This window comes from Gossypium hirsutum, chromosome A07, assembly GCF_007990345.1.
Source record: "Gossypium hirsutum isolate 1008001.06 chromosome A07, Gossypium_hirsutum_v2.1, whole genome shotgun sequence".
NCBI classification, from domain to species: domain Eukaryota; kingdom Viridiplantae; phylum Streptophyta; class Magnoliopsida; order Malvales; family Malvaceae; genus Gossypium; species Gossypium hirsutum.
The window spans coordinates 8606099-8674466 of NC_053430.1; the positions used below are offsets into that span (position 1 = coordinate 8606099).

General features: G+C 33.8%; 2 protein-coding genes and 1 long non-coding RNA gene across 6 annotated transcripts; 1 reads left to right on the plus strand and 2 right to left on the minus strand.

The window, feature by feature from the left end:
* The first annotated feature begins 11119 nt into the window (after positions 1-11119).
* On the plus strand, positions 11120-13719 carry LOC107926623 (uncharacterized). 3 transcript variants are annotated; one of them, XR_005930292.1, is made up of 7 exons: positions 11120-11753; positions 11878-11964; positions 12076-12134; positions 12233-12293; positions 12402-12479; positions 12574-12733; positions 12824-13715. It is a non-coding gene; the product is annotated as an uncharacterized lncRNA (long non-coding RNA). The 3 variants fall into 3 exon arrangements; XR_005930294.1 differs by having other exon boundaries at positions 11149-11535; positions 11658-11753; positions 12113-12293; positions 12824-13719; XR_005930293.1 differs by having other exon boundaries at positions 11149-11753; positions 12113-12134; positions 12824-13716.
* A 5222-nt stretch (positions 13720-18941) lies between these two features.
* LOC107926673 (probable inactive receptor kinase At2g26730) lies at positions 18942-22116 on the minus strand. Its single transcript, XM_016857564.2, has 2 exons — positions 20581-22116; positions 18942-19571 (listed from the first exon to the last, which is right to left on the minus strand). Exons 1-2 carry the CDS (start codon positions 21872-21874, stop codon positions 19000-19002), a joined length of 1866 nt encoding a protein of 621 aa, XP_016713053.1. The 5' UTR covers positions 21875-22116; the 3' UTR covers positions 18942-18999.
* An 11555-nt stretch (positions 22117-33671) lies between these two features.
* LOC107926616 (ubiquitin-conjugating enzyme E2-23 kDa) lies at positions 33672-38212 on the minus strand. Of its 2 annotated transcripts, none has more exons than XM_016857511.2 (7): positions 38068-38212; positions 36751-36841; positions 35322-35401; positions 34601-34715; positions 34421-34473; positions 34187-34315; positions 33672-34030 (listed from the first exon to the last, which is right to left on the minus strand). In XM_016857511.2, the coding sequence occupies exons 2-7, from the start codon at positions 36792-36794 to the stop codon at positions 33894-33896; spliced, it is 558 nt and encodes a 185-aa protein (XP_016713000.1). In that variant the 5' UTR covers positions 36795-36841; positions 38068-38212; the 3' UTR covers positions 33672-33893. The 2 variants fall into 2 exon arrangements, with proteins under 2 accessions (XP_016713000.1, XP_016713001.1); XM_016857512.2 differs by having other exon boundaries at positions 37694-38199.
* Positions 38213-68368: the final 30156 nt, after the last annotated feature.

Here is a 68368-nt window from a genome sequence, read left to right on the forward strand (position 1 = left end):
TTCCTCCATGGTAGGTACTAAATCTACTTCCCCAAAAGTGAAACACTTGTAAGCAGAATTCCAAAATTGGACCATAACTCGGAACATGTGCTTGCCAACCTTAATATCTAACAAGTAAGATATATCACCATAGCTTTGATAGAACAACTGTTTGGTCTCTTCATCCCAACGAGCCCATATATCTCTCAACTCTTGCAACTCATTTTGTGCTACATTGACCGAGTGAATTCCTGTAACTTCGATGTATATCCTTCTGCTAAGCTATCTCCTTTTTCCGATTGTAACCTTTCTAACCATGTGCGAACGGTCGCATTATCCTCAACTTTATTAAGAAATTCATTCTCCATGTCAAACTTTCTAACTTAGTAATTGGATACTAATCAACACCTCTTTTCGTATGCAATGTCATGCAAAACACAGTCAAAACAAAACACAAGTTAGTATCAAATAATAGTGATAAAATACAAGCACAGAAAAGATAATAATAACACATATATGGGCAAATACTAAGGCTTGATGCGGCTCCACCCAAGGATAGCTCCTAAGGTTCGCTATATGTGGTTCGGTTCTAGAGATAAGGTACCTGAACCAACAGATTCCTCAATCCTCACCTATTATAGGCTCATATAGATCGAGTTCGATTTAGGGGGATACATTTCCCTATGACCATGCAGAAATGAAAATCTCACGAAATCATAGGTACGGGTGTACCCCGGAAGCAATCCATTTGCCCATGCAGAGGTAAAGACCTCACGAAAGCATAGTTTCTTACTCCCAGTTGGAGGGTGTGACCACAGCGGTTATGCAATGAAATGCAGTATTATTCAAAAAGCCCGAACCATAACAACCATACAAACAAATGCAATCAAAAGAAACATGATTTTTAAAACAAATTTTCAATTTTTGACAAAAGGACGATAAATAATCAATTTTATGGCTTGACTCTCTTGTTCGATCCCCAGTGGAGTCGCCAAGCTGTCGAAACCAACTTTCAAATTTGATTTTTTTTTTAAAATGGGAATCGATTTTTTTGAAAAAACAAAAATGTGGAGTCGCCACCAATCTTTTTTGTTTAGGTGTGATCGGATCACCTAGAAATTTGGTTATTTTAATAAAGTATTTCTTTTTACTAAAAAAACGATTTTGGTCTTACGAAAATATGAGAAAACGGGTTCAGGAGTCAGTTACTCATGAGGAAGGATTAGCACCCTCACTACGCCCAAAATTGGTACCAAATCGATTAAATACTGTCCTTATGTCTAAGATTTAAAAATGCTTTTTGAAATGTAGTTCCTTTTATAAACATTTGAATAGCCCAAGTTGGTCGTTAAAATTCTCTTGTTTCAAAGGAATACAGCATCACATCCAACACGATAGGAGACGATCCTTTATACCCTCGAAAACACGATAAATTTCGACTTCCAAAAGTTTATATGTCGAAAACTGCAAAAGGATGCCCAATTATTTAGTCCAACGAAAAAATCAAAACCCAGCACAGTAGGGCACGATTCCTCGTATTTCTAGACATCGGATATTGCCTTATTTTAGAATTTAGAGAACATGAGTGAAATTCTAAAGGAATATTCGATTATTTTGAGCAAACAGGAAATCGCAACCCAGCACGATAGGGCACGATTCTCCGAATTGCCAAACATCGAGTATTAACTTCGTTTTGAAGAGTTTTTAAAGACATGAGTAAAATTCCAAAGGAATATTCGATTGTTTTGAACAAACGGGAAATCGCAACCCAGCACGATAGAGCACGATTCCCGAATTGCCAAACATCGAGTATTGCCTTCGTTTTAGTGAATTTTTTTAAAAGAATAATTATAAAAATAGCTTAAAACACGTTAATGCAACTTGAAATAAAATGAAATTTATCTTAGAGATTTGGACCTTACAAAACCAAATTTCATAAACCAAGTGGAAAACAATGATATGGAATAATATACTCACATGAGATACGATCAATTAACAAACTAATAATTAAGTATAACTAACCTAAAAAATATAACCCGATTACGATCATGCATGGGAAGTAATTGATATAATAATACAATGACGAAAATAATAATATAACAATACAACACAACCAAAACAATACACACAATAATATGCCACAATAATATACATAGCATGATATGATATAATAATTATAAACTATATATAATGGACTTGAAAACATACTTTTACATATAAGGAAAACTATAAGTGTAAATGCATGGATTTAATAATACATATAGATTAAACATAGACATCAATAAATATATACATATAGTAATAATTTAAAAGATGTATTATGTAGGATTATGTAATATAATATAAGAATAAATTTAAAGGAAATTATATGTATAAAATAATATAAGATTAATAATATGCATGAAATAAAAATAATTTTATTATAAAGTGTAGATATATGTATAATAGCGTATGTAAAAAAAACATTACAAATTTTAAAAATGAAATAAAATCATTAAAATAATTTATAAATGTAAAAAAAAAAGGTAAACAAGGATAAAAATGTTGAATGTGTCTTAAAAAATGATAATGAACCATGAAATGAAAAAATAAAAAAGGGAGACTCAATTAAAATAGAATTAAAATAAAAGGGACCCATTATAAATGAAATAAACTGCTAAAATAACAAAGGGGACCAGCGTGTAACACGTGTGAATGCGCAGGGGCCAAATCTGGAAATAATCCAGACCCCAAAACGCAGCGCTGAAGGTCGGACCAAAGTGCAAATGCGCGCAAATTACGGGGAAAATTTAAAAGAAAAAGAAATGCGAATATAAGCTGATTTGAATACGGTGCGAAAGGGGAGGGACTTATATCGCAAATAACCCTTCACCGCAGAGACACGCGGGTCCTGAGGGTTATGAATCGGATCGGGTTTGGTTAAGCTATACGACGCTGTTTTTGGAGCCACTGAATTAGGCTCAAAACGACGCCGTATTTGGTCCTTTAAAAGGGCTAAAATCTGATGATTCGGCCACACAAACCCTAGCTTCCCCTTTCTTCAGCCGAACTAAGCCAAACCCCTTGGCCATGGCCCTATCGCAACCTACAACAAACGCCTTCGTCCCTCACCGACGATTTACAACCTCGTGATTCCTCCTCCACTTTCGACTTCAACGAGGCAAGGAAGAATCAATGGCGGATTCATAAGGTAAGGTCCCGTTTTCCCTTTTTTTTGTTTTTAAAAAAAATGAGAAAGAAAAACGAAAGAAGCAGATCGAAAGAAAAAAAATGCAATAGATCCAGAGACTCAAACAGAAATCACATTTCTTTGCTTTTTTCTATTTGATTGTGTTTCGTATGCGTATTTCAAAATGTGCATTTATTTCGTAACCCTTACAAAGATTAAAAAATCTTGGCTTTATAGCCGAAAAGAAAGAAAGAAAATAAATATACAATATTTGTTCTTTATTTGTATTTGCTGCTGCGTTTTTTTTATTTGCAGGTACGGGGTATGCGTTGGCGTACAGAGGCGTGGGCGTGGCGTGGCTGCTGAAGCGCTGGAGCGTACGGCGCTGGGGGCTGGGGTTTGGCTGCGGCGCAAGAGGCAGAAACCTTAGGGTTTCGGTTTAAAATATTTTGGGCCATGTGGGCCGATGCAATTTTGGACTAGGTTTAGTATTAGTTTTGGGCTGATGGGGTTGGGTCTTTAATTATGTAATTTGGACTTTTATACTTTGGGACTTTTTATTTATTATTTTGTATTTTGGTTCTTCTTCGGGCCCGAGCGAAAATGGCCCATTACAATTACTAGAGCTATTTAATCACATTTCACAATTTTTCACTTAATTCAATTTAGTCCTTTTTACCCGATTGACTACCAAAACCTTAAAATTTCTTGACGAAACTTTAATTCTAACTTATTAACACTCCATAAATATTTCTAAAAATTATGGCTCGATTTATGAATTTGAGGTCTCGATACCTCATTTTTATCTCATTTAATCCACAAATTTCTTTTAATTCATAATTTCACTAATTAAAAATTATTTCTAAAACCACACTTAGCATTTACTTACTAATATCTAAACTCACATGTCAGATTTAGTGATCTCGAATCACTGTTCCGATATCACTGAAATTTGGGCCATTACAACTCTCCCCCTTTAGGAAATTTTGTCCTGAAAACAATTGCGGATACTATGATCTCGTAGATTCTTCCGTCTCCTAGGTTGCCTCCTCCAATCCATGTCGATGCGATAACACTTTTACTATGGTACTCATTTATTCTGTAGCTCTTTAACTTTCCGAGCTAATATTTTCACTGGTTCCTCCGAATAAGTCATATCTGATTGTAGCTCTATCTCAGTATGAGGAATCACATGTGAAGGGTCTGATCTATACCGTCTCAACATAGATACATGAAATACATTATGAATTTTCTCAAGTTTTGGAGGCAAGGCCAATCTATAAGCTACTGGACCAATCTTCTCAATGATCTCATACGGTCCAATAAATCGTGGACTAAGCTTTCCTTTTCTACCAAATTGTAGAATTTTCTTCCACGGAGAAACTTTCAAGAACACACGATCACCCACATTGAACTCTATATCTCTTCTTTTCAAATCTGCATAGGACTTCTGACGGTCAGAAGTAGCTTTCAAACTTTCTCGAATAATTCGAACTTTCTCTTTAGTTTCCCGAATTAAATTCACCCCTACTAATTTTGATTCACTTAATTCGGACCAATACAATGGGGTTTTACATTTCCTTCCATACAGAGCTTCAAACGGTGCCATTTTGATACTAGCTTGATAACTATTATTATAAGCAAATTCAGCTAAAGGTAAATACCTTTCCTAGCTACCACTGAACTCGAGTATACAACACCTCAACATATCTTCCAAAATCTGAATCACTCGTTCTGATTGCCCGTCAGTCTGAGAATGAAAAGCTGTACTAAATTTTAACTTAATACCTAAAGCTTTCTGTAGTTTACCCCAAAACCTCGAAGTAAACCTCGGATCTCGATCTGAAATAATTGATGTCGGCACCCCATGTAATCTCACAATTTCTGACACATATAATTCCGCTAATTTTTCAAGCGAAAAATCTGTTCTGACCAAAATAAAGTGCGCTGACTTAGTTAATCTGTCCACTACCACCCAAATTGAATCTTTCTTCTTCGGAGTCACAGGCAACCCAGATACAAAATCCATAGTCATATGCTCCTACTTTCATTTTGGAATGATTACAGGTTGTAACAAACCCGTGGGTACTTGATGTTCTGCTTTTACCTGTTGACAAATCAAGCATTTCGCTACAAATTCACAAATTTCTTGTTTCATTCCTAGCCACCAATACATTTTCTTCAAATCATAATACATCTTTGTACTGCCCGACTGAATCGAGTACATGCTACTATGAGCCTCTGATAAGATATCATTCTTCAACTCAGGCTTATTCGGAACACAAATTTTATTGCGATAGTATAACATACCACCATTATCAATAGCGTACTCTAAGTTCATATTGTCTTGAACCATTTTTCGTTTCAGCACCAACTTCGGATCTTTATCTTGCAACTCTGGAATTCGTTGAAAGAATACTGGTTTTGCCTTTAATTCGGCTAACACAAAACCATCTTCATTAACAGACAAGTGAGCATTTAACGCTCGAAGAGAAAATAATGACGATTTCCAACTAAGTGCATCTGCTACTATATTTGCCTTACTCGGATGATAATCGATGACAAGACCGTAATCTTTCAATAGCTCTAACCATCGCCTCTGTCTCAAGTTCAGCTCTTTCTGCGACATTAAATATTTCAAACTTTTATGGTCTATATACACATAACATTTCTCCCCATATAGGTAGTGTCTCCAAATTTTTAGAGCAAATACTATAGAGCTAGCTCAAGATCATGTGTAGGGTAGTTTCTCTCATCTGGTTTCAATTGCCGAGAAGCATATGCTACAACTTTTCCTGACTGTATTAGTACACAACCTAAACCATTCAAAGAGGCATCACTATATACTACATACGGCACACCTGATTCAGGCTGAGTCAACACTGGGGCCTCTGTCAACCTTTTTTTTAACTGATCAAAACTTCGTTGGCATTCTTCTGACCATACAAATTCAACATACTTTTGTAGTAACTGGGTCATCGACGAAGCAATCATTGAAAAATCCTTCACAAATCGACGGTAGTAACTAGCTAACCCAAGAAAACTTCGCACTTCCGTAACATTCTTTGGAGTTTTCCAATTAATCATTGCTGACACATTGTTCGGGTCTACTCGTATACCATCAACTGACACAATGTGACCCAAGAATCCCTCTTCATGAAGCCAAAATTCACATTTGCTGAATTTTGCATATAACTGTTTTCCCTCAAAATTCGCAGTACAATTCTCAAGTGTTGAGCATGCTCAGATTCTGCCCTTAAATAGATCAGTATATCGTCAATAAACAAAACCACAAGTCTATCTAGGTAGGACTGAAAAATTCGATTCATTAAATCCATAAAAGCAGCAGGAGCATTTGTCAAACCAAATGGCATAACTAAAAACTAATAATGACCATACCGAGTTCTAAAAGCTGTTTTCGGTACATCACATTCCTTTACCTTTAACTGATAATACCCAGATCTGAGATCTATTTTCGAAAACACCGCAGCATCTTTAAGCTGATCGAATAAATCATCAATACGAGGCAAAGGATATTTATTTTTAATCGTTACCTTATTCAACTGTCTATAATCTATACACAGCCTCAATGAACCGTCCTTCTTTTTCACAAATAAGACATGTGCACCCCATGGCGACATACTCGGTCTGATAAACCCTTTGTCCAACAACTCTTGCAACTGTGTCTTCAATTATTTTAATTCAGCTGGAGCCATTCTATACGGTGTCATTGATATAGGAGCTGTTCCCGGAAGCACATCTATCACAAACTCAACCTCTCTATCGGGTGGTAAACCTGGTAATTCTTTAGGAAATACATCCATGAATTCATTCACAACAGATAATTGCTCTAACTTTTATTCAGAACTTCGAGTATCAAAAATATAGGCTAAATAAGCCTCATTTCCTTTACACAACAATTTTCGAGCAGAAATAGATGAAATCATTCTAACAGTATCATCCAAATTTCCAGACTCAACCAAAATAATATCTCCTGTCTGACATTTCAAACTAATTTTTTTTCTCGACAATTCACTACCGCATCATGTTTCATTAACCAATCCATTCTCAAGATAATGTCAAATTCCCAAAAGGGTAGCAACATCAAATTAGCGAGGAAATCACGGCCCTTAACTTTCAGTGGACAGTTATGGCATATTAAATTAACTACCACATTTTGACCTAACGGATTTGTAAATTGTACATCATAATCAGTAGGCTCAACAAATAAATTATTTTCGGATGTTATGATAGTACAAATATATGAATGAGTAGATCCAGGGTCTATTAAAGCATACACAGGAACATCATAAAGATAGAAAGTACCAGCAATTACATCCGGAGCTGTCACTTCTTCTCTTGCTCGAATGGCATAAGTACGAGCAGGAGCCCTAACTTCTGATTGACTAGTAGTATCTTTCATACCTGAACGAGTAGCCCCTGTAACACTGCTCTAACCAGAGCGTCTTCCTTTTTGAGGAGGAGTTTTTTGTTTCTCTTTCTGTTATACTTCTTCTACTTGTAATTGGGGACAATCACGAATAAAGTGATCTGTGGCCCCACATTTATAACAAGCCCCTAACTTACTTCTACATTCACCGGGGTGACTTCTTCCACAATGTTGGCACTTAGGCCTTTGGGTATTTTGTACACTACCCACACTAACAGCAGGTCTGTCAGATACCTTATAATCAGATTGTCTTGGTCTACTCTTTCCCAATCTTTCCGATGCTGAAGTGGCTCGACTAAATTCCTCTTTAGATTTCTTCACTGGTAAAGCTGAAAATGACTTAGATGCACTTCTTTTGAAAGATTCTTTACTTCTTCTATCTCGTTGCATCTTTCTATTATATACTTCTTCATGTTTTTGAGTACGATCTGATAAAACAACAAATTCCCGTATCTTAGTGCTCCCTATCATCATTCTAATCTCATCATTAAGCCCTTATTCGAATCTGATACACATTTCTTCCTCAGTGGGTACGATATCTCGAGCATATTTACTCAAATAAACAAATTCTCTTTCATATTCAGCCTGTGTGGCCTGCCCATGGGCAGATTCTGACTTTTCCACACGGCCTAGGCACACGTCCATGTGATTTGGCCATGTGAAAACATAATTTTTGACCATTTTAAACTATTTTCACATACTAAACACACCCTATTCATGCCCAAAACATTTACTTGTATATCTTAATCAAATAACATTCTTTTTATCCTTTTCTTGTACCTAAATACAATTATACACTAATAGAATCCAACCAATCAATTATTTCAAGCCAAAACATGTATATTTCATTTTCCAATCACAAAACATCACATTCAACATAGTTTGCATACTTAATTATTCATACAATTACATTACTAAATCAAATCCTATATATGCCATATAAATCAAAAATTTGTTCAAAAAAATCTACCGGAGTAAATCTGGATAGTGTGATCCTTGTTGTAGATCCGATCCTCTATATGTATATAAGTCAATCTACAAAACAAATAATATACACAAGTAAGCTTATAGAAGCTTAGTAAGCTCATAGGCATAATTTCACAAATCTTACCAAATATTGTACACAATCATATATTTATTAGCTTATCTAATTCATCCTGCAAATCACAATTTCATTAATAAACTCGTTTGAATAATTTCCATGTTGCTATTCACGAACTTAATTCTTTTGGGCCCATTTCTTATTTATTTCCATTGTCAAATTAGGGAACAATAATGGAATTGAGTGCTTCATTATCACATTGCCATAGTAAACTATAGACTTTCACATTGTCACACATCACACACCGAAGCCATAGCCCTGCCATGGTCTTGCACGGATCACATATCATACCGATGTCATATTCCAGATATGATCTTATACGGAATCACATTATCACATTACACCGATGCCATAGCCTAGCTATGGTCTTATACAGGAGTATGAATCACATTGTACCGATGCCATAGCCCGGCTATAGTCTTATAAGGAAGTATATATATCACATCTTTTCCGTCAATTCATTATGGTCATAAAATGAAAGCACTCAAACCATTGTTCCAACTAATTTGTTCTTTTAGTTAATACAATTTGATAATGTTCATCTACAATAAAATATTTTAACAATCATAAGATTTTCATATCAAACATTGAACTTTGCCATATGAACTTACCTGGGCTAATTTGCAAAAGTCGTAGAAATTCAGGGACTATTCTTGAATTTTCACTTTTCCATGATTCACTTCGTTTTTTTGATCTGTAATTATAAAATCATTTCTTCATTAGCATATATTTCAATTCCATTCTATTTCACAATTTATAACCTTAATTTTCAAAATTACACAATTACCCCAAACTTTTCAATTTTTACAATTTAGTCATTATTCAATTTATTCATCAATCAAACTAATTCCTTTCAAATATCATTTTATCTAAACACTACAAACTACTTCACAGCCTTTGACATTCCAAGCTTCAACACAAAACTCTAATTCTAACAACTTTCACAATTAGGTTCTAAAATAAATTTCTATGCAAATCTCTTCATAAAATCATCATATAATAATCATAAAATTTCAGCACTTACTCATGGTAACTTTTTAAAATATTCATAAAAGCAAAAACTATTGAATTAGATATTAGGACCTAGTTGCAAAAGTCTCAATCACAAAAATCATAAGAAATAATCAAGAATTGAGCTTACATGCAATAGAAATATGAGAGACCAGATTAAAAGAACCCTTCAATGGTTTTTTTGCTGGAGAAGATGAAGAAAATTGAAGAAAACTCTATATTTTTACCTAATATATCATATTTTACAATTTAATATTTACCCAATTCCAATTTTCCCCCTTGTTCACACTTGATTTTTATTTTCCAGCACACGCCTATCGTCCAGCCCAATAATAGGTGTTTAATTGCCTATTTAGTCCTCCTTTAATAATTACTAGAGCTATTTAATCACATTTTACAATTTTGCACTTAATTCAATTTAGCCCTTTTTACCCGATTGACTACCGAAACCTTAAAATTTCTTGACGAAACTTTAATTCTAACTTATTAACACTCCATAAATATTTCTAAAAATATTTATGGCTCGGTTTATGAATTTGAGGTCTCGATACCTCATTTTTATCTCATTTAATCTACAAATTTCTTTTAATTCATAATTTCACTAATTAAAAATTATTTTTAAAACCACACTTAGCATTTACTTACTAATATCTAAACTCACACGTTGGATTTAGTGATCTCGAATCACTGTTCTGATATCACTGAAATTTGGGTCGTTACAAGTATTTTTTAATTTATATATTAAATAATTTCTTATATAATTGTAAAAGAGATAATTTTAATTTTAATATATTAAAATTATTATTATAGTTTAAATTATTCAAGAGATAATAAATAAACTTTATATATATTAAATGGTTTAGGATTTAAGGTTCAGTTAAGATTTGTTAAATGATGAAATTTTATACAATCAATTAATGCTTTTATTTTTAAAAATAATTAATCTAAACCATTTGATATATTTAAATATTAGATTTAAAAAAATTGATAAATAAATAAAAAAAGTAACCGATTGATATGAATATCTAACTATCTATTTTGGATAGGACCAAATTATAACAAATAAAAATGAAATACAAAAACTAAAATTATTAAAATACTCTAATAAAATGGAGATTAGATTGAAAAAGAATAATATAAAATCATGATTAACGTCTCAATCTTTAATAGAAATTTGACATGTGAGAGATTAATCGCTTACATTGGATAATTCTAACTTAATAATTAATTATTGCCATTTAATTATTTATTTTCTTATTAAAATATACAATACTTATTTTGAGAGTACTTGATTTTTTTTATAAAAATCTAATTTATAAAAAATAGTAATAATAAATATTTTATAAAATAACTTAACTAATAACTTTTAGCAAATAAAATAAAAGAATTTTTAGCAGATCAAAACAGTTTCATTTTATTCAAAATAAAATAATTTTTTACTGCGTTTTTATGAAAGGTAAGCAATAAAAAATGCCTCCGCCACCACCGTCTTCATCATCATAGTTCCCCTACTTTTGCTACTTTAAGCTCCTCTTCTTCTCAACCACCCTCATCAACAGCAGTAACTCCTCCTCCTCCTACTTCAGCTTATACAAGTTGACGATAAAAAAAACAAAAGATTTTGAATTCTTACTGAGCAAGCTAAAATGGGAGTTCATGGTCTATTGGAACTGCTAGCTCCCGTCGGCCGCCGCGTGTCCATCGAAACCCTAGCCAGAAAGAAACTCGCCATCATTAAGATATCGATATTCTGAAATTTCTATTATCATTACCTGTCATATACATGGGCTAATTTACATTATTTAGAGCTCAAAAGCAACATAGGTAAAGAGTACACTGAATGGCTTTGGTATGGAACTTATTAACATGTAACTAATGTTCTGTTGGTAGATTTTAATGATATTTGATTAGATTTTGATAATGTGTTGGTTTGTTTTCTTTATAAGATAAGGGTTCCATATCCATTGCAATGGGGAAGACCAAGTTTCCACGCTGGTGATGCTGTTTCAGTCATAGCTGCCTCTTTTGTTGCTCTCATTGAGGTGTGACTTCTGGGATGTTAGTCTTCATATATTTATCATCTGCAAATATATGTGTTTCAATGAAAATTTTATATATATGAAATTCCCTTTATTGATTTTCATTTCTTTTTCATTCCTTTGGCAGTCTACTGGTAAATTTATTGCAGCATCGAGATATGCAAGTGCCACTCCTATTCCGCCTTCCGTACATAGTCGCGGTGTCGGTTGGCTGGTACATATAAAATGATCTTAATCTCTTCACCTTATGCATTTCCTAAGATTGTGTGATCTCCATTTTACTAGTTCCAAATTCTAATAAGTTCTTGAATTTTGTAAACTCCAGGAAGTAGCCATTTTGCTGAATGGTTTATTTGGTACAGGAACTGCCTCCACTGCTTCAGTGTAACTCACATTTACTTTGCTGCAATGATGATGTCTATATGTCCATCTTTAGTACGCAACATTGATATCTCATCTAATTCAACTTTGCTGCAATTTAGTGAAAATGCCGGTCTTTTGGGATTAACAAGAGTTAGAAGGCGGAGAGTCGTTCAAATATCGGTATTGTTCATGCTTTTCCTTTCTGTATTCGGTACGGTACATTGGTATTGCATATAAATAAATTCTATTGGGAGCTCATATATTCATAGTGTGAATGCTTATGAACAGGAAAATTTGGTGCTATTTTGGCTTCAATACCATTACCAATTGTTGCTGCTCTGTACTGTCCCCTCTTTGCCTATGTTGGTATGCATCTTTTATGTTGGTATAATGTAAACTCTTTAAACAATATAATGTGAGTTGACTTGGGTTTTTTTTCAAACACCATGATTGAGCACAGCTTCAGCTGGTCTCGGTCTCCTTCAGTTTTGCAACCTAAACAGCTTCAGAACCAAGTTTATACTGGGATTTTCTCTCTTCATAGGCCTTCCAATATCTCAATATTTCAATGAGTATCGACTAGTTTCTGGTATGGTCCAGTTCATACTCAATCTACATGGGTGAGTGTCTATTTGATTTGCATTTTTTTCCCCTACAGTCTTATCATTATACATTGAAAGCAACCTGATTTTTTCTTATTGGTTACACAGTTCAACAATGTCATGCAAACAATATTTTCATCACCGGCAACTGTGGCAATCATGGTGGCTTTCTTCTTGGATTGCACCCATAGTTACTGGCACGACTCAATCAGGCGAGATAATGGCAGCCATTGGTGGGAAAAGTTCAGGAGCTTCAATGCAGATACCAGGACTGAAAACTTCTACTCCTTGCCTGCTAATCTTAATAGGTTCTTCCCTTCTTTCTAGAACTCCATTTCTTTCATGGATGAAGAACATAAACATTAGTGATAAAAACAGTGACCAATTCTGAAATTTTCTTAACATCTTATTTAGTATAGTGTTTGAGCTTTGGACAACAATTGGCTAAGCTTTATGGTTAAAATCTATAATTGAGAAACATCAAGTATCCAATTGTAGTTAAGCTTGGTTGGTGCTTTTTGAGTGGAATTACATGCATTAATTGAAGTTTTGTGGATGGATTGCTGTCAATGTAGTTTAAGTATCATAGAGTATCCTGTACTAGGAGTCAATTGTATTTTGCTTTTTTTATTTAAAAATTTGATAAATTAGTCCTTGTACATCATATCAAAGAGCAAACTTGACAGCAAAAGAGAAGCGGTTGGTGTTCTTCTTCTTTTTTATGTGCCTTAGTTCTCCTTTATGCTATATAAGACATTTCTATATAATGTTAAACAACAGTAGTGCAGCATGTTTCTATTCTGCTTTTTTCAAATTAATACTATTGTTCCTTGTTAAACAATTGAATAGTTTAGACAATCATTAGAAAGAATGCCTATTTGTGACACATGGAAGAGCTATGATTGAGATTGTTTGTTAGTATGGTTCAACATGCTACTAAAGCTGCACATAATTGTTTGTTATATTTTTCTGAGCCTTAATGGCTATATATATTTTTTATTTTTAGCATCTCTGTTGTTTACCAAGTTTGTTGGTTTATCTAATCATTTGATTTTACATCCTTTAGATATTGAAGGTGTAGCAGAGGATTCAATCTCTTCAAGTTGGAAAAGCCAAGGCTTAGCACTTCTTCAAGTGGAATGTTATTTAATGTTGCATTCCATGGTCGTTTATCTTAGTTGGAACTTGAATTTGGTGTTATTAAAATAGGGTTTTCTAGCTACTGTGTATTTGCTTCTTTAACCATGATTGTTAATTACTACATGTTTTGTAGCTTCTTTTATAATTGGCCGAGTTAATATAGATCAGATGAGCTATGAGGTAGATTGCTCATTTATTTAAACATAATATTTAAATCATAAATTTAAATTCATTAATTTTTATATTTAGTTTTAAAGTTAAATTTTTAATAGAAAATTTAATTTAATTAATATTTTTATCCTTAAAAAGTATATAGTTTAAAGTTTAAATTAAAAAAATAAAACATAATATAATATTTATCATAGAAATAAATATTATTTAATTAAAATATTTTTTAAAGGTTATGTTCTTTAGTGGCGTTTGTGGGAAAAAAGCCGCTAAAGGCCTGTTTTACAGTGGTTTTTTTGGGAAAAGCGTCGCTAAAGGTTTGTTCTATAGCGGCGTTTGTGGGAAAAGCACCACTAAAGGTCATATTCTATAGCTGTGTTTGTGGGAGAGCACCATTAAAGGTCATGTTCTATGGCGTTTGTGGGAAAAGCGTGCTAAAAGTCTTGTTCTATTGCAGCTTTTGTGGGAAAAGCGCCGCTAAAAGTCTTGTTCTATAGTGGCCTTTGTGGAAAAGCGCCGCTAAAGGTCTTGTTCTATAGTGGCGTTTGTGAAAAAGGTGCCGCTAAAAGTCATTTTTATAGCGGCATTTTTCTATATAAACGCCACAAATTTTTGCGATGTTAGCTATAGCAGCATTTTTTGCGGCGCTTATCAAAACGCCACAATTAATTTTAGCTAAGCGCCGCTATAGGCCTAAAAAACGTCACTAAAAGTTTGTTTTGCTGTAGTGTACATCAAGCTTATGAAAGCTTAGTAAGTGATAAAGAATTCAAACTTTACCATTGAGTTTAATTAACAATTTTAATAAATAAAAAAACATTTTAACATGATCACAGTAAGTAGCCTTAATTAAAGAATAACAACAAGGTCATTCTTCATTTTTCCACTTACCATACTTTTATCATTTACACATTGATCATATATCATTCAATTTTACCCATTGTAGACTTGAGTGAACAAGAAAGATAAATGGACTAAAACCACAAATACAAAAGCAGATAAGTATTAAATCAGGAGCACCAAAGTGCTAAATTCAAGAGCACCGAAGTGCAAGTTTCAAGAGCACTAGAATGCTAAATTCATGAACGCGCTATGATATTCCTAATAGCATGACATCTATATCCCACAAGTTCAAAACTTGTCTACAAAGGGTTTTATCGTTATTATAAAATCATTATTCATCACAAATACGATCAAATTTCATATTTTCAAAATCACACATAACTTTTCAACATTATAGAATTTAGTCATTTTCTCTTCACACTTAAATCACATCCACAATACTCACATTCACTTACTACGCCCTTGTCAAATATTTATTAAGTTAAGAATACTAAATTGCATGAAAATAACATGTTCATTAATTTTATTATTTCCAAAAATCTAATTAGGTAAAGAAAATTCTAAAAAAATTACAAAGTTTGCTAAATTAGACTTACTTCAAGCTTTGTCTACTTGCTTCTCCTTGCCTACACTCCTTCTACCTTCTTCCTTTTCTTTCTCTTCATTTCACATAAATATCATAAAATATGAAAAATCAATATTCTTCATCTACAACACTTTCATATTCAAATAATCAAAGTAAACATGAAATTGTCATTAAAACATGAAGATTTTACCTTAAAACTTTAGTTAATCACATTATCTAAACTTTCTCTCTCCTCATGTATGAACACTTCATTTCTATTAAAAAAATTTAAGCTTACTAGGTTGTGAGTAACTTAGTTTAGCTAAGGTTTTCAATGGAAATTTGATAACTTTTAGCTTGGAATGACCTTAATGGTGATGGAGGATGAAATAGAAGAGAAAAGAAAACTCTTTTCTCCCCAACAATGTTGGCAACGTGAGAGAGAAAAGAAAGGTAGAGAACTTTCTCCATCTTTTACTTAAAATATCACCAATATTTTAATAAAAAAATAATTTAATTTAATATTATATTAGTAGTAGTAATTACAATGAATAAATAAAATATTATTATAACTAAAAAAAATCTATCCGTTATCATTATCCACTAGAGCTTGGTGAAATTGCTCTTCATGTCCTCACATATTCCACCAATAATTTAATTTAATCTTTTTAACTTTTAATTTCACTTTGACCCAACACTTTGTAAAACCTACAATTCAGTCTATACCTTGCTGTAATATCTCCCACTACATCAATCTTTTAAATTTTCTCTAGTCTCCCACTTCCTTCTCCATTAACACTTATACATTTTATTTTATTTTATTTACTTAGAATAATTTTGACTCATAATATCTTAAAATTATCACGTTACGACCAAAGAGTTTTCTAGGATGTTATATTTTGGGCCTATATTTTTTCCAAACCCTCTCACTTTTCGGACGAGTAGCCCAATCCATGATTAGTTCCAATCATGCTTATATTTACACTATATGTATATATATCACAATTCAAGCTTTCAAGGTTGATTTCAACAATTGCAACATCAAATTCATCATTTTCATAGTTTGGGAAAAGATACGATTACTAGATTACGAACAAGTTATTGAAATTGAATTATGAAAGCACAAACCACAAAAGCTATACCACGCCCGTCTTTTTCTTTCCTTTCGTTTCACCTTTGACGTTTCGGTGCTGTCTTTGACTATGTTCGATAATTCAATTATGGAAACATTGTTAATCACACAATTCAATGAAATAAAAAATGAAAGCATTTAATTCAATTTAATTCTTTACAACCCTAATATTCGAAACATCCATATTACACAATCTATCTAATCGAATTTAGATCCAACTTAATAAATAAAGTACGAAAACCTCTAGCTTTCAATTCATGACATACTTTTCTAACAACTTTCAATTTATTCAATTTACTCCCTAATGGTAAAATTAACTAATAAACTTAATTGAATTTCTATACACATCCATCATCTTTTTATCCTTTATAACATAATCTTCCTATTAATTAACTAGTAACGCCATGCATAAAAATAACCAATTTTTCTAAGCTTTTCAACCATGAAAATTCAACTAAAACATAAGAAGTTCATTAGTCTAAACATTGGGTTAGTTGAATCCAACTTATTAAAGCTTGAATCCATAAGAAATTATCAAAATAAATCTCATACCTTAGTGAATAGATGATAATTATCATGTTTCTCCAGTAATATATGTTAAATATCTAATTAGGTCCTTTTCTATTTACTACATAAAAAATTAATAGCGATTATAATTTTGCATTATAGTCTCGGAGCTATAATTATCAATCAATTCATTTTAATTTTACTAAATAATTTAACCTTTTACTATTGTAGACAACACATAAATTTTATTCCAAATCTAATCATGTCGTTTTAAGTATTTTGATCCAAAAATTAAATATTCCAACATCACTAGAAATTAGATCATTATAGTTTCAACCATATATGGCTCTATTCTTAATTTTATCTATACAATTTTTGATGAAGTTTTAAAGTGTCATTTGCTTCCATCTACCAACTCACACTCTTCATTCTTATCCCCCAAATCAGCGATCGAATCAAATCTTGAGCCAAATTTCTTTCTACCAAGATTTTCGAAATTCTTACCATTCGTAGTATCTTTCCATATTGGTCTTCTTTTCCTGTGCGTTGTCACGATCCATGATGGTCCAAAGGCACCCTTTTCGATAGCACTGCCATCCTTCTTTGTGTTAACTTTCTCAAGAATGTGTTGCCCAAATTTTTCAACATTCGATTTCTCCAGCGAGCACACTTCGTTGAAATGGTCGTAGCGTCTAAAGTTAAAAGTTGTTGAAGTTAGTTCCCATGCAGCCCATGCAGATTCAAGCACGTGAAAATTAATGCACTTATGTTATCCGGGTAAGGAATGTGCAAGAATTCATACACACAAGTTACCCGGGTAAAATACATGCAACTGAAGGGGTTGATGCTTCTTTTCCGTCTCAGTTACATTTTGTTACCGTTTAACTATGCTTTTGTAATCTAGTTCATTTTGAACTTAGTTTAGTTTATGTTTGATGTAATTTGATGGTGATAGAGCTGATCACCAGCTTTGTTTATGTTTGCAAGCAAAATCACCTAGTCCCTATGTAACTAGTGGAGTTAGGTAGTGTTTAGGTAAAGGATTTGTTAATCTTTTGACCAGCCAAATGACTGGTATATGTAATGGCTTTAAGCCAATGTTTCAAATGAATGAAATCATCAGATTTTCTTCCATATGCTCCATTCTTCCTTTGCCTTCTAAAAAACTTCTAAGTTCTGTTCTTCATTCTTGACAGTAGCTAAAAGCTTGAACTTCAAGCATTTTTTCTTCATATTTTATCCGGGTATAATACGTTGTTGCTGGTGCTCTGTTTGAAATTCTTACTTTACCCGGTTAAAGTGTGTCAAAAACTCCAACAAAAGTATATTGTGGGTAAACCCCTATATTCCACACGTTGAAGTGCATTCTCAATACAAACTCTCAAGATTAAAGGTTTGCTCAAATCTACAATCGCCTCCATGTGAGTAGGAAGACCCCTCATACCATTCTTCGTATTGTCATCAACTTTAACAACCTCACCAATGGTGCTACCAATGGCATTCAAAAGGCTTTTCTTATAAAACACACCAGATAAATCAGGAAGCTTGATCTAAGCTATAACCTTAAGCGAGAAAGATTGTAGCATTGAGAAGAACTTGGCCATGGTTACATAGTCAGGTGCTGTCCAAAAAACAATCCACTGCCCCTCAAACAATACTTCAGTGTAATCCCCATCATCCTTCAACTTAACCATTTTTCAAGTCTATGAGTTGGATTGAAGATGATGGTTTCCATCCCAAAAGTTTAGAAATAATACTATTTTTGAAACGGAATTTTATAGAATCAAAGTTACATAAATTGAATCAAATTATTACTTTTTAATTATAGAATCAAAGTTACATAAATTGAATCAAATTTTTACATTCAACAAATCCCAGATTCAATCACCACATTTGCCAACTAATTTTTTAACACATTTAACTGTCATGTCATGGATGTGAGCTTGATCTATCTTCTTCATCTTTTAACGTACTGATCATTACAGCAACTTGATTCATGTTAGGCCTTTCATACGGATTGGGATTTATGCATTTGAGTGCTATCTGCAAGAGGTTCAATAACCTCTCTTCACTTGCACCCTGGGAGATCAAGACCTTGTCAAACACTTCTACAGTCCATTCTTCTGTAACCACTGAATGCACCCATCGAGCCAAATCGATCCCATTAGTGTGAACCGGCTTCCCTGTGAGAAGTTCTAGAAGAATCACCCCAAAACTATAGATGTCAGCTTTAAAGCTGCCATAGGTTGGGGCCGCAGGATCCAAAGCATCCTTGCTGGATTGAAAATCGAATGATAGGTCTTGAGTCTGGAACACCATTAGCCCATACTCACTGATACAGGGATCCTTGTTTTGATTGAAGAGTATGTTTGTAGATTTCAGGTTACCATGAGCTATTCCATCTTCACCAAGCTCCTCGTGCATAAATGCCAATGCCTCACCAACAATGGCCGCAACATTTAATCTGCTTTCCCAGCCGAACGCCTGACCACTTTGGGCTCCTGAATCAACAATGAAACATTCATACGACATATATCTATCTATATACCTATATATAAAAGAAAGGACATAGGCTCTTCCTACATTGACATGTGTCCCATTTCATCCTTATTTCGTTCTTTTATTATAGAAAATTGGTTAAATCTCATTTTTATCCCTTTATTATGCAAAAATTTAAGATTTAATTTGTATTCTTTCATTTTTAACATAATTTGATGCTATATTTATAATATTATTAATTAGTTTAAATAGTTAATATTTTTATTTAATTTAATTTAATTTAATTTAATTTTTATGTACATTTGTATTAAAAAATATTGTTTAAAAAAATCAACATGATAAGTTAAAATAAGTGTTTTTTTATTAAAAAATAATATCAACTATTGAAAATTATTAAGAGTGCTAATTATTTGGAGTTATTAATGACAAATTTCTTTTTTAATTTTTAGTCATTATAAAATAATAGTAAAATTGCAGTTTTAATCTTTCTATTAAAATTACATTTGAGATTTAGTATTTATATTTTAATTACACATAATTTAGTTCTCTATTTTCACAATGGCATCAATTAATCTAAATAATTAACATCTCAACTATTGTGATTAAAATGATGATATGAATTTCTCTTAATAGCACTTTTATGATACAACAAAAAAAAAATTTATGTGTGAAGTCGGAAAGAGTATTTTAAAGAAACAATTGACCTCAACATTTTAACAAAAATAGTTAAGGGTATCAACTATTTTGACTAACTAGTGATATAATGTATAAGAACCAAACTATATCAAATTAAAATATAAATACTAAATCCTAAATTTCAACATAGGAGAGATAATAACCATAATTTAATCTGGTGTAAAATAAATTATGCCTAACATAATCGAATTTACTACGAACTTCTTCATTTAATGTGTTCAAGTGTATGCTGGCTTGCATGGTTTAAGATTTTTTCATCCAAAATTCAAGTTATAAAATCAAAATCTGATGTAGAATTGGTGACAATGAAGTTACCATGGAGGAGCCTGAAAAGACTGCCATTGGGTTGATATTCATAAACCAAGAGCTTCTCTTGCTGTGAACAATAAAATGCAACTGATGGCAATACACTAGGATGTCTGGTCTGGTCCAACCTCTTCATTCTCCTCTTGAACTCTTTACTATCAACACTCCAATCTTTTATCCTCTTCACTGCCAGCGTTGTTACCCCATTATCAAGCATTACCTTGTAAAGGCTTCCATGTTTCCCTTTTCCAAGCAATTCAGCTGGTGCTCGAAGCAGGTCCTCGAATCTTAAACCTTGACCTGTTGGACTTGTAAGCACTACAAGTGATGATAAGGCCACTCCACTCTCCACAGAACTTATTGAATACTCTGATTTATTCTCAGCAATCTTCGACTCATTCGAAGTAGTAGTACTGGTCTTGTAGCTACGCCTGCTAGTGTTTGTTTCCACTGCTTCTTTGTCGTCCTTCGGCTTCATTTTACTCACTAGTTTGAAGGCAACGAATAACACGACAATAAGGCAGAGAACTGCGTAACCGGAGTAGATAAAAAAACGTTTGATCGACGAATGGTTGGATTTCCGTTTCGATGGCGGTGTTGAAGGGCATGGCTTTGAGACTAATTCTCCACAAAGTCCAGGATTACCTGAAAAACTATCAGCAGAGAATCTCCCTTTGACATCAGGAATTGGACCACTGAAGTTATTGTTAGATATGTTTAACTGCAACAGATGGGAGAAATCAAGATTTGGTACCTCACCAGTAAGTTGATTGTTCTGAGCAAAGAAAGTAATTAGGCCCGAAATTTGAGAGAAATCAGGAAATTCACCGGAGAAGTTATTGTTCGATATATCGAACCTCTTTAGATTACTCAACTGCTTTAGAGACACTGGAAGGTGACCAGATATTTGGTTACCACTTACATAAAGGTGTGTCAAATGTTTACAATTCCGTATTTCTTCTGATATTGATCCAACAACATTGTTGCTGTGTAGGCTAAGCACTGAAAGGGAACTTGCCTTGCAGGCAAAACCAATATCAAGAACACCAGTGAGATTTAACTCATCGAGTACGACTTTCTTGACGGATTTTGACAACGTATCGCAGGATACACCGATCCATTTGTCATTGCAAGGGTCTGAACTCATGTTCCAACCCCAACTTTGATCTCTTCCTACATTTCCAGCTGCAAGTTTGTCCATGAATCCCACAAGTGATCGTTTCACTTCTTCATCTTCCGATTTCGAGACATGAAAGAGGAGAAAGATCAAAACGGGTAGTATCCGGACCGAAACTCGGTTCATTCTTGATGAAAAACCGATGTTTAACAAAAATTAACAGGATAATGTAGATTCGTTTCCTTTATAAGAAGGGTATGCTTCATCATGTGTTGCTGGTACGAACAAATAGAAAATAACAAGGCATTGACCACATTTGATTGCCAAATGGCTGAAATTACAATGATCATTTGTTAGGTAATAGAAGTAAGTGTCAATAATGGCTGGGGAATGAGCCAAACGACCGAAGTGGCATTTTAAAAATTGACTGCCGGCAAAGTGAAATAGTCAAGAATTTCTGAAGATGCCATGTCTTTCTCAGTTGGCATTTTCAAGCCAATTCTTCTGGTTATAGAAAAGTATCTTTAAAGAATAGAATTTTTCAGTGGATAAAATATTGTTTTTTATAGAAGGCGAAACTTCTATCAATATAGCTTCTTTCAAATTAAAAATTTGAAAGAAAAATACGTTTAAATATGTTTAAATTCATGATTTTTTATTGTTACAACAACAATAACACTAATTATATTAAAACTCAATTGAGGCCAATACAAAAAGACTATAATATTTGAGAACTAATTTTGATTTTAAGTTATAACAACAACATGTGACATAATTAATTAAATAAAAATAAGGTAAATTAAGTTTTTTTGGGTACGTTAATAGAATATCATATCATATTTATCTTCTTAGTATATAAAAAACCTAAGGATCGACTTGTGCTGAAGATCAGACAAACAGATAAGGTTCCATTAAAGTAAACAAATAATGTGGTGATGTGCCCATTAAGAGCTGGTGAGGGAATTCAAAATTGGAAGGTTGATTTGATGGCATCCAAAGAAAGATGAGTGGGTTGGATTTGATTCCAAATAAGCATGATTTGGGTGGGTTGATTTGATTAGAGTTTTCTGCAAAAGTTTCAGCCTTTAACACAATAAAGAATCCTTTCAAACATAGGTGAAATTTTAACAATGCTTGTGAAGTTGTGATATTGAATAAAGAAAAAAATTAAACCCACATTGAGAAGCAGGATGGAATCACATTGAAGGATATGTAGTTACCTAATTGTTCATATTTCACAAATTACATTTTCTATATGAAATTTTCAAAACATCAACAATTATTTGCAAGTAAGTGAAAAAATTGCATGTAAATTCTAATTTAACAAAGATTCTTGAAATTTTAAACAAAGAAGAAAAAACCTCCTGCGTTTTTTATTTTGGGGAAGAAGAATAGAGGAAGAAAGAAAACAAAACGAAAAAAAAAAATATCACATGTCATAATTGACATAATATAATTGGCTACAAGTGCTTTTTCTTTTTCTTTTTTTGAGCAAACGATTGGGACAATTTATGTAACAAAATTATAGTTTAAGTACCACGTGTCATCCTATTTGTACCTATTCTTCATTGGCTTCTCGACAACTCAAAAATGAGAGACAAAGAAGTCAGTGAAGAAGAAAGATGAAGAAAAGAGCATGGTGCCCAAGGTAGAAAAAAGAAGAAAAGAAAATGAGGAAAAATGAAAAAGAAAAAGAGGTACAAACAGGATATGGGGAGCGGCGTGAATGGCAAGCATTCCACGTCAATAAAAAAGTGACTTGGGTACCAATATAATTGATGTAAAAAAAGTTCAGATAGTAATTTAGGACAAAAAAAAAACTATAATTTAAATGGGAATTTTTTATTTAAAAAAAATGTTTCATTAGTTAGCTATTATTAATATATAATTAGTTTTATGTTATGAAAGAGAAGTTATCTTCAACCAAATCTTTTATATACTCATAAAAGAATAACTTAATTTACTTAGAAAACAAAAAGAAAGACTTAAATTGCTACAAATTGTTCTTAAAGCAGCAGAAAAGAAAATCCAATTGCTTAAAGTTAAATTTGATGATAAAAATAAGTTTTCCAATATATTAATAAGCTACATACAAATAAATTATTTAATAGGAGCTGAAGAAGATGTTAATAACATTGATTCCCAAAAGAAAGCTACCTCAAACATCTATAAATTTTATAAATGTAGTGTATAAAATATGCACTAAGGTACAAGTCATCATCTCAAACCACTATCTGATCACACCATATCAAAGTGTCTTCATCCAATATAATGGACAATATTTTTACTCAAGTAGACCAACAAAGGTATCTTGAGTGCTTTTAAAATAGATATGTGGGGTTTCATGCTCGCAATTTTACAAAAGATAGGGTTCAATGACCGACAGAGGCAACTTATTATGACCTATCAGATTTTCATAAATGGTAGCTCGACTTAGACTTGGGGATCCCTATCTTTTCTTGTTATGCCAAAATGTGCTTTCCTTGATGCTCCTCCATAGACGATTGCTATTTATTCTTTAATGTTGTTGTGGTGCAATTAAGTCCATACTAGCTCCTTTTTGTTTGCCCTCTGGCCTGTCAATTAATCACAAAAAGCCGAACTATTCTTCAGCAGTGCAGGCCAAGCAAACAAGAGGCAATGGTTGGTGGACATTGTAGGAGTTAAACAGGTCCACATTCCAGGGAAGTATCTGGGAATTCAAATGGGATGCTCGAATAGTAAGTTATGTTTCCAGCCGCTATTAGAAAAGTTGCAGAACAAACTTGCCTCTTAGAAATCACTTTGCCTTCCCAAGGTACGAGGCATACGCTATCTTCTTTACCAATTTATACATTTTCTTGTTTCAAGGCCCCGAAATATGTTGTTGAGAAAGTAGACCAATTACTGAGAAGCTTCTGGTGGGGACATGAGCTAAATCAGAAAAAGTTGCATATGGTATACTATTTGTAAACTGAAATGTGAGCATTCCAAAGCTTGAATTGTTGAACGATGCCTTGTTGTTTAAGCAAGCATGGAGAATGCTTATAGAAACCCTTCTAACCTGGCACAAAAAGTATTGTTAAATAAGTGTTCTCCAACGATAAACTTTTATAATGTTGTTCAGAAAGCGTCAGATTCCTAGGTTTGGAAAAGCTTATTAAGAAGGCGACATATTTGCGAAAAAGGTCTTCATGTCCAAGTAGGGAAAGGAGAGAGATAATTGTAATGTCCCAAAATTTTTAATACAATTATTAATGACACTGTTTTGGAAATATGCACAAAAAGAATTTTTGAGAAATTGGAATGAGCTTAATAAAGGATTTCTTTTAAAAGAATTAACTAAATACCGAGAAAGATAAATGTGAGTTTAAAATTTTGGACAAAATATTTAATTAGGATTTAGAGATGGTATAAGAACTAGAGTGTACGAATTAAAAGTTAGTTTAATAATTATTATTTTTGTATAAAGGAGACATGAAGAATTGAAAATCAAGTCTGGATTAAATTGAATGTGTGGATTATTAAAGGGGTATTTTGGAATTTTCTACATGCAATTCGTTTTTACTATCGTGGATTATTTTTCGGTTCCTTATCTATTTGAACTATGACTTTAAGTACATCAATATATACAAGTCATGCATATATAGTTTATTATCCACTTAGGATTAAGGTATACCACATTATGAATATCACAAGTGAATAAATCCATAAATGGATATAAGATAAATTCAACTTGGGTCTTGTTTGATGTATTACCAATCCAAAGAATTATATCTATGTTTTTATCTTTTGGGAGTCATCCACTCCGATACCCAAGATAATGTATCTCCCCATCAGACTTAATAGATGACATAATAGTCTTTCAATCAATTTGCTCAATTTCGATTATACTATAGACTATTTAGATTATCTACTAATATAAGTTGCATTTTCACATTATGATCCGACCACATAATGCCACTTAATATTAGTTAAAGATTAGATAATCAATGAGTCAATATTTATTTATATTTTGCTTTGCGTACAAATACTGTTTTGAAAAATTACAAATACACTACACTTAAGGCATTAAATCTTAACAGTATCTATGCGTAATGTAGATATGATATAATACATTATGAAATAGCACATATGTTCACTTGGTTTTGTTTGAAGGGAATGCACTTTTAGTTCAATATATATATCTTCAAGGGCGAAGCCAGAACAATTTTTTAGGGGGGTCAGATAAAATTTTAATTTTTTATAGTTTATATCTTTATAATTTGTAAAGGATTAAATCAAAATTTTATAATTTTAGGGGGACTAAAGTGCAATTTTACATTTATTAATTTAAAATTTTTAAAAAATTTAAGGGCCAAAAGAACAAATTTACATTTTAGGGGGGGCCAGGGCCCATGCCAGCCCCCCTGGCTTCGCCCCTGTATATCTTGGTTGTGTTTGGCTAGGGCACCTATGGTACAATATGTACATGGTAGTTTTGTATGAAAGTATCAAGTGTTGGAATCTTATTTTATTAAGTTCTAAAAGTATGAGCATTGGTAAAAGAAATATATACAAGTAGATATGTATAATAACAAGTTAAGAAAATAAGAATTTGATAATAAGATGCCATTAGTATGTTAAGAAAGAGGAATATAAATATTGAAATAGTAAGCGTTGTGAAATGAGAAGAAAATGTGAAATTATTGATGGGAAGTGCTTATAGATTGAAAATAAACTTAAGAATTGAATTGTATAAGAAAATTCTCGTTAAAGGGACAAAAAGATGTTAATAGATGATAATGTAAAACAAATCGTACTTGAGTGTTTGAGTTTTAATGAAAAACTAATAAGTGATTTAAATGAAACAAGATTTTATGTCTATAAAAGATTCAACACTAACATGCTTGTAATCAGGGTGAAGACTTATAGGGATATGAAAATGAGTTCATATGCAATTGTGTTAAGGAATAACTGTTACATACTTATAATATGTAATGACATTAGGTATGTGTGAGCTATATGGAAGTTTGTTGGTGATTCTTGTCTTTTAATTGGTTATATGAATAAGTAAGGCATAATATGAAGATATTGATTTTGTTTATTGATGATTTGTTGTTTGTAGTTTATTGTTTAATAACATGTTTTTAATTTAGAAAACATATGTGGTACTGTTGGACATTGATGTACACCACAATGCTTTAAAAAAAAAGCTCAATGTGCGAATGTTGTTCCGTCTCAAGTTATAGGGGGTTTGAGTTTGGTTCTTCATGTAGAACAACATCACACTCAGATATCTCAACTAATTGAGTGGTTTGTAATTCCTTTTCAGCCTTTTTAATAGTCATGACACGTACTTAGGCCTTAATTTTGTCTTTTAGGGGTGCTTGACTTGGATTTAAATGTTATTTTTGGTTATTTGGCATATTTAGTACATGTTTGACACTTTTGGTAATTTTGATGCACTAATTTTGATAATTTATTAAGAGACTTAGATGTTATATATGCATGTTGATTCAAGTTGCTTTTTAATTACCATAGAGGCTAAAATTTGATTTAAAGTATGTTTGACCATGAATTTGCATGTTATACACATGTTTTGATATGTCAAATTTGTTAGTATTAGTTTGGTCTATGTTATGTATGTTTAAGTATGGTTTAGAAGCTTGGAACACTTGAAATGATCAATTTTCTATATTTCTGGTATGAAGTACTCAAGTAGCAGAATCACATAATTGGCTATAGGTACCCAAACCGCAAATTCCAATACTTGCAAAGTTAGTAGCTAAACTTGTGAAATAGGGGTGACAAGTAGCATCAAGTATTGGTATGTGTACCAAGTTCTTGTTTAGTTCAAGCCTATCTGTAACGACCCAAAATCCGTGGGCACCGGAAAAGTTTGCTATCGGGCCTCTGTCTTAGTGAAATAAGTTCGAAAATAATTATTAAAAATATTTATGAGCCTAGTGGTGTGTCTAATTAGGTTTTAATTAAGTAAATTTAGCTTAATTTAGAGTAATTAGCAAAAAAGATTAAATTGAATAAAGGGTGAAAGTCTAATTATAGATTAAAAGAAAGTAAAAAGGGCTAAAATGGCAATTAAACCATTTAGCATAAGTTGAGACGGCAAACATGTTAAAATCTAAGATATTTTTAGATTTTAATTATGTAAATATATATAATTTAATTATTAATTACTTTTTTATTTAAGTATATAGATATTTATTATTTATTATTATTCTATTAAATTATAATTTATATTATTAAATTATTATTATTATTAAAAATAAATTAAAATAAAAACAAATGTATGGTGATTAAATTATACAAGTGTAATTCATATATATATACATTTGTAATATATTTATTTAATTACTTTTTATTTAAGTAAAAAGATTTTTATCATGTTAAAATATTAAATTATATAAACTAAATAAAATAAGGACAATTAGATGGTGATGATAATAGGCAAGTGTAAAATATATGTGTGTCCAATTGTAATATATATATTGTTATTAAATAAGATATTTATAATTATTATTATTAATATTATTATTATTATTATTATTATAAAGTTAATAAAATAAAAGAATAAAAGAAATGAAATAAAATAAAGTAAAGAAGAAACAGAGAACATTTCGAAACAGAACAGGAAAGAAAAAGGAAAGAAAGAAGAAAGGGAAAATTGAGGTTTTAAAGCTTGAAGTTTAATTGGTAAGTTTAATCAAGTCCTTTTCTTATAAATTTGATGTTTTTGGAATCTTAGAGTGAAATACTCTTGAATTTAAGTTGAAATTTTGAAAGTTAATAGATTTTTTAGTAGGGTTTATGTTGAACAAATGATGGAATTGGGGCTTTATTTGGTAGAAATTTTGATTAGAATTGAATAAAGGATTGAATTGTAAACTAAGCTATAAGTTTTGAGTTTTAGGGATTAAATTGAAATAAATTCGAAATTATGAAAATATGATAAAAATTAAGTAGTTAGATGTGAGTTTGGTAAGAAATTGAGTAGTAAAAAGGTATGAATTGAGAAAGAAAAATATATAGGTTTAGTTGGGATTAAAGTTGAATTAAAGGAAAAGTTAGATAAAAATTTCAGCATTTAAATTGTGTTATGCTAATAATTGTGAAATTATTTTAATTGTTCATAGCTAATATCGAGCCTGAAGCATCGGCCTAAAAAGGAAAAGGAAAGATCGTCGAGGATTAAATCCGAAGAGAATTCTAGTTTGTATCACTATAACTCAAGCTTTATAATTAATATGTGTTTAATTTAATATGAATATGTGGTAAGTATTTTAAGGTAAGTATTTAATGAAATAATAAAATTTGTGATTGGGTATTAAAATCGAGATTGATACTGAACTGAATTATTGGATTCTGAATATTGTTTTGAATACCGAATTAAACTGTAAAATTACTGAATAATATTACGTATATTGCATTGAACTGTAAAATTTCTAATGAAGTAAATTATTGTATTACTGTGAAAATTGATCAAAATAATAAATTATAATTAATATTGAATCGAAATGGAAATTACACTGAAAAATGATTTAAATACCCTATTAACTAGTCAGGCTAGTCGGATATAGTTGGAATGTTATAGGATATGGAAGAGTACGGGTTTTTGCCGGCTTACTAATCAGGCACTTATGTGCCGACTACTGTTACTGTTACCGTTACTGTTACTGATTCGACACTTTGTGTGTCGAATACTGTTATCGTTACTGTTACAGATTCAGCACTTTGTGTGTTGAATACTGTTACTGTTATTGCTAATGCTACCGTTACTGATTACTGATTAGATACTGTGTACCGTTAAGGCACATTGTGCCGTACTGGTGTGTTGGTTGGAATCCGTGTATCCGCGAGTCCGAGTCAAGTTAATAAGGATAAATGAAATAAATCTATTGATAAAACTAAATTTGAATGATATGTCCTATGTGAAAGTTGAGAATTGAAATAAAGAAATAAGAATGGTATATATATATATATATATAATTGAATGACAACATGAAAGATTGAATTGTTCATTAAGTGATGATAATTGTAATGTAAAAGTATGTGTGTGATTTAATGTATTTAATTATAAACTGAATTATAGTGATACCACTGAGTATATGCATACTCAGCGTATGGTTGTTTTCGTGCGCAGGTTGTAGAAGTCAAGTACTGAACCAGCATCCAAAGCCAGACCCGACTTCAGCAAACTTTTGGTGATGTATATTTTCTTTTGGTAATGTGGCATGTACTTAGGATGTGTATAAATGTTATTATGTTTTGAATATAAATGGTTTAAAATATTAATATTGCAAGTTTAAGAATTATAATGAAAAAGTTTATTCATTTCAATTTAATTAGCACAATGATAAATTTAAATTAATATTATATTAATTAAGTTGATTAGAAAGTAAATAGAATAGAAAATGAATGTGTGAAATAAATTGGTTGAATTGGTTATGTTTGAAATAGATATGGTTTTAATTGCAGTGGTTTTATGTAAAAATAAGCAGAAATGCTGTCGAAATTTATAAAAAATAAATAAATAAATAAAAATAAAAATTTGGAGTATTTAAACGAATCCCATTTCACTTAAATGTATGTTTTAGACTTTGAGAGTTCGATATAGGGATTTAGTAATTAAATTATGCTATGAATGTTATTTTATTTGTGAATTATTCATAAGTTGTCTGATACGTCAGGTAATGCCTCGTAACTCTGTTCCGACGACGGTTCAGGGTTAGGGGTTGTTACACTATCAGTCTCTATAATGTGCTATACAATGTGTTTACTAAGACAGTGGTCAATAGATTGAGACCAGTTATGGTGAAACTCATACAGCCTAACCAAGTGAGTTTCATTGCTAAAAGACATATTGTTAATAACATCCTTATTGCTCAGGAGATCATCTATGCCATGCGGACTTGTAAAGGTAAAAAAAACAAATGGATGGCATTAAAGTCAACCTAGAGAAAGGTTACAACCGTATCTGGTGGGATTTTTTTAGGATACTTTTCTTGAAACAGGACTACCTAATTCTCTTACTTACGTAATCATGCATTGTATTTCCACGACTTCTATGTAGATTATTTGGAACGGAAAGATTACGGATACTTTCAAACCTTCTACGGGTGTGCGTCAAAGAGATACCATTTCTCTATATATCTTCTTTTTTGTTGGGTTTTTGACAGCAGCAAAAGAAGAGAACAATACAGAGAACAAATGAGGAATAAACAAAGAACAATTTACTTGCTTACAAACGTACAGCAAGGAAGCAATCTGCTTTACACAACTGATATGCTTGCTCATTCAATATAAAAACAGTACATTTATAGTCAAAATACATCACCAAATATTCAATTAACCCCACTAATCAGCATTGGGACTATTAAAACATTGTTTGTACACATGGATAAGCTGACTTATCAGCTAAATCATCCCATCAAAACATCAACATCAAAGTTCATTCTCAACCAAACTAAATTTCATTGCAACTAAAACAGAAAATATGTTGCTGCAACATGCACAATTGCTACAGCATCCGTACAAGCTATATGCACTCAACAAAATCATCATAGTGGCATGCACTTTAACAAAAGCATAACAGCAGCATGGTTGGCCATTTTCAACACTCCTCATTGGCCTCCATGCTGCAAATACTGTTGGTGTAGCAAAGAACTAATTGAAGTATAGAACAAAATATGAATGAAGGGATCATATAAGATTAACAAAGCAGCCCTTATATACAAGTCCCAAGTAACAACCTCAATAAGAAATAAATTCAAATTGCTACTAACTAGCTAACAACTCCTCCTCTTACTAACAAGCTAACAAATCCCCCGAAGACTTAGTCTTATTATTTTAAAAATAGCTGCAGCCTTGAGATACTAACAAATACCAATCATTCATCAAGTTTTTTTGAGCTTGGCAATCCCAAAATGTTTTTCAAGTTGACCTTGCTCAAGCAATTCATCTTTAACCTTGGCCCCATTCTCAACCAAATCTAATTCGCGCACTTGATTATCCCAATCTTTTGTGCCAAAGATTTGTTCAGCAAATGGAATCCTCTCCTCCTTCACAGCCTTCACAACTTGTCTTAAAATACATCTTTCATTGTTCCTTTGTTCATTACAATCCTATTTCTTCTTGCACATACTCCCTCCTACTGTGGAGTGTCTTCGTGCACATACTCCATCAAATCCTCCTTTAGCTTATCATAAGCTTGATTGGGAGTCTCACAATGGGTGAGTTGCTGCTATCTTTTTTACAAGCAACCCTCAAAGATGACAGGCATTAATAGCTTCTTGTCTTTCTTAACAAGCAGCAGAAGCTAAAAAAAAGCCCTCAAAGACTTGGGCTAATGATACCATTTGTTGGGTTTTTTTATAGCAGCAAAAGAAGAGAACAATACAGAGAGCAAATGAGGAAGAAACAAAGAACAATTTACTTGCTCACAAATGACAATCTGCTTTACACAACTGATATGCTTCCTCATTCAATATTAAAATAGTACATTTATAGTCAAAATACATCACCAAATATTCAATTAACCTCACTAATCAGCATTGGGACTATTAAAACATTGTTTGTTCACATGGATAAACTGACTTATCAGCTCAATCATCCCATCAAAACATCAACATCAAAATTCATTTTCAACCAAACTAAATTATATTGCAACTAAAACAGAAAATATGTTGCTGCAACATGCACAATTGCTACAGCATCCGTACAAGTTATATGCACTCAACAAAATCATCATAGTGGCATGCAGTTTAACAAAAACATAACAGCAGCATGGTTGGCCATTTTCAACATTTTTCTTGGGATGGAGCAGTTAGGACATCTAATAGAGAAAGCGGTGACTAGTTCTTTAAGGACTCCCATTAAAATTTTTCGTCGAAACCCACCTATATCTCATTTTTGTTTTTGCAGATAACTTGGTTCTCTTCTGCAAGGCAAACTTGTGGCACGCAGAAGTCGTTAGTGACATATTGGGTGTCTTTACCAAACATTCGGGCCATAAAGCGAGTTCGTATCAAAACTCACATTTTTTCTCCAATAATGATGTTGGTTGTGATAATGTTATCAATAATTTTGGTTGTGGGCCTGGCAGCCTCTTTTTAGTTCACTATTGAGAAAGTGTACCGAGAGTTGAATGAATGAGATGCTAGGACGTTGTCTATCATCAGACGAGTTACCTTAATGAAGGTGATTCTGTTGGCTATTCCCAATTATTTTATGAGCTTTGCATTAATCCCAATTTCAATTTGTTATGAGATTGGCAAAATAGATAGAGCTTTCATTTGGGGTTCTAGCTCGAACGGCAGGAAGTCGGCACTTAAGAGTTGGAGTAAATGGAAATGGCGGCCTAGGGATAAGAAGATTACGGGATCAAAATAAAACCATTTTGTTAAGACTTGGTTTTGACCTTTTAATCGAGGTGCACACCCTTTGGTTTTGGGTCCTGAGATGCAAATATAATGTACAAGGACTTCGCCCAATTAGTATCTCTCGGAGTTCACATTTGGCTATCCTCTCGAATGTTCGGGGAAAGGTGATTCAAGGGGTTCATTGATGAGTTCGAAATGGTAATTTGATTACCTTATGGAATTATCCTTTGCTGACTGAAGTGGAATCTCTGATAGGTTGTGAACCTATGAGGGAGGACATGTTACTCAAGGATAGTCAGTTCTAATGGAGACTGGGATTGGCATTTTTGAACTTGGTGCTGCCGCATAACATTGTTACTAAGGTTGCTGGTATTTTACCTCCTAGTGATGCAGGGGAAGATCGTCTAGCTTGGTCTTGGTCTACGAATGGAGGTTTTTGGGCCTCAGCCACCTATAAAACCATGACAAGGAGTCAACTGGGAGAGGAAGATTCAGTTTCGGACTTATTTGGAGGTGTACAGTACCAGAACGGGCAAGACATTTTCTATGGATGGTTTTCAAAGACCGTCTCCTAATTTTTATGCCGTTGGTAGAATTTATCTAAAAGCTTTGCTGATGATGGGTGAGAAAATTTCTCATAAAATATATTAAAATAATCTTCCAGTACATTATCTACCAGGAATAATAATAATGTATCTGATTTTATGTACCAATTGTTGTTATGTCCATTGTCCTTTTGTAGGACCTAATGTTTTAAAAAATCACTTATCACTTCTAACTTTCTATGCTGCGGATAGCAATGATGTGGATTCATCTTTGCTTTCATTAGGACTTCCAAGGCATTTTTATGGACCTGCACGTCCATCAATTTCATCTTCACTAGAACAGGTTTCCTCTTCGGTTACATCTTCATCGTCATCGGTCTCCTCGCCAGCTGTCGGTTTCATGATATTTTCCTTCTTCGCATATAGCTCACAGAATTCTGTTTTCCAAGAAGACAGAAGAAAACATTGCTCAGCCCTGGGGAATATTCAATGTACAACCACCCTCCCTTTCTTACAAACATCTTGGGAACAAACGTCTTATGCCAAGGATGCATAACCAAAAACACCATATCACAAAGTTCTAAAATCTTTACCTTTTACTTTCTGATCATATTGTTTTCGATCTTTCATCATCAATGATGCTGCATCCCTGTTTAGGGGGTGTGATGGGTTTGGATAAAGCAAGAGCTGTGGAAGAAAAACTTCAAAAATGTTTAAAAGATCTGCAAAAAAAAGGAAATCAATTCACAGGGGCATTCATCAATTAAGGAAATTAATAATGTGGAATGTCGCTTGTTAGTAACCGATAGAAGTAAACTGATTCATACCGAACATTGGACTCCACGACTGGTTAATAACATCCAAGCATACAGAACCAGACCTGAAATTCATTCAATATAGAAAAATTCAAGTTGCGTAAAGAACTTTGAACAACAATTGTCATGGTGAAATATTCAGTGAAATATTGCAATCCATGAGAATCAAGTTTGAAATTATAAATTGCTCACGTTTCATCGACATTTGGGTGAAGTATCTTATTCACGAATCTAATAGAAGGAGACTTGTAAGGATAGGCATCTGGAAGCTCAACCCGGATTTTCCAAACTCCACCTTCATACAGACCTATTGCAGTTGATGAAGTTAAGGATATTTAAGAAAGAAAAAAATGGATTCAGAACAAGGACATCCAAACTGTGTTGCTCAAATTTCTCACTTTCTGAAAGTGCCAGTGTTTGACACCCATGACATATACATATCGAGACATGAATATGGGAATATGACTTTTCAAGAACCCTCCATATGGAAATAACTTTTAAAAAATTGTACATGTCTTGACAAATACATAACCATATCTTACACATAGAACCTAGTGCAAGCAACATAGTTTCCAAAGGAAACAACTATTGACCAGACGATAAAAGAATAAGAGACAGAAAACTCACCAAGCACAAAAAAGTTTTGGAAATCAAATTCCTTCTAGGTAAAAGGGAAAGAGTAAGAGAGAGAGAGAAGAGGTATATGTGTGTATGAAAGAGAAACAGCCCCTTATTGTATAGTAGTTTAATCAAATTAACAATCTATTCTCAAATTGATAAGCATGTATAATGCCATGGAACAGTCCCTACAGTGCTGTCAGGCAGTAATTACATGAACATAAAAATATTATCAAGACGGATCATATCAAATGCATAACTGGAGAACCTATATTGAACAGATTAGAAAACATACTTTCTTTGGGACCATGAAATCCCACAATGAATTCGTTGAGTACATCATTTATTGGTTCCACAACATAATCATTCATCATCCTGGATAAAATGAATAGGAGAGAAGTGACAAAGAGATGGAAAACTCATTAGCAACTCAAGATTAAAAATCCCAAAATTTCAGAAACAGTTGACAAATTCAGTAAAGCTTTCAGAGAAATGAAATGGGAAAAGTAGTAACATATTTAAATAAAGTGGAAACAGGAACAGATCTCTCTCTTGAATCTGTTCATTAATGACCATGACACAATAGAGTAGCACATGAGAATTTAATGAATAGTGGACATTAATGACCATGACCCTCTAATGCTCTAACATCCCTTCCTCTCTTCCCTTCTTTTGGATAAGTAAAATTTTATTTATCCGAAATAAGCAAAGTTTTGCTTCAAAGTTTGACAATGGTTACATAACCACTCACAAAAGAGTACATTAGCTAATACATTACATTCAAATACCCATTCCCCAATCAACAATCAACAAGGCATTAAGTTGATCAGTAAATTTGCTATGAGAAGGCAGCCTGTCTCTAACACTATAAGTGATCAATCAAAATAGATCCATTGGTGATCAGGCCATTCCTCCCTTTCTCTCTCTCTCTCTCTAAGGGAGCATTTGATTTTATAATAATTTTTTTCATAATTGCTTTGCTTAAGCTTCCCTACTTGAAATGAGAGAATCTCACATCTCAAAGAATCTTGTGTCCTAAAATTGTCAGATAAACCACATCAAAGCAATCAACAGATTACTGCAAAGTAAAAGTTGTGCTCTCCCTAGAAACTAAGGAGGTAAAATTTGTTAACTAAAATAAACCGTTAATGTACTCATTTCCCTTGAAAAACAAGTGCAGAAGTAATTTTATGCAGTTATGATGTAGTCTACAGACTTCTTCATGATAATCTTCAAACAAGAATCGATACTGGCACCGCCTTTTAATAGTTGCCACAACTTAAAAACATAACAAGCTGAAAAGAGTTCATGTTAACCTATTACAGCATTGTGTAGTCTGCCAGTCTCTTTATTAACCTATTCCACACACAGTCAATTCATCAGACAATAAGTGTGTCAATTAAACAAATTCAATTAGTATTACCATCTTTGCTACAAACATCTAATCATGATGCAACCCTGTAAGGCTTATGGTTCAAAACATCCCATCTTATCCATATCACTTGTTATTTGATCAAGTCAGCTGGAATGGTTCCTCAACGGCACTAACCTCTAGCCCCTCCTAACGAAATTGAAAAGAATAGTGCTAAAACCACCTTAATAAAGCCCCATTACCTAGGCAAAACATTTGCAGACTATCCTCCACAACATGAAAAGAGAAAGAGATCAAATCATTTGAACAAAGGCAGCAACAAACAAGATGTAAACATGAAAGAGAAACTTACAACTTCATTACATCCATTTCTCTCCTCTTGCTTTGGGAAGACATTTTATCTGATATAATTAATCTAAAGTGCCTGCCAAACTTTCAACAGTCTGCAAAATAAAATTTAAGTTTAACACTTCTATTTTCTAGAATCTCTTATCTATAAATCTGTGCAGGACAAACTCAATAGATATGGGTGAAAAAAGCTAAAGTTTAAGAAACCTCAGATTTTATGTTGTTCACCAAAAATATATGTTAATGCACATTATAAAAAAAGTATAAATATTGAGAGAAGTAAAACCAACCAAATAAACCACATCACTGTTAGTGCCGACTATACATGGAAATTAACTTTTCTTAGTGTTCAAATGTAGGATAGTGAGTTCGGATATTTGACCAACATAGCAATGCCTAAAAAGACCCACTAAAGACTTAAACAGATATTAGAAAAAGAAATTATCCAAATTTCTTTATTTGATGCGTATGTTCATTCAACCATTTCTCAGTTATGCAGGACCTCAACCTCTAGAATATGACTAATTTAATTCACTTACTCTTAATCCTACTACTATTTCAGAAATAGCAAGCCCAAAGCATACTGAAATCAACATAAAAGCTGGAAGCTTGTCTTGTACATCAAAATTTTCACATTTTCTACAAAGCACACCGCACCTATGAGAAGAAAAAATATATTTTCTATCATTCTATTTTTCTAGTCTTCGAATTTTTCAATCTTTCCAATTTTCTTTCCACTTTACCGAGCAAAGCCTAAATGACTTCCTACTGACATACAACATATTAAACCCACCTAATGCATACAACTTATTAAACCCACCGAATGCATCAACAACTTTACTATTCTTCTAACGTTGATTCATGAATTAATATAGAATCCTACAATAAATCATTACTTACATAACAAATACGAACTATTAACATAAAAGTAACTAAAATGGCTTAACTTGTACAATATTTGATTTGAAAAATTTTATGCATCAACCCTTACATCACACATTATCATTGGAACACTACAAATAGGAATCTCTCTGATCCTTAATAAATACCACTCAATACACAGTCAAACAGAGACAAAAAGAAAATCTCAATGAAACTCTGTTATCAATGGTACTTTCTTAAAAAATATACGACCAAATCCATCATCCTTCAACCGTTTCATACTTAAAATCCTAAAAAAAACGTAATTAATCTAAGACCCATCTCCAAACGGGTCTCCGAAAATGAAACCACCAACAAAATGGTTTTCCATGTTTGATCACTTGAAGGAATAAAAGTAGAAGAAAACCGAGAAATGAAAAATGGAGCCAGGGTATGTTACGTTTTAGCAAAGGGTATGTTTATCCAGAAATATCTGAGGAAGAAGGTTGGGTTAAATGGTAATCGTCCTATAAACAGAGAAACCAACAGGAGGTAATAAGAAACAGAAAAAAGAGAGAATGGAAAAAGAAGAAATACAAAGGGTGAAGGTGAATGTCATGTTTACGTGTTGGATTGAAGTTCTAATTACGTGGCATGCGTGTTTTGCGCTTCGCTAATTTATCAATGGCTTAAGCCTTACGGATTAAACCCCTCCTACTTTTTCAAAATTACTCAATTGATATTTGAATTACTCAAATGCATAAAAAAAAATTCACCTTCAAAGAAAAATATTTAAATTTATTTAAAAAATCGTAAAAGATTATTAAATCATAAAAAATTACCAAATATATAGAAATAAAGAAAAAAATTATAATTTTTTTATAAAATCTTGAAAAAATATCATAAAAATTATAAAACCAAGTAGAGGAAAAGATCAGTGAATGAATTGATAGAAGCTAACAAAGTTTTTTGCACTAGAGCAGTTGTAAGAGTGACTTATGTGGGGAGTGTTACATGCATGCATACGTATATACACTATACATTATTACAAACACTGACAAGGAAAAAAACAAGATGAATCAAATGATGCATGTTGTTGTAACACCCTACACTCAACTAAATCGTCAAATCCGAGCAATAGGATGTCATATTCGTCGCCAGAGCAATTACAATAAATTTATTTCCACTTTAAGCCATTGTAAAATTTAATTCAATCAAACAAACATTAATCACTATAATCAACCATTTATGGGATTTATATGTATTCGCAAAAGCTCCAAGAACTAATCCGAGGTTGAACATGAACCAAACATCTATCATATGATACCAAATTCAACAGGAGCGTTCACTTCAGAACAAACCAAACTAGACTCAACTAGGTACATGCCAACTTAGAATAAAAATGGAATATACAAACGTTGACAAGTTCAGGATTGTTTACTGGATGTTGAAGTCGTAGTTCAAGTATCTTGAATTATACCTTACCTGTGAACGAAAAACAAAGCATATGTTGAGCAATGGAACTCGGAAATATTTTCATGATTCAAATAACAAAATTACAAGTTAAGAAAATTGTAACATCCAACTAGTATATCATTCATATCAAGTGTCAAACCAATTCATTTAGTATTGCAATAGAAGTTGTTGAGGCCCAATTTTGACCCAACATTAAAACCCAAATTTAACCCAATTCAAATCCCAAGCCCATTTTAACCTAAACCAGCCCAATACCTAAAACAAAAAAATCAAACAGAAACCCTAGCCCCATTAAAGCTGCCAACCACCGAACCCCCCAGTTGCCTCTGCCACCACCTGCCCACTGCAGCACCGGCCACCAACTCCGGTCACCTCCACCGCCTCTGCTCCTGCAACCATTAAAATGAAAGGACAGAAAGTAGAAAAATAAAAAAAATAAAAAAAAAACACTTGTAAAAGGCTATAAAAGCCATCAAAAAATATTGTAAAGGGCTTCTTTTTCTTTTTTTGGACTTTCTTTGAAAAACAATACAACAATAGATTTTTTTAGCACAGCAAGAGCTTGAAGAAAAAAGAAAATCAAACTTACAAACACAAATAGCAAAGCATAGAAGAAAAACAAATCTACTAAGGTGTTCTTTCTTCTCTTTTTCTATTTGAAACTATTTATATGCATATACAAGTATATATAAAGTTTCTACTTTTTTTTAAACTATATATATGTATTAAAATAATATTTAAAACAAAAACCTTTTTTTTTGGATTTTCGGCCACCGTGTACTGTGGTCGGCGGCGGTCCGGCGACCGAACGGTGACCGGACCTGTGGCCGAAAATCCCCTCATCTCTCCCTCTTCTCTCCTTTTTTTTTTCTTTCTTTCAAATGATACAAATGATTTTTTTTTCAAAAACTTTGGCCTTATATAGCCTTCCAAAACAACGTCATTTTGGGGGCTGCCTTTTAACCTCAAAACGACGTCGTTTTGGCCTATACCCGAGCTGTCTGACTCGACCCGCTAGAGGATCCGCGTGTTTTTGTTTAATGGGTTATTTATGTGCGTGGTCCTTCCGCTTTTTTTTACTTTGCAATTAAGTCATTTTTTATTTTTAATTTGGCCCCAAAATTTGTTGCGATTTTCAATTTAGTCCCCGCTGATGTGCTACGTTTTGATGGGAAGGAATAATTACTATTTCGGTCCCCCTATGTTTTGCGCGCGTTCAAATTCGCCCCAAACTTCCATTTTAGTTTCAATTTAGTCCTTTTCGCATCAATTTGTCTAATAATATTATTTTTATTTTTATTTTTATTTTTTTATATTATTATTATTATTATTAATGTATTATTATTACTAATTATTATTATTGCTAATATTGTTATTATTATTAATATTAGTGTATGTTTTATTATACATGTATGTATATATATTTTTATATATAGTATTATTTTAATTACTTTATTTTAATATTATTATTATATTATATTTGCTTTTTGCATTTCAACATTATTATCATCATTATTATTATTATTATTATTATTATTATTATTATTATATATTAGTGTATATTTATTATATACGTATATGTATATATGTATATATATAGCAGTGTTTTTTATTACTTTATTTTAATATTTTTATTATATTTGCTTTTTGTATTTCAATATTATTATTATTATTATATGTTTTATTATATATGTATATATCTTTAATATATATATGTATATGTTTATGTAGTATTATTAACAATTGTTTTGTAACATTATTATTATTTCTAATATTTATATATTATGTATATATTATATATATTATGTATATATATTTTTAACATTATTTTTTATATATAATATGTATATATATTTAATATCATATTATTCATACATTTTTTATATTATCCCATGTAAATACTTTCAATACTATATTATACATATATTTTTGTCTATTATATATATTTTTAATACTCAATACTGTTATTATGAATATATTTTTGGTATATGTATGTATATATATATTTTTCTTTTATTAATATATTATTATCATTATTTTTTTACTTTATATTATATTATTTTATTTTTGAACATACTTATACTTATTTCATTACTACTTCGATCATTACCATTACCACTATTATTAGTATAATTATTATTTTCTTTTTTCATCATTATTAACATATATATAAGTATATATATTTATGTACATATTGTTATTTTCTATTATTGTTATAAATACATTATTTTTCTTATTATATTAATAGCACATTATTTTTATTATTATTTTCTTTTATTGTAAATATTGTTATTTTTATTTTAATATTCTTAGATTTTAATGTTTTTTATTAATTGTATCATTGTTTGCATTATTTACGAATTCTTATTATAGTAAGGTTTTACTCATATTTTTTAATTAATTAAAATAAATAAGGCAACGTGCCGATTTAACATTAGGTCGTTGATTTCATCGCTATGTTGGGTGAATATCATCGACTCGTGTTAAAAACGGAACGCCCTTCTCAAAAGAAACTGAAATTTTAAAAATTCTCGTGTTTTGATCGGATCACAATTAAAATTTAAATTGAACTCGTATTTTAGAAAATTAAAACAACACATGTTTAACAAGATACCAATTTTGGGCATCGCGAGGGTGCTAATACCTTCCTTGCACGTAACCGACTCCCGAACCCTATTTTTCTGTGGATTTTCGTGTAGAAAATTCGGCCTTCATTTTTGTTCAAGAATAAGTTTTCTTTTCTAAAAAGAAAATTTATTAGGTGTCCGATCACACTTAGAAAAAAGATCGGTGACGACTCCTTTTTTTTAAAAAAAATCGATAGTCGGTTTTCAAATTTCCAATAAATCGCCTCAACTAGCGACCAAAGCGAAATTTTTACGTCGCTACAGCTGGCGACTCCACTGGGGATATTTTTGAGAGTCGAGTCAAATTAAACGCGTGTTGTCAAAATTTTCAAAACTCCTTGTTCAAATTAATATTTAGCCATGATCCTTAAATTTTGTTTTTGAAAAGTAATGCATTTGCGTCATGTTGTAAATATTCTTCTAACTTGTTTTATCTTGTTGTTCTTCAGCTCTAAGTTTTTATGGTTCTAGTTTTTTAGTTTAGTTTTTAAATAAAAACGAAAAGGTTTGTGAGTTTCTCCCCACACACCGTGCACTTGTATTTTGCATAACATGAGCTCTCTACCCGGGCTCCGTCCGTTTAAGTGGAAGTAAACGCTATGCCTTCGTGAGTTAACTCGTCCCTCCGCACAAGCTAGTGAATACTTTCGGGTTACATACGACTTATGCTTTCGTGAGTTAACTTGTCCCTCCGCATAGGCATAAATAAATGTAATCCCTCGAATTGAACTCGTGAGCTTGTGATGGGCTACGACCGAAGCTTCGTACTAGTCTTAGTAGACGATAGTACGAACAATTCGAGTACCTGTTTAGAATTGAAACCGCATATAGTAAACCATACGAGCCACATAACTAGAGCCATGCCGAACCTCTGTCCGTTTAATAGTCACCAAAATAAGTACACAGGAGAAACGCCTCTTGCTTTTCATTTCCTTTACATTTACACTGTTTATGCAAAAGAATTGAACCGAGTAGCTTAATTTGTTGAAGTTTCCATAGTTTTTCTCAGTTTATATTTATTGTGATTATTAACCAAGGTTGTTTGTCTTTATTTTTATTTTTTCATCATGCATCATAGGCATCTTGATTAGGAAGGTGTTGATTAGAGATTGGTTGCCAAAAACGGGTTTCTGATGGAGGAGTCAATTACACAAGTAACCGAGAAAAATGGCGTGGTTCGAGACTGGTCTTTGAAGACTCAGAAAGCGAAAGGGGATAGTTTAACGGAAGGATGTATCTCCAATCTTCCCGAGCAAGTAGCTACAAATGTTCATCAGAATAACCTTGAAGACTTAACTCAGATTTGGAAACAGTGGGACTCAGATACTAGGGGGATTTTCACTGAAAAGTATAGGGATATAGCTCACTTGATCGCTATCAACGTAGACGAACAATTGATTCAAGCCATGGTTCGATTCTAGGATCCAACTTACCAGTGCTTTACTTTCAATCAGGAAGATATGACTCCAACCATAGAAGAATATGCTGCTTTGCTTCGTGTTGACAATGTACAATTCAACAAGATGTATGTGAAAGAGCCTAAGCCAATGACCTTCAAGAAAAAGCTAGTGAGGTTGACCGGAATGACCGATATATGGGCTGAAAAATAGATAAAGAAAAAGAATAAAGTCAGTTGTGTTCCGTGGTTTTCTTTGCGAGACTTAGTTCAAAATCATCTAGATATTGTGAAGAGAACGGATTTGTTTGCTTTGGCCATTTACGGATTGATCGTCTTCCCAAAGGTTTTGGGGCATGTAGAAGTCGCGATAATGGATTTCTTCGAAAGGTTAGGTAAGGGATCAACCCCATCCCAACTATCTTGGCCGAGACTTTTAGATCTCTGAGTAGTTGTAGGAGAAAAGGGGAAGGACGTTTTATTGGATGCGCGTAATTGCTTAATGTCTAGATTCTGAGCCATTTCTGGAAAGTAGAGCGCACACCTTTCCACATGTTCTCAAACACATTCGCCCCATTAAAGGCTTACTTTGAGAAAGATTGGCCGAAAGATGTCACCGAGCAGCACTGGGTTTTGGTTTTTCAAAACCTTCGCGCTGAAGAGATAACCTGGAGAGCACCATGGATTCGTCATTCAGTTCTGATATATAAATGCAGAAGCCAAGATTGAGTGCCTTTACTAGGATTATGGGGAGGAATTGGATACGCTCAGTTAATGGTTCAAAGACAGTTTGCTTCACGACAGTTCATACCCGCTATTGGAGGATTAGCACAATTAAAGTTCGCCTTTACAAGTGAAGGCTACATGAAAAGAGTCTGAGATACTACAAAGTCTTGGAAGGAAATTCACCTAATGGAGTTAGCCCTTTATGCTGATACTATCACTCAGGATTATGACTTATGGAGAAAACGATGAGTGAATAGTCAACAAATCTCACCGACGAGTTACACTTTCCAGAATCATTTCTCAGAAGAAATGCCATCCGAGCTGGAAGTAGCGAGACGCTAATTTGAACGTGAAAAGGCTAAGTTATTACGGGATATTAGCTATCTTCAAGAGGAAAACTACCAGCTAAAGATCGATATTCAGATTGAAAAGTCCCAAATCGTGAAAATCCAAAGAGAAGCTGAGATCGTGAGAAATGACTTAAGGAACATTCATTTGGAAAATAAGAAACTAAGAAGCACTGTAAAAAATAGTGGGTTGGGCAAATCATCGGTAGAATGGAAAAAAGAGCTAAGCAACATCAAAGGTGGGATGGAATTCTAGAAATGGAAGGTGAAAAAAGAAGAGAAAAAAGCTGCACGTGTTACGATAGAGTTAAGAAAGAAGAATATTGAATACGAAACTATGTCTGCAGAACTAATGACTAGTCAGTCTAAACATCAAGAGCTAAGAGGGAAAATACGAGATTTCAAAAATACACTGCAAGCTCATCAACAACAGTTGGATAATCTCCTAAAGGCCCTAAAAGAAAAGAATAGTCAGTACGACCGAGATACTCGCACTTATGAAAGAGCTCTCCAAGAAAAAGAAATGCAACTCGACTTCTTGATCAATGAAATTCACAAGGCGGCTATGTAAGTTGTGCAATTATCAGATGAAGCCGAAGCTCTCAGTTGCCAATTCCTTCCGAGCCAAAGATCAAGCATGTCAGAGTTCTTAGAGCGAGTGAAGAAACAAGGCAATGTGGCTAGGAAATTTGTGTAACTGTTGATTTAAAAAAATGGTGAAACATTTTGTAATAGACTCTTTTGATAAATGAAATGCCTAAGTATGGGGCTATCTTGAAATCAACACCAAATTCTTGCATATTTATTCATGACTAACATTCATTCGTCATTTATTCAACATTCATTTGTCATTCATTCATTCATTCATTCATTGCATGTACATATCACCATAATCATTCACTGAGGCTAAAACTGTATAATCCGCAGTTACAACACTACAAGTCTGGAATCACGCCATTCTTATAGGACGCGTCGAAAAGCTAGAATTATGGAAGCCGAGTTCAATAAAAGAATTGAAAGGATGGAAAGGGCGCAAAAAGAATTGCAAGAGCAGTTGACCAAGTCACAACAGGAAGCAAGAGATTTGATGTTAAGATCTCGAGAGGAATCTCTCGAGAAAAGAGATCAGATGGCCAAAATGATGGAAATGATGACAGCTTTGGTCAAAGGAAAAGGACCTATGCAGAGCCCTGACACTATGGAGCCTCAGCCAAGAACTACTCATAATCAGGATCCACTCTATCCCCCAGGATTCACTCCACCTCATGCATATGTAATGCAAAGAGAATGTCCTCGAGGAGAATCTACAAGCTTAGAGCAACGACCCGTACCCCCTGCTTATCTAAGGCAAGGTATATTCGTATCGAACCCCAGAGCTAATCCTGTTGATCCTAATGTCCAGATTTGGATGATCCGGTAGAAATAGCCAGGTTGAAAATGGATGATCATAATGTTCAGGATAGGTATAGGAGTTTGGAAGAAAGACTCAAAGCGATAAAAGGTACTTAAGCCTTCTCTGCATTGAGTGCCAAAGAGCTCAGTTTGGTGCCCGATCTGGTTCTGCCTCCGAAATTCAAAGTACCAGATTTTGAAAAATACGATGGCACGAGATGTCCAAAAGTGCATCTTATCATGTTCTGCCGGAAGATGACTGGTTATGTGAATGAAGATAAATTGCTAATACACTGTTTCTAAGACAGCTTGGTCGGATCGGCCCTTCGATGGTATAATCAACTTAGTAGAGAAAGGATCCGATCATGGAAAGACTTGGCATCAGCATTTTGCGAACAATACAAGTATGTATCCGACATGGTACCTGATCGACTAACTCTGTAAATGATGGAAAAGAGGCCAACAGAGACTTTTAGGCAATACCCGCAAAGATGGAGGGATATCTCGGCCCAAGTAGAACCCCCATTGACTAAAACTGAAATAACGGTCATCTTCATCAATACTTTGAAAGCACCGTTTTATGATAAGTTGGTAGGAAGTGCCACGAAAGACTTCGCAGATATTGTAATATCCGGGAAACTTATAGAAAATGCCATCAAAAGTGGAAGGATGGAAGGTTCCGAGAACTCGAAAAGAGCAGCACCTGTAAAGAAAAAAGAGGCAGAAGCCTATATAGTGGGAACTGAAAATCACTACACTTCTAATCCGTATCCAACCCAGTCACGACCTCGATATCGCCCACCTCCAAACTTCTATTATCCTCCCCAAAATCCTTACTATCAAGCACCACATCATTACCCGTCTACGCTATAAATAACTAAAGACCAGTCACTACGTTCCCACAGAATACCATGCCAGCTCAAAGCCAACCTAAAGATGAACAAAGACCGACAAGATCCAATCCTGAAAAACCCCAGTTCACCCCAATTCCCGTGTCATACGGAGAGATGTACCTAAAACTGTTGGAAAAACAATTAATATCCCCATATTACATGGCACTCTTGAAGCCTCAATACCCAAAATAGTATGACCCTAATGCCAGCTGCATGTACCACGCTGGAAACCAGGGGCATTCTACAGAAAATTGTCTGGCATTTAAAAGGAGGGTTCAAGACCTCATTAATGCAGGCATATTATGATTTGATGATACTAGCAATACAACTGAAATTTTGCTCCCTAACCATTCTGAAGGGAATGTGAGCGCGGTGAACGAGGAAAACAAGTGGCAAACCAAAAGCTGCATTTTTGAAATAAAGAGACCTTTATAGAAGATATGGAAGGTGATGGTTGAAAAAGGGCTATTCTGTAGCCCCTACAGAATCTTTAAAGAAGGAAGTATAAAAGGTCAATGTTTTTGTGACTTCCATGATATTGAAGGGCATGACATTCAGTCTTGTGAGGAATTTAGAAAGTTACTTCAAGACATAATGGACAACAAGGAGATTGGAATCTTTAACAAAAAGGCCGATGAGGGAGAAGTATGCGCTTCTGACAATCAATCATCAAGTTTCCCTTATAGTGCCGATCGACCATTGGTGATTTATTACGATGCAAAAAAGGAGCAAATGAAACCAAAGATGATAATTAAAGTACCATCTCATTTTCGTTACAAAGATAACAAGGCAGTACCATAGAACTATGATGTCAACATTATCATACCTGAAGGTGAAAAATCCAAAATCACGACCTAAAATGTTGGCGAAGTAGGACACTTCACCCGCAGTGGGAGGTGTTATTTTAAAACGGTCGAACCAATGAAAAAGACTAATGACTTGAAGTAGAAAGGAAAGGCACCGATGCAGAAGGCCGAGGTTGAGCTTGAGACTTCTTCCGAACAAGAAGTTAAAAGGCCTGTGAATGAAGAGGAAGCACATGAATTTTTGAAGTTCATCAAGCATAGTGAATATAACGTCGTGGAACAGTTAAGCAAACAACAGGCACAAATCTCGGTATTATCCCTACCGTTGAATTCAGAATCACATCGGAATGCTTTGTTGAAAGTGTTAAATCAAGCTTACGTGGCAAGCAATATATCTGTCGAAAAGCTGGATAAGTGGGTGAATAACCTAAATGTGGATAATTTTATTTCTTTTAGTGATGACGAAATACCGCTAAATGGTAGGGGCTCTGTAAAAGTATTGCACATCACAACCCGTTGTAAGGGTTACATAATACCGAATGTGCTCATTGATAATGGGTCTGCACTCAATGTTATACCTTTGGCCACACTTTCTAGAATTCCAATTGATCTGTCTTATTTAAGGCCTTGTTACTCCACAGTAAGGGCATTCGATGGGACAAGACGAGAAGTCATGGGAAAGATCGATATCCCTCTAGAAGTGGGCCCCTACATATATGATGTCGAGTTTCAGGTCATGGACATTACACCCTAATATAATTGCCATTTAGGAAGGCCCTGGATCCATTCTGTTGGGGCGATTCCTTCATCTCTCCATCAAAAAGTAAAGTTTATCATGGATGGCCGTTTGGTCACTGTCGCGGGTGAAAAAGACATTGTCGCATCTATCTTTGCTGATGCACCATACCTCGAAGTAAGCAAAGATGTAGTAGAATGTTCCTTCCGATCCCTCTAATTTATCAATGCTACGTTCGTTGCCGAAGGAAATAGAATTCCCATGCCAAAGCTGTCAAGGAATACCAAGATGGTAATCAAGCTGACTGTGGGAAAGGGAGTCCGAGCGAGGAAAGGTTTGGGAAGATATCAGCAAGGGATAGTTAGAGCTCTCAAACCTGTACCCCACAAAGCTCGATATGGTTTAGGGTTCCAGTCGGATATACGACAGAGAAGAAAATAGTTGCAGAAAGATCGAGAAAGGTGGATTGCAAGAGTCTTAGGACGAGAATTGGAATGGGAGCGCATAACGTACCCTCCTTTGTCAAAAACATTTACATCTGCAGGAATGATATACCCCGGGCAAGATAATCCACGAAGCATGCTGGTATTGATTGAAAGGGGTCTTCAGAATGTCAATATAAATGTAATTGACAAAGGCGATGATGCAATGATACGCCCTTGTCCTCTTGGATTCGTTTTGAACAATTGGACTGTTGTGGATCTCCTTTTAGTTTCTAAGTCTTCTCCAGAGTAATGCTCAATGTTAACACTCTTCTTTTTGTATAACCCTAAGTAATAGTGGAATTCTTTTGTAAAAGCTTATGTTTGCTCTTTATCATTTAAATGAACATTAATGAAGATACATTTTGTCATGGTCTTTACATTCTAATTAACTTCATATTTTTTCCTTCTTCTCACAGCCTGTCATTGCATATATCTCACGTCATACCATGCTTGTTGGTCCCAATACTTTGATGCTTCTCTATAGTTTTCTTTTCCATTCAATTTTCAGGTGCCCAGATATCAACGATATGAATAAACCCGTTACAAATCTTGAAATCAATTTCGAGAAGGCTATTTGTTTAGGAGAGTTCGAAGCTGAGGAAAATGTTGAAGACTATGCCTCGTCTCCTGACTTACTAATGGTAGAACAAGAAGATAAACAGATTCTACCTTATCAAGAATCTGTTGAGATAGTAAACTTGGAAAATGAAGAAAAGAGGCAAAAAGTGAAGATTCGGACCTCCATTTCAGATAACATCAAACATGATTTGATCGCTTTGCTTCATGAGTACAAAGATGTATTTGCATGGTCGTATCAGGACATGCCAGGATTGGATGAGGATATAGTGGTCCATAGACTCCCACTGAAACCAGAATGCAAACCCATTCAACAGAAGCTAAGACGAATGAGACCTGAAATGCTGTTAAAGATAAAATAAGAAGTCATGAAACAATTCGATGCTGGCTTCCTACAAGTCTCCAAGTATCCACAATGGGTAGCTAATATAGTCCCAGTACCGAAAAAAGACGGAAAGGTATGAATGCGTGTATATTACCACGATCTAAATCGAGCAAGTCCTAAAGATAATTTTCTTTTGCCACACATCGATACATTGGTGGATAACACAGCCAAATATTTGTTGTTTTCGTTCATGGATGAATTCTCAGGTTATAATCAGATAAAGATGGCTCCTGAGGATATGGAGAAAACTACTTTCGTAACGATGTGGGGAATATTCTATTATAAGGTGATACCATTCGGATTAAAGAACGCTGGGGCAACATATTAGAGGGCCATGGTGATGTTGTTTCATGACATGATGCACAAAGAAATAGAAGTTTACGTTGATGATATGATCGCCAAATCCAAGAGGGAAAGAGAGCATGTTGGGAACTTCAGGAAGTTGTTCGAAAGACTGAGAAAGTTCTAGCTGAAGCTTAATCCAGCCAAGTGCATGTTTGGGGCTACTTCGAGAAAATTGCTAGGCTTCATCGTTAACGAGAGAGGCATTGAAGTCGATCCAGATAAAATAAAAGCCATACAAGAATTACCGCCTCCGTGCATGCAAAAAGAAGTCAGAGGATTTTTAGAAAGGTTGAATTACATCGCTCGATTCATTGCTCAACTCACCAACCAGTGTGACCCAATTTTTCGACTCCTTCGGAAACATAATCTGGGAGAATGGAACGAGGAGTGCCAAGTGGCTTTTGACAAGATAAAACAGTATTTGTCTAGTCCCCCGGTGTTAGTACCGCCAACTCTAGGGAGACCGTTAATATTGTACCTAACTATGTTTGAAAATTCAATGGGTTGCATACTGGGGCAACATGATGAATCAGGGAAAAGAGAAAAGGCGATTTACTACCTCAGCAAAAAGTTTACAGAGTATGAGGCAAAGTATTCGTCAATTGAAAAATTCTGCTGTGCTTTGGTTTTGGTAGTTCGGAGGCTCAGGCAATATATGTTGTACCATACGACATGGTTGATTTCAAAGCTGGAACTAATAAAGTACATGATGGAATCACCTGCACCCTCAGGAAGAATGACACGATGGAAAATCTTACTCTCAGAATATGACATCGTCTATGTGAGTCAAAAGTCGATAAAAGGAAGCACAATAGCTGACTTCTTAGCAACTCAAACAACGAATGAATACAAGCCATTGAGATTTGATTTCCCGAATGAAGACTTGATGTGCATTATAGAAAAAGAGTGCTAGTCATCAAAAAAGAAGTCATGGAAGATGAGCTTTGATGGTGCATCGAACGCATTGGGGCATGGAATTGGAGCAGTCTTGATATCACCGGAAGGGAACCATTATCCGTTCACCACCAGATTGAACTTCTTCTGTACCAATAACATAGCAGAATATGAGGTCTGTATCATGGGACTTCATGCATCTATTGAACGAAACGTCAAAATCTTAGAGGTGTACGGGGACTCAGCGTTGGTGATATACCAAATCCGTGGAGATTGGGAAGTGAGAGATTCGAAATTAGCCAAATACAGTGATCTAGTGGCAGGATTGATTAAAGAATTCAAAGAAATAACTTTTAATTACTTCCCACGAGAAGAAAACCAATTGGCTGATGCCCTAGCCACTTTGGTTTCAATGTTCAAATTGAACAAAGAAACAGAAATAATGCCTCTTCAAATGAGCATATATGAAGTCCCTGCACATTGTTACAGCATTGAAAATGAGCCAGATGGACGGAAATGGTTCCATGATATCTTAAAATATGTCAAGAATCAAAAGTATCCTAAACAAGCAAATGAGAACGATAATGGCAGTAGGATTTGTTCTTGATGGGGACATTCTGTACAAAAAAGGAAAAGATCAAGTGCTCTTGAGATGCGTAGAGGCTGTTGAAGCCAAAAAAATACTTGAAGATGCCCATGAGGGAATCTGTGGGACAAATGCTAATGGTTTCACTATGGCCAGGAAAATTATGAGACTCGGTTACTACTGGCTGACGATGGAAAGCGACTGTATTAGTTATGCACGAAAGTGCCACAAATGTCAAATTTACGGCGATAAAATTCATGCAGCCCCTTCGCCCCTTCATGTCATGACTTCTCCGTGGCCTTTTTCTATGTGGGGCATGGATGTTATAGGGCCAATTTCCCCAAAAGCTTTTAATGGACACTAGTTCATTTTTGTGGTTATTGATTACTTCACAAAATAGATAGAAGCCGCTTCGTTTGCCAATGTGACAAAGACTGCAATTTGCAGGTTTTTGAAAAAGGAAATCATTTGTCGATATGGTTTGCCTGAAAGAATCATTTCAGATAACACCTTGAATCTAAACAACAAGATGATGAAGGAAGTGTGTGAGCAATTTCAAATAAAGTATCATAACTCATCACCCTATCACCCGAAAATGAACGGAGCTGTTGAAGCGGCCAATAAGAATATTAAGAAGATTATTGGGAAAATGACCGAGACATATAAAGACTGGCACGAGAAGCTACCATTTGCTTTGTATGCATATCGCACATCTGTGCGAACATCTACGAGAGCAACTCCTTTCTCTCTGGTCTATGGAATAGAAGCTGTGCTACCTATCGAAGTTGAGATCCCCTCTCTACAAGTCTTAATGGAGTTGAAACTAGAAGAAGCAGAATGGGTTCAAGCTCGATATGACCCGTTAAACCTTATCGAAGAAAAATGTTTGAAGGCAATCTGTCATGGACAAATGTACCAGAAGAGAATGATCGCGACCCATGACAAGAAAGTACGGCCAAGAGAATTCCACGAAGAAGAACTCGTGCTGAGAAAGATTCTCCCAATACAAAAAGACTTCCGAGAAAAATGGGCACCAAATTGGGAAGGACCATACGTCGTGAAGAAGGCATTCTCGGGTGGAGCTTTGATTCTCACTGAGATGGATGGGAAGGAGTTACCTAATCCAGTGAATTCAGATGTTGTGAAGAAATATTATGCCTAAAAAAAAAGGGATCAAGATGAAAACCCGGAAGGGGCGTATTGATTAACACAAAATATTAGGATGAAAACCCGAAAGGGCATTCTAATGAAGCAAACCTGGGCTCAAAGAGCAAGGCGGTTGAACGGTGGGTCAAACAGCAAGACTACAGTATTTGAAGCATTTTCAGCAGCTCGAAATCTTCTACGCAAAAAGCCATGCTCGAAAAGATTGAAGAACGTGGAAGAGTTCATGCGTTGAATATCTAGAATATTTGTATCCGTTGAATACGATCCCTTTTCTCTTTATGACACTTTTTTTACTATCATTGGTTAACTTTCTTCGTTTGCTACATTTGAAATAAATAAATGTGAGGTACCTTTTTTGTCCCTACCTGACCATTTTCATGCATCTCATTATGTAGTTTATTTACATGATAAATAGTGAAATGACATACTCTAAACAAAAGAAATGTTAAGCATTACCCGGATAAGAATTCGATAAAGTACAAGAGCCTCAAAGGAAGGACAAAGTTCAACCGGGGGCAAAAGAATGATATCTGAGAAACGCAGATTGTTCGTGAAGCTTGAAGACGGGTACAAAGCCTAAAGAGAAAGTCAAGAGCCGAAGTAATGAATGCATATCATCACAAAAAAAAAACATGATGAAAAAATGACATACGACAAACATGCCTAAGGCGCATAGCATAATCATGTAGGCATAAAGGCTTTTAAGACAAACATGTGCATATCATGATAACATCATGCATGATATATACAAGTACTCTAGTAGAGCGAGAGGATGTGATGATAGCTGTACTGAATCAAAGGAAAAGACACCTGAGTTCCACCAGATGACATGTTTTGGTATTCTGATGTTTTTCAATTTATGTTTCAAAAAAATCGACTCATATTGCGAGAGGTGAGTTGAGCCTCAAGAGACGTTGAGGTATTTTCAATTTCTGACTTTCAAAAAAATCAACTCATATTGCGAGAGGTGAGTTGAGCCTCAGGACACGCTGAGGTAATTTTAATTTTCGTTTTTCAATTTATTTTTCAAAAATCAACTCATATTGCGAGAGGTGGGTTGAGCCTCAGGACACGTTGAGGTATTTTCAATTTTTGTTCGTCAAAAAATCAACTCATATTGCGAGAGGTGAGTTGAGTCTCGGGCCACATGCCGAGGTCTCTTCAAATTCTGATTTCAATTTTTGCTTTTCAATTTATGTGTTTCAAAAAAATCAACTCATATTGCGAGAGGTGAGTTGAGCCTCGGGTCACATGCCGAGGTATTTCCAATTTCAGTTTTCCAAAAAAAAAATCAACTCATATTGCGAGAGGTGAGTTGAGCCTCAGGTCACACGCTGAGGTATTTTCAATTTCTGTTTTTCAATTTATGTTCCAAAAAATCAACTCATATTGCGAGAGATGAGTTGAGCTTCAGGTCATACGCTGAGGTGAGTTGAGCCTCGGGTCACGGGCCAAGTAAAGAATAAAGATTGGAGCTGATTGAAGACACCAGATTTTGTCTCCCGGAAGTTGCAGTAGAGCAACGAAGCAAATCGAAGCTAGAAACCTCAGACCCCTAAGAAGCGAGCAAAGTGAAGCTACGAGTCATATCTCTGAAGATGCGGTGAGATAGATCAAAGCTATAAGAACAGTGCACTAGAATGAGGCTACCTGAAGAAGAGGAGCATCAAAGAAGTCAAGACTCGGCGAGACCGGCCAAAATTGGCCCTTTTAAGGTCTTTGCTCCATTCTTGTTACACGACAATGAGCAAAGAGGGGCAGCTGTTGAGGCCCAATTTTGACTCAACATTAAAACCCAAATTTAACCCAATTCAAATCCCAAGCCCATTTTAACCTAAACTATCCCAATACCTAAAACAAAAAAAATCAAACAGAAACCTTAGCCCCCCTAAAGCTGCCAACCACCGAACCCCCCACTTGCCTCTGCCACCACCTGCCCACTGCAGCACCGGCCACCAACTCGGGTCACCTTCACCACTTCTGCACCTGCAACCATTAAAATGAAAGGACAGAAAGTAGAAAAACAAAAAAAAAAGCACTTGTAAAAGGCTATAAAAGCCATCAAAAAATATTGTAAAGGGCTTCTTTTTCTTTTTTTGGACTTTCTTTGAAAAACAATACAATAATAGATTTTTTTTAGCACAACAAAAGCTTGAAGAAAAAAGAAAATCAAATTTACAAACACAAATAGCAAAGCATAGGAGAAAAACAAATCTACTAAAGTGTTCTTTCTTCTCTTTTTCTATTTGAAACTGCTTATATGCATATATAAGTATATATAAAGTTTTTACTTTTTTTTAAACTATATATATGTATTAAAATAAGATTAAAAAAAAACCTTTTTTTTCGAATTTTCGGCCACCGGCGGCGGAGGCCGGCGACGGTCCAGCGACTAGACGGTGACCGGCCCTGTGGCCAGAAATCCCCTCCTCTCTCCCTCTTCTCTCCTTTTTTTTTCTTTCTTTCAAATGATACAAATGATTTTTTTTCAAAAAATTTGACCTTATATAGCCTTCCAAAACGACGTCTTTTTGGGGGCTGCCTTTTAACCTCAAAACGACGTCGTTTTGGCCTATACCCGAGCCGTCTGACCCGACCCGCTAGAGGATCCGCGTGTTTTTGTTTAATGGGTTATTTATGTGCGTGGTCCTTCCGCTTTTTTATTACTTTGCAATTAAGTCATTTTTTATTTTTAATTTGGCCTTGAAATTTGTGGCGATTTTCAATTTAGTCCCCGCTGATGTGCTGCATTTTGATGGGAAGGAATAATTGCTGTTTCAGTCCCCTTATGTTTTGCGCGCATTCAAATTCGCCCCAAAATTCTATTTTAGTTTCAAGTTAGTCCTTTTCGCATCAATTTGTCTAATACTATTATTTTTATTTTTTATATTATTATTATTATTATTATCATTATTCTTAATGTATTATTATTACTAATTATTTTTATTGCAAGTATTATTATTATTATTAATATTAGTGTATGTTTTATTATACATGTATGTATATATATTTTTATATATAGTATTATTTTAATTACTTTATTTTAATATTATTATATTATATTTGCTTTTTGCATTTCAACATTATTATCATTATTATTATATATTAGTGTATATTTATTATATACGTATATGTATATATGTATATATATAGCAGTGTTTTTTATTAATTTATTTTAATATTTTTATTATATTTGCTTTTTGTATTTCAATATTATTATTATTATTATTATTAGTATATGTTTTATTATATATGTATATATCTTTAATATATATATATGTATATGTTTATGTAGTATTATTAACAATTGTTTTGTAACAGTATTATTATTATTTCTAATATGTATATATTATGTATATATTTTTAATATCACATTATTCATACATTTTTTATATTATCCCATGTAAATACTTTCAATACTATATTATACATATATTTTTGTCTATTATATATATTTTTAATACTCAATACTGTTATTATGAATATATTTTTGGTATATGTATGTATATATATATATTTTCTTTTATTAATATATTATTATCATTATTTTTTTTCCTTTATATTATATTATTTTATTTTTGTACATACTTATACTTATTTCATTACTACTTCGATCATTACCATTACCATTATTATTAGTATAATTATTATTTTCTTTTCATCATTATTAACATATATATATGTATATATATTTATGTACATATTGTTATTTTCTATTATTGTTATAAATACATTATTTTTCTTAATATATTAATAGCACATTATTTTTATTATTATTTTCTTTTATTGTAAATATTGTTATTGTTATTTTAATATTCTTAAATTTTAATGTTTTTTATTAATTGTATCATTGTTTGCATTATTTACGAATTCTTATTATAGTAATGTTTTACTCATATTTTTTAATTAATTTAAATAAATAAGGCAACGTGCCGATTTAACATTAAGTCGTTGATTTCATCGTTATGTTGGGTGAATATCATCGGCTCGTGTTAAAAACGGAACACCCTTCTCAAAAGAAACTGAAATTTTAAAAATTCTCGTGTTTTGATCGGATCACGATTAAAATTTAAATTGAACTCGTATTTTAGAAAATTAAGACAACACATGTTTCACAAGATACCAATTTTGAGCGTCGCGAGGGTGCTAATACCTTCCTTGCGCGTAACGGACTCCCGAACCCTATTTTTCTCTGGATTTTCGCATAGACCCAAATTCGGCCTTCATTTTTGTTCAAGAATAAGTTTTCTTTTCTAAAAAGAAGATTTATTAGGTGTCCGATCACACTTAGAAAAAAGATCGGTGGAGACTCCTTTTTTTTTAATAAAATCCCAATAAATCGCCTCAACTAGCGACCAAAGCGAAATTTTTACGTCGCTACAGAAGTCATCAATTTCATTTACATGCCTACACCTATTATAAAGCCTTTTTAAAACTATAAAGAATCAATCATTTATATCATTAACTTTATAACTATCAATTCCATGTTCATTCCACAACAATAAACCATTTAAGTCTTTTTCTGGAGTCGGTCGACTCATTCGTATTCATTTTAGCCTCCTCAATGCTCGTTTCCAATTTATTCACACAAAAGTTCATGTATTTCCTTTATCATGATCCACATATATATATGCATAATTGATTCCATAGCATTATACTATTTCATTTCAATAACTTTTATCGAGTCACTAACTCATTCCAATTTCGCATAACTCATTTCATTATCACATTTAGTATCAATCTATTTTGTTACATTGCTAAGTTTCTACTTCCAATTATAATATCACGCCTGATAGAACCATTCCTTATATCATATTGATAGTATTTGCATACTCGTACCCTGTACATTGTTCTTATTGTATGACAATGATTTGATCACAATTCAATCCAATACAGATATTCACATTCAATTTCAGAATCACAATTCAATGAATCACCAACACATAATACCTCACTATAAATGTCTCTTATGAATCATCTTAAATATGAACAAATAACTAGTTAGAAATATATCATATTAACATGCCATTTCCCAAATTGAATTGTTGAATTCGTCACAACTTCATACTAGCCTTTTAGAGTTATTAATCCAGTTTACAAATTTCTTTCACATTAATAATTCTTTTCATTATGATTATAAATTTTTACATATTAAATCCTTATTAACTTGACTTGGACACGAACGGATACATAAATCCAACCAACACCTAATTTGGCACTCGATGCCTCATCGGATAATTTCCAAAGAAAATAGATTGCGCCCAACGCTCATCAGTATGACTGAAGTAAATATTGTGGCCAGCACTCATCGACACGTAGTCAAAGTAACCATTTGGCACCCAGTGCCTCATTAGAAGATCCGAAGTAAAATGTGCCCAGCGCTAATCGACATATAGTCAAAATAACTCCACCCGAGCAATTAATAGGGTAATCATTTATCCAATTCCCGTATAAGTTCAATTCCCATTCTATCGATCTCAATATCATCAATTTATCACTTATGATTTCATTTCATACATAACATAGCATACCATTTCAATTCCAAACCAATTTCACTATTTCATTTAGTTTTAATATTTTCACTTTTATTCAATTTAAGCATCTATCTCAACAATCAATTAAATTTACACCAATATGATTTGATCAGTCGTAATCAACTGTTAATTCATTTTATAACTCTTCTATTATTTTTCCTCCTCCTCCTCTTCATTCTACTTTCTTTATTTACAAGTATTTATACAAGAATCTTTAGCCTTAGTATGACATGCTTTTATGTAACATGAATTATCCTTTCACTATTTATACATACACCTTTAACAAAATTGTCTTCTTGATTAGTAGTCACTAAAATATTTATCTTCGGACCTACAAAACTCAAAATTAAGATCCGCTTTTTATTTTTGAAATTAGACTCAATTAGACTTGATCATGGGTCGGGCCACCCGGCCCGGCCAGAAGGCCCGCCCGAAATATGGGAGGGTTTGGGCAAAAATATAGGCCCGAAAAATGGGCTTAGACAAAAAAATAAGGCCCATTTAAAAAACGGGTCGAGCCTCAGGTAAGGTATTTTTGGACCCAGCCCGAATTCACTAAAAGAAAAAACTATTTTTTTGTTTTTTTGTTTTTGAATGTTATTTTCTTGTTGTTTTCTCTTTATTTTGCTACCATTTTACTATTATGTTGCTACTATTTTATTGTTACTATTTGAATATTGTATAAAACTTATTTTACTATTAATTTTGTTATTATTTTAAAGGCATTTGTTAATTTTGTTATTATTTCAGAGGCATTTACTTGTTAAGTTATATTTATCTTAGTGTTTTTAAGACTACATATTTTTTAAAATTTATTTTCAATTTGTTGGGAAATATTTATTTTGTTGTTTTTAGTATTTTTGATATTATATATATATATAAATTATATAAAAATAATATAAAATTAATACGGGTAGGCTGGGTCGGGCTCAGGTTTTAGCATTTTTATCCGGGTCATGCTTGGGCAAAATTTTAGGCCCATTTTTAGGTGCCCCGGTCTAGTAAATAGGCTTAAATTTTTAGTTGAGTCCGGCCCGGCCCGACCATGAGCACCTTTAGACTCAATAAACTTTTTACCATAAAGTTCCAGAATTTGTTTCTTGGTAGATTAATGCCATTTTTTTTTAAAACCTCCCCTATTCTGTTGCTAGGTAGTTTCCACTCTTCTTCACTAAAAATTAAATATCTTTCAGTAAAAGTCTCAGATTATGTTGTCGTTTGTTTTCTTTGAAAATAAACTCATTAAGGTTTTAGGCATATAAATTTCATCACCTAAAAATTTTGTACAATTTATAATGATTTTTCAAATTTAGAACAATTGAACCCCAAATCATTCTGACATTGTCTCATAAAAAGTATAATATTTCATAATCTACAATTTCATTACTTTTACAGTTGCTTTTGTGCAAAACTAAACTCAATAAGCTTTAATTTCATGTTTGATTCAACCTCTAACTCGCTCTTACCTTTTTTGGTAAATTTTCCAAGTTGTAATATCAGTGTTGTCCATTAAGTGTTTAGTTAAACAATTTGCTCTTCCATGATTTGAGTAAGTTCTTCTTGTTTTTTTATATAACATATTACATTCCAACCAAATTCAATGCCAATACATATAATCACTAAGTTACACAAGTTTCCATTGATGTTCAAATTAGTCCTCTAGTCCGTAATCAATCTCAAATATAACATTGTAAACACAAATAATTATTTTCAATTTCCCTCGATATCATACATTGCATAACAAATAAATATGTAACACATATAATTATTCAATTTATAGAAATAAAAACATTACATGAATTAACTTACTATATGAACTTATCTGGTGAAATAGTAATCAAACGAGCTTTTAAGGACTATTCGACAATTTTTGTTTTTCTGCGACTAGCCTCGATTTGGTTCAATTCTTGATCTATATAATAATTGAGTTCAAGTTGTCAATTCCAAACATCTCATATCGTACTATTATAAGCATGTATCAGTTCAATTTTATTTTTCAAATATCTCTTAAATTTTTACATTTTATTCAATTTAGTCCCTAAAACCAAAATAGTCATATCTTTCAAATTTGAGCTTCGTTTTCTAATCTGATTTCAATCTCGTCCTTTATAAACTCTCTACTATCTATTTTTGTCAATGTCTCATAATAGTGTTACAAATAATTCATTTTAGTCCTTATGTTACAAAACTAACATTTAAACTTTACAAACTAGTTATTTTTTTTATATCTAAGCTCAAAATCTAACAATTTAACACAAAAAAATTCAAAAAAAAAATCAACAATAACAACTTTTGAAAACTTTAACAATTTTACAAAATAATACACAAACTAATTAAATCGAACTTTTACAATCTTAAAAACATAAAATTTACAAAAATAGAAAATACCTTACCAATAGAAGGGTTAAAATTGAAACGTTTGAAACCTCCTCCTTGTCTTAAACATTCGGTCAAACAAAGAAAATTGAAAAAAGATGATAAATATCATTTTTTTTCTTATACATTAATTTTATTAAAAAAACTACACCTGCCAACCGTCCATCATCGTCAAAACTCACCTAATAAACAAGAACAACGGTTTAATAACCATTTTGGTCCTCAAGACTTTTATAAATTAGAATTCTATAATATTTAAACTTTTTACGATTTAGTCTTTGAACCTTAATTAATAACTAATTCGGCAAAATTATGAATCCAAATTTCAATTCACTTATAAAATAATTCTATAAATAAATATTTACGAACTTAATTTATAAAAATAGTCTCAAAACCATTTTTTTACACCATTAACTTTTAAGTTGTTACAATTGCACTGCAAGTAGATTCTTCCAAACAATTAAGAAGAATGCGTGTAATTTTCTCAGTTTGCATGTATAACATTAAGCATCTTCTCCACTGGAGTATATGAAGTCAATGACAATGAGTAAGAAGAGTATAAACATGACAAAGACAACGCATTTAAGCTCGGAAGGGAATTGCTATGGCGTGAAAAATGCAGCAGCTACAACGACCCTCACTTTTTATAATATTTCTGAAGTTTGGCTAAAATTTGGTTTGATATATAAAAGTCAGGAAGAAAAGATTAAATGTAAATCAGAGAAGAAAGTTAAGTAAAATTAAGGAAATATTTAGTTTATTATGATTCGCTTTGACATATTGGAGAGATGCTGTAATAGAATATGATAACTTCTATAAAAAAAATTTCACGATTTTTAATTTTTTCTATTTTTTAAATACTTTTCTATAAACAATAAATTTTAAATTTTTTTTTGTAATTTTTATTTATTTTTATTTTTTATCATTTACCACATGTTACACCCTAACTGTGATGCAGGAGGACTTTAATTGAAAAAATATTAGATGTTATTAAAAAACTTTAATTAACCGCTCGACCAAAACTTCATTTTTATGCTTTTGATACGTTTTTTATTTTAACGGGCACAAATTCACTATCTCTATCAGCTATATATTTATATTATGGATCCATTGTGCGAGTTCATCATATTTTTTAACCCGTCACGCTGATGGTGCTCCGACAGCCCACTGTGCTATGGAGAGATTATGCCTGATGATCAGTCATTGCCTATGGTGGCCACAGACGAAAAACCTTGCTAGCTCAGACATGTCTTCCTCTTATATCCTTGCCTTGAGCATGTTATTCGAGCGTCAAGCACCTAAGTCTTAGGCTCCCTTAGGTAGCTTTCTCAAAACTCTGTTTTCATTATTTGCAAGAGATTCTTTGTTCATGTGGGTGCCATTGGAGGAGATTCCTTGATATTGGTCTAAACGAATTAAATGTGGACATACTTCTTGAGACGAAGCTTCCGTCCACATGCCCATCAAAGGGTTGCATGCTTTGAGGGCTGGTCACTGGTGCACATCTACTTTTCTTCCTTGCCTCATTATTCACATCCTCAAATCTAGTCTGCTTTCGAGTTCCTTGCTAACTATGTTCTAGTAATGTTGTTTAGGTGACAAACTGTGTTACAAAGTGTTGTTTATGTTGGCTCCATGAAGACTAGTCTTAGGTTACTGCTAAACTCCTTTGTTCTTGTGCTCCATAATCATTGTAGCGTTAACATCTCTTAACTCCACTAGATCCCAGCTCTCGGGAACTAATGATCGATTTTATTACTCGTGTCAAGTTGTATACATCGTTCCTTCTATAGAGGTTTTCTATTCTTTTTTTCATATTAAATCATGCAACGAGAGTTTTTTTTTTTCGTCTTTCTATAGGCCACAAGATCTTTAATCACTCAAGGTCATGCAAGTGAAGGTAGAAGCACGACTTCTTTGCTATGTCGCCTCCCCTTCAATTCAAAAGGTCGGGACCTAGCTAGAGCATTGTTAAGCCTTTTCTCCTGCCCACTTTGTCTGATTAAGAGTGAGTACAAGATCTTGAAAGAAGTATATGTTGAGGACATGGAACACTTTGTTTGAGGAGGTGATAAATTCCTTAGTCGTCGACGGCAAGATGGATAATTCCTTTACTCATTCTCTTTGTGAGTCACCATAATATTTTCTTTGTAATGTTTCTCCTTTGCTTGCCCATATATATGTCTTATTTTAACCATTCTCAGAGGCAATGAACAAGAAATGTAGGAGAGAAATTCCCGATGTTTCAACATTATTATTTAATCTTATTTATACGGTTTTTGTTTGTAAAGTAAAATGTACAAGTAAATATTGGTTCATTGATCAGATTTAACAATATTAAATTACATTATATGGTCGAATTGTAATATGAAAAGACAATTAATATTAGCAGTTAATCTAAATTATCCGTAGTCCTTGGAATCTAATTAAGCAAATGAAAATTGTTAATATTATTATATCGTCTATATGTTCAATTGGAGAGATAGTTTGTCTTGACTATTGAAGATGAATTGACTCGTAGAAGTAGTTTTATATATGATTTTTCTGGAGTAACAATACTTCCAACATGACCTAAGTTAAATTTATCATAGATCTTTATGAATGAATTCACTTATAATCAATACGTCAAATAGGACCTGTTGTGCGGAAGCGTGTGAAAGAGTAAAATTATTGTACTAAAAAATCACACTAAGTTCAATTCCCAGGAAAGAGAGGTGAATCACGAGGATCACTTAAGTACCAAGTCTTTCCTAGCCAGAATATCCCTCTATCGTAATTTAATAGCACAATAAATCACTACAATCACACTCACAAAATATGAACAATAAATAGTAAAGAACACCAGAATTTTAACGAGGTTCGGCAAATCTTGCCTACGTCCTCGGGCACTACCAAATATATTTCACTCCAAAATACAAGTGAAACTTTACAAATAGGGAGAGAGAACAATGCCTTAAGTAGAGAATGGCAAATGTGGGATGATGAGAATGAGCAATGGTTGGCCTATTTATAGTTGAGATTCAAGGGCCACCTTGCAAAGTCACTATTCACTTAGGGACCAAAAATTGCTATTTTCCCATGCCCAACACTAAATAAAATATTTGGTGCCCATAACTTTGACCTTTCCAAAGTATGGGTAGGTATGGGAAAGGTATGGGCAAGGTATGGGGTATGGGTATATTCTAATAATCTCCACCTTGAAGATTTGATTAGGATAATCTTATCTTCACACAATTCTTTCTGCTTTTGACAACAATACTTGATAGTGCCTTCTTCAACTGTTAAACTTGCAGGATATTAATCAAGTTCAAACAATGTTCGAACTTGGTTGCTGTTACCACCTTGGTCATCATATCTGCGGGATTATCTGCAGTCTTGATCTTCTGAAGACAAATTTTCCCCTCTTCAATAATTTCCCGCACAAAATGGAATCGTACGTCGATATGTTTTGTACGTGCATGATAGACTTGATTCTTTGCTAAATGAATAGCACTTTGACTATCACAATACACGTTAATATGCTCCTGAACCAACCCCAAGGTTTTAGCCATACCTTGTAACCAAACAGCCTCCTTTACAGCCTCTGTTACAGCCATGTACTCGGCTTCTGTGGTTGACAATGCAACTGTAGACTGTAGTGTAGACTTCCAACTTATTGGTCCTCCAGCAAGTGTAAACACATAACCGGTGGTTGATCTTCGCTTGTCCAAATCACCGGCATAGTCAGAATCAACGTACCCAATAACACCTTTACCAAGTGTACTATCCTGCTTGAACAGTAATCCAACATCCACGGTCTTCTGAATATACCGTAGAATCCATTTCACAGCTTGCCAATGTCCTTTTCCAGGATTATGCATATACCTGCTCACTATACTAACTGCCTGTGAAATGTCGGGTCTTGTACACACCATTGCATACATCAAGCTACCCACTGCATTAGAATACGGAACTTGCAACATGTATTCTTGTTCCGTATTCGTCGAAGGAGATAGTTGTGCAGAAAGCTTGAAATGAGAAGCCAACGGGGTACTTACAGGTTTGGTCTGCTCGTTCATACCAAACTGCTGTAGTACTTTCTTCAAATACTGCTTCTGAGACAAGCTAACTCTGCCATGAGCTCTATCTCTACATATTTCCATGCCGAGAATCTTTTTAGCTTCTCCTAGATCTTTCATCTCAAACTCGAGATTGAGTTGAGTCTTCAATCTTTCAATCTCAACTTTGCTCTTAGATGCTATTAGCATATCATCAACATATAAGAGCAAGTATATGAAAGTTCCTTCTTGTAGCTTCTGAAAATACACGCAATGATCAAATTTACTTCTTGTGTACCTTTGCCCTTTCATGAACTGATCAAATCGCTTGTACCACTGCCTCGGAGATTGCTTCAATCCATAAAGCGACTTTGTCAGTTTGCAAATCCAATTTTCTTTTCCAGCAACCTTGAATCCATCTGGCTGAGTCATATAGATTTCCTCTTCCAAATCACCGTGTAAAAACGCGGTCTTCACATCAAGCTGAACTAGTTCAAGATCATATTGCGCAACCAAGGCTAGCAAAATCCGAATAGACGAATGCTTCACAACTGGAGAAAACACTTCATTGTAGTCTATTCCTTCTTTCTGAGCGTAACCCTTTGCTACCAATCTAGCCTTGTATCGAATTTCATTTTTACCAGGAAATCCTTCCTTCTTTGCATATACCCATTTGCATCCAATTGCCTTCTTTCCCTTGGGCAGTCTCACCAACTCCCAAGTCCTATTTTTATGAAGAGACTGCATTTCTTCATTCATAGCTTGCTTCCACTTTACACCATCAGAGTTACTTATTGCTTCTGTGTAAGTGGAAGGAACATCATCATCTGCAATTGGAAGTGCATAGGCCACCATATCGTCAAAGCGAGCAGGCTTACGAATCTCTCTTCTTGGCCTCCTATATGCAATTGAATCTTGTTGCTGTAGAAGTTCTTGGGTCGAAACTTCTTCATCATTTGTTCTTTCAATATTAGCTGGATCATCATTAACCTTTTCAAACTCCACCTGCTGCAAAGTACTACTGGTTTTGTCATCCTTTTGTGAATCCTCGTTCTTCATCATGGTTGATTCATCAAAAGTTACATCTCTACTGAAAACAATCTTCCTTGTATCAGGACACCAGAGACGGTATCCTTTTACACCACCAGTTATACCCATGAATAATGCTTTCTTTGCTCTTGGGTCTAACTTAGATTCTTTTACATGATAATATGCAGTGGAACCAAAAACATGTAAAGAATCATAATCAGTAGCAGGTTTACCAGTCCACATCTCCATAGGAGTTTTTCCATTTATTGCAGCTGATGGCAATCGGTTAATTAGATGGCACGCATATGTAACTGCCTCAGCCCAAAATTCCTTGCCCAATCCAGCATTGGACAACATACATCGAACTTTCTCCAGTATAGTCCGATTCATGCGTTCTGCCACCCCATTCTGCTGTGGTGTATCTCGAACAGTGAAGTGTCGCACAATGCCCTCATCTTGGCATACTTGTAGAAATGGATCGTTTTTGTACTCAGTACCATTATCTGATCGAAGTCGTTTGACCTTTCGACCAGTCTGAGTCTCCACCATCTTCTTCCACTTCAGAAATGCATCCAAAACTTCACTTTTTCTTTTCATTAGATACACCCATACTTTTCTTGAATAATCATCAAGAAAAGTGACAAAATAGTGCATACCTCCCAAAGAAGCCACTTTGGTAGGTCCCCACACATCACTGTGAACGTAGTCCAGAATTCCTTTCGTATTGTGAATTGCTGAACCAAATTTTACCCTCGTCTGCTTGCCCAGAACACAATGTTCACAGAATTCCAATTTGCAAGAATTTGCACCTTTCAACAAGCCTTGCTTCGCCAAAGTCTGCAAAGCTTTTTCACCAGCATGTCCCAATCGCCTATGCCATAACCTGGTAGCCTCTGAATCTGCATCTTTCGCAGAAGCTGTTGATGTTGATCCAATAACTGTACTTCCATTTAAATAGTACAAGTTATTTCTTCTAGTGCCTTTCATCACCGTCAATACCCCAGCTACTACCTTTAGTAATCCATCTCTCAAAGTGATTGTGAACCCTTTAGATTCTAGGGCCCCTAATGAGATGAGATTTTTCTTCAAGCTGGGTACATAGCGAACATCTGTCAGAACTTGGATTGAGCCGTCATGGTTCTTCAATTTGATTGTACCTACACCCATTGTCTTACAGGCACTATCATTGCCCATAAAAATAACTCCACCTTCTAGTTCTTCAAGACTAGAAAACCAGTCCTTATTAGGACACATATGGTAAGTACATCCCGAATCCAATATCCACTCATCCGTTTGACATGCCATTGCCATGCCAACCAAGCTAAAGTCTGACTCCTCATCATGCTCCGCTACACATGCATTAGAAATAGACTTGCCCTTTTGTAACTTAGGACAATTCTTTTTCCAATGCCCTTTCTCACGACAAAAGGCACATTCATCTTTGGCGGGTCTCCCTTTGGACTTACCCCTTCTACCAGGTTTGCTGCTGTGTGAACGACCTCTTACTGTTAAGACTTCTGCGGTTGTATCTCTGTGATCTCTTTTATCTTTCTTTCGAGTCTCAGATCTATTCAACGCACTACAGACTGCATCAAATGTGATCGTGTCCTTCCCATGAAGCAATGTGGTGGTAAGATGATCATATTCATCAGGAAGGGAATTCAACAATAATAATGCCTTGTCTTCATCTTCAAATTTCTCATCCAAATTTAGCAAGTCTGCTAAAATTTTATTGAATGAGTTCACATGGTTATTCATCGACATACCGGGTGCATACGTGAATCGATAAAGTTTCTTTTTCATATAAAGCCTATTTTCAAGACTTTTCGTTAGAAACTTTTCTTCCAATGTATCCCACAGCTTCTTCGCTGATGTCTCCCTCATGACGGAGTACTTCTGCTCTTTGGCCAAACATAGGCGGATTGTACCACACGCCTGTCTATTGATCTTGGCCCACTCCTTGTCATCCATCTTGTCAGGTTTTTCTTCAAGGGCTATATCCAGCTCTTGCTGACATAAGACATCCAGGATCTCACACTGCCACATACCAAAATTATTGGTACCGTCAAATTTCTCTACTTCAAATTTTGCATTTGTCACAGTAGTCCTTGCTGATGACGATGCTGCTGCCATTTTTCTCCTCAATCCCAACTACTGTATACGTGAACAGTACTGTATACGTGAATAGTGCCGTATACGTGAATAGTACTGTATACGTGAATAGTGCCGTATACGTGAATAGTGCCGTAAACGGTCGTATTCCCCAAGTACGAACCTTGCTCTGATACCAATTGTTGTGCGGAAGCGTGTGAAAGAGTAAAATTATTGTACTAAAAAATCACACTAAGTTCAATTTCCAGGAAAGAGAGGTGAATCACGAGGATCACTTAAGTACCAAGTCTTTCCTAGCCAGAATATCCCTCTATCGTAATTTAATAGCACAATAAATCACTACAATCACACTCACAAAATATGAACAATAAATAGTAAAGAACACCAGAATTTTAACGAGGTTCGGCAAATCTTGCCTACGTCCTCGGGCACTACCAAATATATTTCACTCCAAAATACAAGTGAAACTTTACAAATAGGGAGAGAGAACAATGCCTTAAGTAGAGAATGGCAAATGTGGGATGATGAGAATGAGCAATGGTTGGCCTATTTATAGTTGAGATTCAAGGGCCACCTTGCAAAGTCACTATTCACTTAGGGACCAAAAATTGCTATTTTCCCATGCCCAACACTAAATAAAATATTTGGTGCCCATAACTTTGACCTTTCCAAAGTATGGGTAGGTATGGGAAAGGTATGGGCAAGGTATGGGGTATGGGTATATTCTAATAGGACCCAAATTAAAATTATCATAGATTTATCTGTGAATTAATTTAGTTGTGAAATTGAAAATTCCTTACTTAAATTCTCAACAAGTGAATAACCAATATAACAAA

Bases quoted from the DNA above. Each gene is read 5' to 3' on its own strand.
- LOC107926616 (XM_016857511.2), bottom strand. From the start codon at position 36,794: ATGTCTTCCCAAAGCAAGAGGAGAGAAATGGATGTAATGAAGTT. The intron at 35,402-36,750 runs GTAAGTTTCTCT...CATTTTATCCAG, and splicing joins GAAATGGATGTAATGAAGTT to GATGATGAATGATTATGTTG. The intron at 34,474-34,600 runs GTGAGCAATTTA...AATGAATTTCAG, and splicing joins CACCCAAATGTCGATGAAAC to GTCTGGTTCTGTATGCTTGG.
- LOC107926673 (XM_016857564.2), bottom strand. From the start codon at position 21,874: ATGAACCGAGTTTCGGTCCGGATACTACCCGTTTTGATCTTTCTCCTC. The intron at 19,572-20,580 runs GTAACTTCATTG...TTGTTGATTCAG, and splicing joins TCTTTTCAGGCTCCTCCATG to GAGCCCAAAGTGGTCAGGCG.